Source organism: Aotus nancymaae, unplaced genomic scaffold (assembly GCF_030222135.1).
Source record: "Aotus nancymaae isolate 86718 unplaced genomic scaffold, 86718_ANA_hifiasm-v0.15.2.pri h1tg000020l, whole genome shotgun sequence".
Classification (NCBI taxonomy): Eukaryota; Metazoa; Chordata; class Mammalia; order Primates; family Aotidae; genus Aotus; species Aotus nancymaae.
In genome coordinates, this window is record NW_026988432.1 from 36,707,009 (window position 1) to 36,779,097 (window position 72,089).

General features: G+C 36.5%; 1 long non-coding RNA gene across 1 annotated transcript; it reads right to left on the reverse strand.

The window, feature by feature from the left end:
- Positions 1–32,593: 32,593 nt before the first annotated feature.
- Positions 32,594–35,426, reverse strand: LOC105709009 (uncharacterized). Its single transcript, XR_001105418.3, has 3 exons — positions 35,175–35,426; positions 33,307–33,416; positions 32,594–32,944 (listed from the first exon to the last, which is right to left on the reverse strand). It is a non-coding gene; the product is annotated as an uncharacterized LOC105709009 (long non-coding RNA).
- Positions 35,427–72,089: the final 36,663 nt, after the last annotated feature.

The window sequence follows — 72,089 nt, forward strand, 5'->3', positions numbered from 1 at the left end:
TGAGACAAGAAAAGGCTGAAGATGCTCTGTTGCACAGGAAAAGACTCTGTGCTTTCTCCTAACGTTTTTGTTAAACTACCGCTAAGAGCCTGAATTGTTTTCCCCATGAAGGAATGCATGCCAAAGCTGTTTCATTTCCGGCCCTACCTTCCCTTTCCACCACACACACACTGGAAACGGTTTTTGTTTTTTAAATATTTTCTCACTTCCTATCAAGTGTCCACTGTTTCTCTGCCTTATATCTAGTTATCAGGAACCACTCTCTGTGACTTTTGAGTTATCTTTTACTCTGTTTTTGGCTAAGACTTGCTATTTACACATTGGAAGAAACATAGCAAAGCTTTCTTTAGATCTACAGACATTCAGAGGATGTCTTATTATCTGAGTTTGGTATGCTTAGTGTCTATGGGGATCAGGCCAGCTCATTTTCATTACAAGGGGGTTTCATTATATAGCCTCATAGCTTATTTTGTTTTGTTTTGTTTTGAAGGTTTTGAGTAAGCTTTCTTTACCTTGTTCCCTGTTTTCTCATAGGCAAGTAGTCATTTGGAATATTTCATTGTACTGTTACTACTGTAAATAAAGGTAAAATAGAAAAATGACTGTGCTATGTAACATAATTAGCATGGATTTTTATAGCTTATCCATTATTTACAATATTTGTATTTTTTCTTTTTTCCAGAAATTGCTAATGAACAGGTAATTGAATGATATCAAGAAGAACATATTAAATTTTTAGCTCTAATGGCAAGTTGATTTAACAAATGAAGGCCAACAGTCTAAATTGTGTAAGCAAATTCTCTCTCTAGGGAGATGGTAGATGAGATGAGATGAGATAGATAGATAGATAGATAGATAGATAGATAGATAGATAGAGAAATAGATGGAAGATAGATAGAAGATAGATAGATAGACTTATAAAATGAAGAGAGAAAGTGTATTTGTGTTGTTTGATACAGAGATTAGGAAAAGATTATGAGTGTGTGGGGATAGACAAGATTTTCTTCAATTACTTGCAGACACCACCACTAGTCATTGTCTTACCGCAAGCTTGATTTATACATTTCAGGCTCCTGGTTTAGAATATTCAAATGGACATATTTATTCTAAAAATTAAGGCAGATCAAATTCCATTAAAATAAAATTTGTGGTTGATTAACAAAACAAATGTCAAATATTAAAATAAGTTAATATAGTAGAAATTTCACCAAAGGCAGCATTTTCTAAACTGCGTTAAAAGTATTATGCAGAAATAAATGAGGATTTCATGGGTAAACAAAGATTGAAAACACTAACTTAAACAAGGGTGAACTGATAAACTGATTTTAAAATTGTAGCAGTCACATAATCTGTAATGGATCAATGTGTAATGCGGGTCAGTCACGACATTTGGGTGATTTATGTATTTATGCATTCAGTGTTTCATAAGTGTATCTTGTAATAGAATCTTGTGCCTGTGTACATACAGCATCTTGTAGAAAGACTTTCTTGAATCATTTATTTTAACTCCTCTGTATTTTTCTTTACCTCAAAAAGTAGCAGAATTCATATAAAGCACTCGGTCTTCTTTTTAAATTTTAACAAAAAGATGATACAATTAACAATAGAGATAATATGTCAATTAAACATAGTAGACAAGGGCAGAGAATGTTGCTAGAATTTACCCTGGAACTTGAGTGAGTTCCACCCACTCAGTATTTCCTGGAATATCTTATAGTCTGTATTTCAGTACCATATAGTTGAGATCTACTGCCATATATTCTAATTTGGTAGACCTGGAGGCATGGAGTGTCAGCATTAGTAATTTGAAAAGGATACTCACTAGATTCTAATGTAATACAAATTTGAGATCCACTTTTCTTGCTTGGAAGATATCCAATACCTCCTGTCTAACAAGATAACAAGGATATAATTCCTTATTTCCCTTTATCTGCAATATATGTTCCAACCCTTGCAAACTGAGTTTTTCTCTCCTGGATGCTTGTGTTGCTTTTACTATTCTGCATGCCACTAGCAGGAATATATATCTTGGGAACCTGTTGTGATCATTATTTTTGATTCTACAACTTCCTTAAACTTTCGACAAAGACATTAGCTCTTGGGGGGAGAAAGTCTTATTCTAACATCCAAAGGAAGTACTTATTACGTTAGGACTTCCTGACCACAACAAGAAAATTCCTAGTAGCTGATAACAGGATTACATATGCCAACGATGTTCAGATTTGTATCTGAGATATAAACAAAAACTGCAAATATTTAACAAAACAATGCCAATTGTATTTGGCTTTCAGACATTGCATTACAATACATAAATCTAATGAAATATAGCCCTCTGGTTAAACAGATATGCTACTTTCAAATATATGAATATTAACCAGCCCATGACATTCACAGTTTCATTAACTAACTCCAACTAGTTATTTCAGCTGCTGCATATATAGGCTGGCCTTCCTCAGACATCAACCCACCTGGGGTAATAAATTGAAAACTGATGTCAGGAGAATTGCAGGTTGGTTTCAAAGCAGAGAATTATGGTGGGGAACATCAATGCTGTTGACAAAGATGCCTGACTGGTGTTCTGCATTCTACCATCAATATTCCCACATGGGGACAACAAAGAGATGGTCTCATCTGAGTCTCACATTCTCTCCTTCCTTTGTATTTGTTGCTTTGTCTTTTCTCCTTTTGTTTTTTTCTCCTCTATTTTACAACAAAGAGAAGTGGAACAGTCATAATACAGACAAGTGCCCTCTAAAATACAAGCTTATGAAATTGTAAAGGTCTTTCAAGGTATTTTCTCACTCTACGTTTTTTCATTAGCACTATAGTCAATTGTAGATTCTTTATCTTTATCTGAATTAGGTTTTTTTAAAGAAAATTTCAACACATCCTGCTTCACTCAAATTCTGTCAGCTATCTACTAGAAATTGTACTGGACTGTGTAAATAATTATCTTTGGGGATTTTAAAAATTAATCATGTCAAGGTAATTTTAAATCTCATAACTTAATTCAATAGCAAAGTTACCAGTGATTACCACATTACTAAAACCATGGTCAAGTCTCAATTTTCATCGTGCATTATTTGCAGCATTTGATATGTTCGTCTTGATACACTTTCTTTATTTGTGTTTCGGGACCACTTTCTCTCCCTGTTTTTCTCCATATTCACTGGTTGCTACCTCTTAGTTCCCTATCCTGGTTTCTCCTCACCTTCTCGACCTTTAAAAGCTGGTGGTTCCCAGAGTTCAGACACTGATCCTCATCTTTTTCCCAGGCTGGAGTACGATGGCATGATCTTGGCTCACTGCAACCTCTGCCTCCTGGGTTCAAGAGATTCTCCTGCCTCAGCCTCCCAAGTGGCTGGGATTACAGGAGCTTGCCATCACACCCAGTTAATTTTTTGTATTTTTAGTAGAGATGCGGTTTCTCCACGTAGACCAGGATGGTCTTGAACTCCTGACCTCAGGTGATCCACCCACCTCAGCCTCCCAAAGTGCTGGGATTACAGGTGTGAGCCACCACACCTGGCGGTCCTCATCTTTTCTAACTGCGTCTCCCTTCTTGGGCAAGTTTAGCTGGTCTTTTGACTAATCTCTGAATGCTGATGATTTCTGTGTTAGATTCCAGAAGTACTTTAATAAAGTACCATCATTGGGTAGCTTAAAGTAACTGTGTCCTTTCAATGTTCTGGAAGCTAGAAATTGGAAATCTAGGTGTCAGCAGGGCCATCTAAGGCTATAGGGGAAACTCTTTCATATGTTTCTTTAACTTCTGGTGTCTTGGGCAATTGGTGTTCTTTGGCTTATAGACACATCACTCAATCTCTACTTCCACTATCACATGGCATTCACCCTGTATGCCTGTGTTGTCTTCTCTTTAAGGACAGAAGTGGTGTGGATTAAGAGTCCACACTCCTCAAGTATGACCTCATCCTGACTGAACTAATTACATCTGCAATTGCCTTATTTCTACATAAAGTCCTATAATGAGTTTACAATTAGGATGTAAATTTTGGGGGAATGCAGTTCAACCCAGTACAATTTACAAATTAAACTTCCATCCTAATCTTTCCAGTTAATGTCAAACATGTATATCCAAATCCTCTTTTGCGGCTCCACTTGAGAGTTACTGGGTATTTCAAATTAACACATTTGAATCTAGATCTTTCTGTTCTGCCACCTGAAATTTGCTCTTCCTATAGATTCTTCATCTCAATTCATAGCAATTTCTTTCTTCCAGTTATTCAGTCAAAAACCTTGAAAGTATTGTTTCTCCATTCTTTGTGTATCTAGAGTCTATTTTCTCCTTGCCATTTCCTCTCTTCTTGTGATTACTTCCAAACTAGATATCCTGTTTCTGCCCTGACCCTTCTTAAATCTATTCTTAACCATACCCAAAGTGTAGAGTAATGGCATTGAAACAAAGTCAGACCATGCTATTCTCTGTTCAGAGTGTTCCAGTAACATCTTATCTCACACTGAGTACAGCTAATGTCCCTTTACAAGATTCTATCAGAGTTGTCTTCCCCTCACCTCTCTAGCTAGATCCCCTAGATATACCTGACTTCATGCTATTCATCTTATTCATTAGGCACATTCTCATCTCAGTGCTTCTGCATTTCTTTTTCCCTCTGCTTCAAGTATTTTTCGTAGTTGTCCCCATGGCTCGCTCCATCAGCCGCTTGAAGTCTTTATTTAAATTCCATCTTCTCCATGAGCCCTTCTGTGAATACTCTGTTTAAAACTTCACTGCCCCAAACTCTCTATTCCCCTTCTCAATTATATTTTCCTCCATAGCACATACTACTATGTAACAGACTTTGTATGACCTATTTTGCACATTGGTGTCTCCTCTTCAGAATGTAAGTGTCAGGAGGACAGTTTTATGTGCTTTGTTCAATTCCATTGCTCATGCATTTGGAAGAGCACCACATAGTAACACTAATCATTATTTGCTCAATGAGAGACTGAGCTAGGTCTGGTAGCAGGGAATAGGAAGATTTGAGGACTGTGTTTCAAAGTAACAGTTCTAGCACCAGATCTATTGCTTGTACAGCATTTGCTCTTCAGTGAGTCTCTTAATCTCACAAAAGTTCTATTTTGCAGACTATCCTCCATTATGTGAACCCAATCATGGAATCACTGAACCAGACTATAGAGCCACGCTCAGTTGCAGTGTGGCTGACTCAGAATTTTCTGTGCATGAGGAAGACTCATAAAAGACTAATGTTAAACCACAAATAACCAAATCCTCTATTTGCCATGGTTGAACGGATCTCATTCCTAAACTCTACAAGTATTTTTAAAGCTTTAAACAGTGATTTTAAAGCATGGGCAATGTCTCTTGTTACAGATGTGTTTAAGTCTTAGGTCAACTTTTTAAATATATAGGTATGTCCAGATCTAGATTGAGTTTGGACCAGAAAGTTAAAAGAAAAACACAGATGCATTTTAGCATTTTTAGCAGGTTGAAAATCAATTGTCAACCTGATCACCTTTATCCTGAAGAACCTGAAAATGCCACAAATAATCCCTCACAGAGTTTTTCAATCACTTTGCCACCAATAGGTATATAAAGATAACATTTAAAAACTATTGCTTCTTTTCTCTTTTTAATTGCTTCCAGTATTAGGATTTATCTTTCAGATACAGAAAAAATATTTTTTCTACAGAAACTACAATGTTTTGGAAAAGGGAAAATATTTCCCAAAGTATTATATTAATGAATGTTTATGAGTTTCAGTTCTAGCAATTCAAAAGACTCCTGAGGTACCTATTCAGAGAGCTCAATTCAACAAGACAGACATTTAGTTTTACAATAAACCAGGGTATTTCATGTAAGATGTGGATGTCTTTTTCAAATGTTAACTAATTTTCCCATTCTAAACACTGATCATCATAAATGCATTTTATTTCTCATTCACAGAAAAATAGTTTTGAATAACATACCTCTACATATCAACGCTCTAAGAGGATTTGAACCTCTTTCAATTTTACTTGTATTATGAATACATAATTAATTACAGTTAGAATAAGACCGTTCTAGGATATGAGAAAGATTGGCCATTTCCATAGGATCAAATACCCACTCAATTGATCATAGAATTTATTTTCTCTCAGGACCAAAAATGGATCCAGCTGATCAACCCCAAGTAAGACTTATGGTAAATGTGATTTTTGAAACTACAGAAAATATTTTTCCAGGGAAGAGATTTAGCATAGCTCTACCACCATGCTATGTAAAGACAGGATTGCTGAAAAAAATAAGTTTATAGATATTAATCACAGACAGTGAGATTTTTCCTTATAATACATAAAGTGGCTTTTGACACTGCAGAAAAGAAGAAAATTTATTTCCCATAATCTATTATTTGTCTGTCTCTAGGAGATAATTTAGAATCCTCTATGAACTCTATTGAGATTATCAACTACTGCCTCAGTAGGTGAATCATCAAGCAATACATATTCTGATTACTCAATAAGACAAATATTTAGCTTGAAACAAATGTCATTATTTTATAAGAACAAAAAGAATTTTTCTTTATTAATGCTACTTCCATTAGTTGTGGTCTTCTCTATTTTCTGCAGCACTGAGGATGTGAGGCTACATGAAGGGCAATGAACCCCTGAAAGGATGAGTTTAAAAACCATCAAGACTGTCAAAGGAAGGTTTTATAGGTCACAAAGACGGGAAAGAATGGGAACTACCAGAACATCCATTACTTTAAGCACATTTAATGATGAGTTGGATATAGCTGGAGAGACAGGTGGAGGTAACTGGAAGGACTCCCGGGTTTCTGGATTAAAATTTTGGATTGGTGGTGGAGTTAGATGATGTATAGAAAATGTATAGAAAAGAATCCAAAGGGGACCATATTTTGTGTATGTATGTAGGCACTTACTTGGGCATATTTAATTGAAATGAGTTTGAAAAATCAGAGCAGCTGTTGACTAGACAGTTGGCCATGTAGGTCTGTAGCTCAGAAGAAGTGAAATTGTTGAGAAATATCACTCCCATATGTCTGATGAGCAAAGCCTCAGACTGGATGAGACGACTTGGCAATAAAGAAAACAGAAGAAAGACTGAAGAACATCTTGAAGTGAGCTCTGAGAATTTCTAAGTTCTAAATGCCTAAAGGGGTAACATATCTTCATCTGCTTCCGGAGTAAAACGCTTTGAGTTTGGCTCTGATGGTGTACCACCTCTGATCAAAAGTCTTTGCATATCCAAAAAACAAATGCCAAAATGTCCAAACTGGCATCCATGACACTCAATGGCCTGAACTCAGCACACCATTCTAACCTTATTTCCAAAGATTATTTCCTTATTTCCTCTCAATGTCTTCTTAGCTCCCAAATCTTTCTCTAACTACTCCTCTAAGACATCCTACCTCTGTGACTTTCCATATGAAATGTCTTTTATATATAATGACCACATCCACATGTCTCACTTTCTGTGTATGTTTCTACTTGCATCAAGGCCCAGCTCATTTTTCCCTCCTAGTAAAACTGACAAGGAGATTTTTGCCTCTATTTTTCATTCTTGTAAGACACGTTCTGCTTCTCATCCCCTCATGTGTCCTCTGAATTTAAACACCATGTTTTGTGACACAATGTACAGAGATAATATGTGCAATATGCTTACCATAATGTCTAGTATGGTGCAGGTTTTGAAACATTCTTAATCAAGTTATTATATAATTATCCAGTTAGTATGAGGTTAATAAAAGGTATTTGAAAAATTTAAAGTTCTATAGGCATTTTAGATAATAATTGTTTCTCTGTTGGCCATGATAATATGAAAGGGTGCCAATGAGAATTTTAATCTAAAATGATAAAAAACAAAGTTTGTATTGGCAATACATGGAATATTTTTGTAAGGAGACAGCTGAAGAATGTTTTAGGACTAAGTATAATCTGTGACTAAATAAATAAAGTAGGAACATAATCCACATTGTTGTGCTAGTCCTTGAAATCTTTGTCCTCTGAATTTTGGGATGTTGACATCAATGGGTTCTCTTGCCTTCAGGCCTCTGGTTGAGTTTGAATGGCAGGTCATTGGAAGGCAAGAACAGAATATGATTTATATTTGCCTGGTCCATTTCTGCTGGGTTGACGTTTGACTCTGTATCTCTTCCGAAGGGCATGACTCTTTCTGTGATTGTTTTCCCCTATAGTATTCTCTTTGTGATTTTACTAGTGATCTTTAGTGTTCAGTATCTACCGTTTCTAGTATTTTGGGATTTAATGACTTTATGAATAACTCACATAGTTAACCCATACAGCAGAAATAACAATTAAGGATAACATGTGTTACTGTATTTACATATATCACATAAATAATCATTTTAAACATGAGTTAATCTCATGCATTATGATGCTACATCTGGATCTGTTCTCAAGGCATTCTTTAAGCTAAACTCTGAATGAAATGTAAACATATTCCACCATGCCAATATTCACATCTCTATGGTCAAAATTTTAGAGCTATGGTATGTATACCCATGTGTCTAACTGAGATGCTCATTTTCATTCCAAGTATTCGACATTATATAGATTTTATTCATGAACTTGCTGCTTTCACTGAGGCTCAGAGCATTTCTTTCTCCCTTCCCTGATACAAGATGCCTTATTTGCTGCATTCCTATTGACACCACAGAATTTAACATATAATCCAGAGTGGAGATGTGTCTCACTGTAGGCAATGGGCATATTTTGAAATTAAAATATTAGATACAAATTGAATTTATCTAAATTAAATCTTATTTGAAAATGAAGAAAATTTGATATTAAAGTAAATATAAATTATAATTTAATTTAAACTTAATTTGAGGAAAAATTACTCTATTAATATTTTCCTATAACTTTATTTAATTTTATATTGCATTTGTTTAAGAAGAGAATGTCTATAATTTAGGGTGGATTTAAAATTAGGTCTCTCTTTTATTCTGTTTGTATAATTTCCCTATCATAGCTACACATGTTTCTGTGCAGTTGTAGATTTGTGTGCTATGTAGAAATTTTAGACATTTAACTACATCTCAGGACCACCCTCTGGGTATTTATAAATTATTAAACGACCAATGAAACTACTAAGAAAACCAAATAACCAAACAAAACTCAAATTTGTTGTTACATAAAGTTGAACAGTTGCACAAAATTTTGGACCTTTTATTTCAGAGGTAATGCAAAAAAGACATGAGAATTTTAGTTTTTCCCTAGTAATTTCCTCTTAGGATTCTGCATTGAAAATGTCTTTATCAAATGTCCTTACACAGTTGTTAATTTTTTAAATAAAATTGATATCCTTTTTAAACACATATTTATTTTAGAATATTTTCAAGATAAAATAATAAATTAATTAATTCCTCATAATTGATAACCAATTGATAACCAGGATTTTCATGGCTTTTCTTTCCTCAGTCATAATATTTATATGCAATTGTTTTTACACACATTATACTATTTTATGTCAATTCATTGACATTCTGTTCAGTTAGAATTAAGTGTTCTTGGAATTAATGCAAGATTGTCAAGACACATAACTAGTCCAGTGACTTCATTTAATTGAGAAAACTACTGCCCAGAGGCTTGCATAAATTGCCCAATATTCTATAACAAACAAGGGGAGGAACCAGAACCTCCATATTTGTCCAGAGCTGCTGCATTCATTGCACTTCATAGGCAAGCACACAGGGTTGGAATGTGAGATGTAACTTTTGTTAAGACTGTTGTTTTTCTTTTTTAAGTAGCTTATTCAATGTATATTTTGGACAACATAAAATTTAGCCTATTTAAGTATACAATTCAATAGATTTTGGTAAATATACCGAGTGGTGCACCCATCACCATAAATCACTTTTAGAATATTCTCATTACCCCAGTAAGACTCCTCATGCCTAGGTATAAGGAATTCTCATTCCCACCCTCATACCAGGAAACTATCAGTCTGCTTTCTGTCTTTGTAAAATATTTGATAACACTTTTAATTTCTTGATCTTAAGCTTATTCAACACAAAAATAAGGATAGTGGTATAAATAATGTGTGATAATGCAAGCATAAAATATTCTAGAATTAATAGTAATGGTAATCTATTCATTGGCAGCACTCCCTCTATTAAAAGACAAGAAGTTAAAGGAAACTAAGATCCCATGCTTATGTGGGCATTTGGTTCAAGGCTAGAGTTCAAATTTAAATCAGTCTATCCATTATTATACTTTACCAGCTAAAGCAGAATGGATTGAGAAGTATTTTAATATTTCCCAGCTTCTTCTTCACCCCCAGTGTGTTTCAAATGCTATCTTTGACATTAGGCCTCAGGAAGTGATGAATCAGTTGAATCCTCATTTTTTGGCCTGAGAACACCTGTTAATGGAGCCAATTAAGGCAGAGGATGACAGAGATTTGGAGGAGATGCTGACACTTATCCTGGAGGATACTGTGCTGAGACTGCCCATTGAAGTCCTAAACAAACCACCAAACAGCTGTCGAAGGGTAAGGATTTTGAATATCTCAGCCCAAGTCAAACTTTAATAAAAGTAATGAAGTTAATGTCTTTGGAGCCTGTGGTTGAAGAAATATGCCTTCTTGGATATAAAAACATCATAGCAATCCTGCTTCTCCTTGTAAAGTCTTATATTGGAGAAAAATCTATCAAAAATATCTATGCTCTACATTGAAACCACCCCTGCATTTAGCAGGGGTGAGAATCGAGTGAGGAACGAGAGGAGTCCCTGGTGTTGATGTGCTCATTCTATGCCAGATATAACTAATAGCATGTTTGAAATCCAGTACCACCTCACTGCTTTGGAAGAAGAGCAAGGGGCACCTTGGATTTTTTTTTTTTTTCCTCCATTTTGATTAATTAGAGCCAACTCAAGATACGTACATGTTTTCCAAGTTTTTGACATTAATCACATAAATGATTAGTGATTAGTTCATAGATACTTAGTTTATAGATTAGTTCACAGATAATTAGTTCATAGATACTTCTGGCTCATAATAATAATTCCCAAGTTAAATATTCTTAGTCCAGAAGTCCAGACAGCTAAATGTAACATGGGGAAAAAAAGGAAATAATCCAAAACGTCTAGGCATTTTTTCCTATGTATTTCTCTTAACATACAGAGAGTTCTATTTAACTGGTACACTTGACTAAGTGCCCAAATGTGAAGTATCACCAGGAGTACCACCTAAAACATTCTACTTAAGAGTCCCATATAAGAAAAGAGATCTCCGAAGTGAGACTTTAACAAGCAAAAGCAAGGTTTCAGAAACACTTGGCAGCATTATTGTCAATTCCTAAATTTTGTGATCACTCTCCTGGATTTTTAAATATGGTCTCTCCCTTTATTAGTTATATTTCCCTCATTTAAATATCACTGGGTTTTTAGATTTTACCCCAAGGCCTTCTTCCTGCTGCCACCACCACCAGCAGCATATTGTCTTGACTTGTGAAAAAAATATGTTGTGACTTCTTCTGGTTTATAATTATAAATGTTTAATTTGATTGAAGGTACTGGTTTCCACTGGAGATTTCAGTTTAAGGAATTTTGTATGGCAAATGCTTAATTTAAAAAAATTAGCTATCTCTGGTTATTTGTAGTTTACAAAAATTCTTTCCAAAACTCAAATGAAATGTCTTTCTTCTAGTTATATGTGTGCTTATAAAAATGAAGTTGATATATATACTTTAAATATTTGAGGAAAGGGAGATTATACTAAGAATACATAACATACACAAGTCCAGCTAGGTGGGCCTTACTAAGCAATCCCAAAGAGAGTGTTCACAGTTCAATCAGGACTCTCTTCTATAATATGAAATAAATAACTGACTTAGCTACATCACTTGCTTAAATGCAAGTTATAAAATCAATCATTAGCAGTCTTAATCAATTTTAAAGTAGTTTTTCCTAAAGATATCTCTCCACTAAACCACAGCAAACCAAACATCCAAGCCAGCCTACCTTTATCAGTTGACAGAGGGTTTCTATTATTTTGATTGGGATCCATCAGCGTATGTTTAATAGGTCATAAGTATATTCCAAGGCTCAGTCCTTTGTTCTCTGTTCTCTCTTTTCAAGTAGACAATATCCATTCTCATGGTCTAATCAACCTCTCTGTTAGCATTTTACAAAAAGACCCCCAGATTAAAGTTTGTACCAAAGTCAAGTCTTGTATCTCAAACCTTCACCTACACATTTCCAGTGTCAGCAAACATAATGTCTCTGATATCAAAATTACCATAATTCCTTATCTCCAGATAGCTAGGCTTTTATAGCACTCCCTTAGGAGTATCACAGGTTCCTTGTACTCCTTCTCAGCTCCTTCTTCCTTCTTTCCTTATCACCAAACTTATCTCTCATTTGGTTTTCTGTAATGGCCTCTTGCAAGCTTCCTTGACTCCAGGCCATGTCTCTACTTCCGTATTGTCACCACCATTCTTTTGTTTCTAATGTGATGTGTTTACTAGGTCAGTGAAAAGGAAATGCAGTTTTGGCAGTTACTTTAATAGTTACTTGTTTTTTCATTCATTCATTTATACACTGATGTCATCACTTTGTTGAGCATCAATTATGTGCCAGATTTTATGATGGGTGCTAGGTTTTTTTGAGATAATGTCCTACTTAAAGTCATCCATTGGTTATTTAAAACAAATTGTTGTAGTTGACCTCCACCATGAATTTCATTTCTGTTGATAATTTCCCAATCCATCTCCCCTCCATGAATAGGCATGCTCTAATATTGTCCTTCCTTTAAAAAGTTAAAATCAATTCCTTTACTTGTAGGGGTTTAGTCAGAGTGACGGGAAAAATTGTAAAGTAGACACAAACCTTCTTTGAAGGGCAAAGGTTTTTGCAAAGGCCTGGGGAAAGAATAAGCCAAAGACAGTGGGTCTTACCCAGAGGCAATTAGGCAGAAGTAGGTACACAGGAACATACAGGCATTTATCTAGAGCTTGTTTATTCATGTGGTCCTAAGATGGACCTTTGAACATCCATGGGTGCATGACTGCTCTCTACTTGAGGGGTCAACAGTGTTATTACTCACAAATGGTGTTTGCTTTAGGCCTTGAAACCTGGCCTTTAATCATTCATAGGCAACCATGTTAATTATCCACAGGTGTGTAGACTCACAGCCTCTGTCATTAAATCTATACTAAATAAATGCCGGGAGTGCCAGCTGGTGAGGGCCATGGCTGCTAACTGTTTATTGAACTCTTTTTGGTGTCTGTAGGCTGCCCAGACACCCAGCCCACTCTTTCACTGGATATCTGTGTCTGAGTGCATTTGTTCATCTGTTGCTGGGTCAGGGTCTGCTGGTTGGACCCAGCATCTACTAATCCAAATCTTTTGTTTGTATAATTGTTTTTTTCATTTTTCTACCCTTTCTTTACTTCTGGAACAAGTTTTGTCTTTTTTCCCTTGTTTAGCCATCCAAGAATCACTTATTTTATTTCTCTAACCACTTTTTTTATTTCTCACATCCCCACTTACCATCTGAAGTTGTGTTTCTGTTCATTGGTTGTGGGGTACATTGCACTGTGAGGTGTAATTGCTTAATGACTAAGCAATGCATATATCATGCCCTTTTCTACAGTGTAAACATGCCCAGTGCTTTACAGTATTAAATATAGAAGAAATATTTTATACATCTATTTTCTCCTTTCTATTTTAATTCTCTACTGTTTTTCCATCAAAATGTCCCACCTCTATTCCCCACCTTGGGTGCTTTTACTATATTTGTAAGACTATATGACCAGAAAAATGTTTTTAAAGTTTACGAACTAGTGATCAAAATTGGCCCCAAAGTCATTGGTTAATCATGTATTTCCCCAGTTCTCTCTTACTGAGATGTTCTAGTAGGTAGGGGTGTGTGTGTGTGTGTGTGTGTGTGTGTGTGTGTGTGTGTGTGTGTGTTTTTCAAATATAGTATTATGCTGTCAATGAGTATTATCTACTTGCCCAAATTATCTTAACCTGGACAATTACAGAGAGCAATTAAGAGTCAGATTTGATGAATTATGTAAAGAGGTGACAGAGGGCAAATCTTGGGGAATGGAAATCAGCACTCTCCACTTCCATTTCTCTTCCATCCTAGTGGTCCTTCAGTGGCCCCTACTGCCTTCTGAATTCAGTGTTCCATTTGGCCTTCTCTTTGTCATCCCTCTTTCCCGTTTCTCCACTCTTTAGCACATTGGCTTATGCCATTTTTTGGTCTTAATTGTTTCCTTTGTTTACTTCTACCTTCCCTTACCATTCAGATAGTTTGAGAAAAACAAAACTGTCAAGTAAATCCACTTTGGAGACATAAAAGAGAAAATAAATTGAGGAATGAGGACAAGTAAGGAGAATTAAATCTGGAGAAAAGCAAAGTTAATTTTCATTTTCCTATCCTGAATCTCTGAAAGGGATCGTTTTACCAAGAGAATTGTTTTCTGATATCAGGCACTTACCTCAAGCCATTCACATCTCTATTGCAATGTTCTCTGAGTGGTTGTTACTTGTCACTGAGCCAAAACAAGGAGGAGGCAAAATACTCTGGGAAACTGTGGAATAAGGCTGCCAATAGAGACTTTAAACAAAACAAGGAGAAAAATCAAAATACCTAAGCATTAAATCTAAAAGAGCATCTGTCAAGACATGCTAGAAATGTGCCCAATTTGATCCATTGATCACTTAATATTTCTGTTTACATATTTTGCTCTTTTTCCTGGTAGCTATATTCACATTTTATTCTAAAATGATATTTTGAATCTAAGCTCTCCCACCCTCAGAAATGAAAAGATAATTGAAATAACATAATAAATGCAGCATCTTTTCCATTTCTCCATCTTAAATTTTTTTTCTTGCATTCCAGACATTACAAAACCAAATTACATTTTTGCATATTATATCAAAACAAGTGCAATCAAAATAACCATTTATTTCTCAGCATTTTCATTTCTTTTTTAATGAACTTTCCCTGAGGACATTCTCACAATTGAGTATTTATTTATTATAAGCAACAAAAGAAATCCTGATTGTTCCAGCTGTGACAGAGAAACTTAGTTTGATAAACATACAGCATATGAAAAAAATAATGATAAGCATTTTGATACTCTAAAATGTGATGAAACAAAAAGAAATAAAGAGGTTCTGGGTTAAGATGTTTTCTTTTCCATTCTTTTTGTTGGAATATTGTATTTTTCTTCTGCAGAATCCAATAAAATTCTTGTACCAAAATGCTAAAGCTCACTATAAATTATTTAAAAAAAGTAAAATCTTTACTGGTAAAAATACCATAACAAGAACTGTAATAGGAAAAGCTCTACTGCTTGAATATTTAGTAGCAGCAGTAACACTTGTAACAGATAGATCATCTTTGTTCATATAACAATTTAATTCATAAACTGGTAGCTCACTTTTATATTGCTATTTAGTATTCATCTTCCATTCATTTATTCATTCATTCATTACACATTTTACACTCGGGACGTGTGGGTGGCAAAGTTTTGTCATTATTTAGGTCTCCAAATATAGATTCAGAGACTCTACTCCATCTATATGACATAGTCTAAGGTTCACTAATATCAGCTGGAAACCATTTGTTATGTCAATTATACTATTTTCCAAAATGATAAGCAATAATGCAGTCAGTTAATGTGTACAATAGCTACTATACAATTTCAGTTTAGAATAAAGGCAAGAGAATCTTTTCCTGCTACTTTGCCTATATCATTTTGGCTCTTTGAAATATATAACATCAAAACATACTATTCTTCTCCTTTGGTGATATGTGTGTGCCTGTGTGTATGTGTACATGTATGTCATAAAATAGTCAAAATGGCATCTGAAAGTCATTCATCTCTATGAAGATGTATATTAGATTTTGCATTTCTTTTAATAACTTCTCTCACTTCTAATTCTCCTTCACCTTGCTGAAACCTCAATTTGCTTTTTTAGTAAGAATACAACTGGAGAAAAGGCTGCATAAATGCTCTCTGGATAAAGGAGAACATAATTAACTAACTGCCTAACTTACTAAATACACACAGTACAGACAAGCATTGGCAGTTCTGTTCTGCTTTTAAGGTAAGTAGGGAGACCGGATTGCAGTAGAGATAACAGAGGTACAATTCATCACTCTGGAAGGATAACGTATTTTAAAACATAGTTTTACTTTGTGGGATTCAGTATAATGAAGATCTTGGTGAAAGATACAATTTAAATGTGAAAGACATCAGATTTGCTTTAACTATTTAAAGAAATCGAGTCATTTAAAAATTATTTACAGATGTATTAAAGAGCTAAATGTGAATGACAAAATTAAAATAGCCTTAGAAGGTGATAAAAAGACTACCTCTATGAGCACAGGGAAATAATAGAATAACCCAAATAGGGAACATCAAAGAAAAAATATATTTAAATAAAGAACTTTCATTTGTAAACAACCAAAACACCATAAAAAGAAAAAAAAAACTCACAAATTTCCAACTTGGAAAAGATATTTGTAAAATTGACCATATGTAACTCTTCAAATATATTTGAAAATAACTTGATAGAAATTCTCAACAAATTTGAACATTTAATTAACAGAAGAGAAAACCCAAAGGGCCAATAAAAATATAAAAGCATACTTCATCTAATTATTATAGGAGAAATGCAGATTTAAATCCACCAGCATAGCTGAAAGGAGAAAGTCTGATCGTATCAAGTATTGGCAAGAACTAATGGAACAACTCATGAACACCTAAGTGTTGCCCTAGATACTGTCTTGCACAGGTGCACCCAGACAAAGATGCAGGGATATTCAGAACAACAATATTGTTGGTAATGACAAGAGCTGGAAACAACTCTTGTGCACATCAAGTGTAGAATAAAACACACTTACTGTTGTCAATATAAGCAAAGCTAAAAACATGACGTTGAGCAAAGCACTATTTGCTGGGAGGATAGTGTATAATTAAAATAGTATTATGTTCAATAGGCTGCCAAATGAAACAATACATCATTTTGTAATCTAAATAAGGATGAAAACACTAAAGAAAATGGTAGAACTATCCACAAAATGTCAACCTCCCTAGGGAAGGAGCAGGGTGTGATGAGAGAAGGGCACAGAGTGGTATCTAAGTTCCCTGAATGCTCTATTTCTTAATCTAATTTGTGGGCACACGAGCATTTTGTTTATTAGATTAAAAATGGTACACACACATTTCATTGACTCCTTACACATGGTAATTAATGAAAACAAAATGAAAGCCAAACCAAAAATGAATAATTAGGTGACACAAATAGCAGTTCATTGTCTATGGAATTTCTGAACAGACATCTCAAAAACGGTCATGTAATGATCCCTAACTGCCACTTTTTATCTCAACAAGAAATGATTAGAGATTCTCAAAAATATAACCATTCAGGACATAGGCGTAGGCAAGGACTTTATGACCAAAACACCAAAAGCATTGGCAACAAAAGCCAAAATAGACAAATGGGACCTAATCAAACTCCACAGCTTCTGCACGGCAAAAGAAACAGTCAATAGAGTGAATCGGCAACCAACAGAATGGGAAAAAATTTTTGCAGCCTACCCGTCTGACAAAGGGCTGATATCCAGAATTTACAATGAGCTAAAAAGATTTACAAGAAAAAAAACAAACAAGCCCATTCAAAAATGGGCGAAGGATATGAACAGATACTTTACAAAAGAAGACATACATGAGGCCAACAAACATATGAAAAAATGCTCTTCATCACTGGTCATTAGAGAAATGCAAATCAAAACTACATTGAGATACCATCTCACGCCAGTTAGAATGGCGATCATTAAAAAATCTGGAGAAAACAGATGCTGGAGAGGATGTGGAGAAATAGAAACACTTTTACACTGTTGGTGGGAGCGTAAATTAGTTCAGCCATTGTGGAAAACAGTGTGGCGATTCCTCAAGGACCTAGAAATAGAAATTCCATTTGACCCAGCAATCCCATTACTGGGCATATACCCAAAGGATTATAAATTGTTCTACTATAAGGACACATGCACACGAATGTTCATTGCAGCACAGTTTACAATAGCAAAGACCTGGAACCAGCCCAAATGCCCATCAATGATAGACTGGACAGGAAAAATGTGGCACATAAACACCATGGAATATTATGCAGCCATTAAAAACGAGGAGTTCACATCCTTCATAGGGACATGGATGAACCTGGAAAACATCATTCTCAGCAAACTGACACAAGAACACACAATCAAACACCACATGTTCTCACTCATAGGTGGGTGTTGAACAAGGAGAACACATGGACACAGGGAGGGGAGCACTATACACGGGGGTCTGTTGGGGGGAAAGGGGGACAGCGGGGGGGGTGGGGAGTTGGGGAGGGAGGGATAGCATGGGGAGAAATGCCACATATAGGTGAAGGGGAGGGAGGCAGCAAATCATACTGCCACGTATGCACCTATGCAACAACCTTGCATGTTTTTCACATGTACCCCAAAACCTAAAATGCAATTAAAGAAAAAAAAAAAGAAAAAGAAAAAAGAGAAAAAATATATATATATATATATAACCCACAGTAGTAGCCATTATAGCTATCATTATGCCATCTGGATTCCCTAAGATCACTTTTTCCATTTTCATGAACCCCTAGTGTCCCCCCAACATGTTTTGTTTCCAATGTCCTCTACCTGTGATGTCCTTGCAATGATGCCTCTTGGTGTGAGAAAGCCACTTTACCCTAAGTCACGAGTACTCCCTCTGCCCAAGGTCCTCAGCCAATCAATGACTGACTGGGGCTGGGTTATGAAAGCTCAGCTCTTCTGCCTTAAATCCAGAGGCTTCCTATATGATCAGGCTGTGGATGGGGTTTTACCACTGCTTGGTTCTGTCTCATTTCCTTTCCTCATTCCCAAACTCTTCAGAGCTTACTTGCACACTAATCCTTCTCTCAGAATCTGCTTCTGTGGATCCCAAATTCACACACAAAGATATTGCTGAGGTTTCAAAATTCATTCATTAAACTCTTTTGTGTTAGAAAACCATTGTTGTTCTGTAGTTTAAGTTTGTTTGTTTTTTTTTTTCTTCTTCTTAACAGGCAATAATTTCTGGGTTAAATCTAAAACAATGGCAATTTTTGGTTTCTGTTTTTTCTAAATAATAATAGTTTGTATGGGTTCAATATATTTTAGCTGTAACTATTTGGAATGCTAATTCCTTCATAACATTTTAAAGTTTGTTATGAGGTAAGATACCCAGAAGAGAATCCCACAATATTACTAAAGATAGAAATATTCCTGTCCCTGATCTTCATTGTTTAAGGCAAAATATGCATTTTGGACCCTCCTTCTACATTTCCTCAGTCTCTTTATTTTTACCTTTCCTGAGGAAGCAGCTGTCATAAGTGTAAATGAAATTAAAAAGTGAGTAATACTTTGCAATACAAAATGAAGCATAGATCTATGGTTTCATAACTAATCCCAGTTCTGGGATTAATAATGTGGGGTTTATGACTAGAGGTATGATTATCATTCAGAACTTCTTACTCCATGTTCCTTCTCACAGAGAGACATGTGTGTGGACTTAGGGAAATTAGTGGCAATTTAAAAAATATCCTCCTGACTTTCAACTGGTCCCTACCCCCTCTGAAATATTTTTTAAATATAAGAATATTTTATTAGTCTGCTAGGGCTGCCATAACAAAGTACCGTAGACTGAGTAGCTTAACAATAGAAATGTATTGTCTCACTAGAAATTAAAAATTAAGCTATTGGCAGGGTTTGGGTTGCTTCTGAAGACTTTGAAGGAAAGATCTTTCCAGCCCTCCTTCTTTTCTTGTACATGGCTGTCTTTTCACTGTGTCTCTTCATGTTGTCTTCCCTGCGTGCTTATCTCTGTGTCCATGCTTTGCCTTTTTATCAAGACCCCAGTCATATGGAATTACAGTCCTCCTCAATAATCCCTTTTTAACCTCATAACATCTATAAAGAGCCTATTGGAAATAAGGTTGCATTTTAGTAGTGATGGGCTTGAACTTTAAAATATATATATTTTGTTTGAGGGGATACAATTCAACCCATAACAAATATTGACTACAGATATTGTAATGTTTTAAAGTTAATTAAGTGCTCTGATCTGTTTCATTTTATGATACTGTTTTTAAATCTCACTTACAGGGCTGAATTCAGGTCCAGTGGCATACTCTAAATCCCCTGCCCTCATACATGGTAGTGCAGGTTTTAAATTCTGACATTTGTTGAGAGGCTAAGATCAGAAATCTTAACTTCCACTCCAAACAGAATAAGGTTATATAGATTTTAATGAATCCAGGAATTGCTGTCTTGGGATAATTTACCCTGCCTTTGCTGGAAATCTCCAAAAATAAAAATAAAAAAAGAAGATAGATATTTTTAACCGGAAAATATTTCACTTACAGTCATATCCAGCTAATGCTTCCATGTTTCTTCTCCCTTTTATACTTAAAAAGAGAATAGACAGAATCCTCAACTGCATCTCAACAGTACTACTGCCTTTATTTTCCATAAGAGAATGACTAAACCTATATGAATGACTATGGAAGATGAATTATCAACATTTTATTACATACTTGAGGCTTATTATTTTCTATCCTTGTTTCTAGAGTAAGCAGTTGAGATATTGGAAAATAAGTTGACATCAACTCACACTAAGCCTACTCTGATAGTCACCCCTGACAAAATCATACTCAATACATTTTGCTGTTTGCTTTGTTTAAGACTAAGAAGTCTTAACTGTGAATTCATATTCGTTCTTTTATGTAGATTCTTTCTTGTGAAACTTCAAAATTAGAGATTAAAACCCCCTGTGTTGGCTCTCTTTCTATCCCTCTTTGTTCATCTATAAATTGAGAGATAAATATTTGTATCATATTTCCCTTCCAGCTCTCAAAGCTAATGATTCTATTCTCAGGGACGTAGTGCTTACCCATATGCCTTCTGAAGTCAGGGCCAATAGATGGCCATTTCGCTACTTTAATGCCTAAAGGAAGAAAAGAAATATCTAGGTAACACTAACAATTGCACTTCTATAAGTGTGTTTCTGCCTCCTCTTTTGACTTCTGGCAAAAAGAAACCAGGAGCAGCTAGCCAGGACACAGAGGCGTTTTTAAATCAACTGTAAGTGAATGGTCAGTTATAGGGATGGCTTATATGCAGTAATTCTAGGAGAAAGGAGGATTGACTAAATGACTTTTTGAGGATGATTCCAAGTCCATGACTCAATAATAATACTTATCAACCTGTTCTTGTCATCGGGTACTGAAATGGGAGTGGGAAGGGCAGTCTATTATTAGCTGCATGCTTCTGATTAATCTTTTAAGCTAAGGGAGCTTGTGTTTCAGCCAAGTTGTGAAGCTGTCTCCTGAGGTGAGGCCATTAACATGCCAGGAATGAGACAAGGTTATCATTAAGGAGACATCAGGCCCTGATGACCATAGTGAAGTCGTGACTAGCTGGCTGGCTGGCCAGGCAAAGCTGGTTAAGAGCTAACACAAGGTCACTATAAGCAATGCCAAGCCATATGTTCAAATTGAGGAGAGCTACATATCTCGTCTTTTGTCACCCTCTAGGGGATTCCAATCAGCAAATTAAATGAAAACGTAGTTCTGTGAGAGTGATAAGAACTATGGGTTCAACATTGTATTCCAATATTATGTGGATGTATATGTGCATGTATGTCTGGTCATATTCTCCTGCATGTAGGTAAACATATGTTTGTATTCTGGCCGATATCTATAAAACCAAGAGTTAATCTTTGGCTTTTAAAACTACATTAACAACTGAAAGCATGTACCTGCTTACAAAAATTATGCCCTTTCTCAAATTATGCTTCTTCCTACATAAAGAGATTAGAACTAAAATTTTCAAATGTGTACATGGTTTGGACATCTTAGGTATCTATCTGAGGCTCATTCTCCACCAGTCCTATAAAATAATTAATCATTTAGTGGGTAAAGAATATGATGTCAACTAATAGTTCAAAACAGAACTAAAAAGAAGTCTAGTAAAATAATTTTAAACTATCAGTTGTGCAGATGAATGCATGCAGTTGTTCCTCTTTCCTTGTTTCTTTCCTTTTAGTCAACATAGATTGCTGTAGATATTGCTACATAAAGAATAAGTAGCCTGGTAAAAATAATTAAGATAAATATTTTGAAATATCTTCAGTATTAATGAGTTCTATGACTTACATGTGGCTTTCAAGAGTCCTGGTTCTTTACATGTAAAATGGGGATAATAATGACATTCTATCTAGTTGCCATTATTATAATCAAAGGGAACAATGTGTGTGAAAGTACTTTGGCAATCTGACTAGGTTGTATATGTTGCTGTTGATGTTATTGCGTTTGTCATTGTCATTGTAACTAACATGAGAATGGGTACTACATTCACAGTTCTATGAAGTATATCTAATAAAATGGTTGGTATGTAGTAGATACATAATAAATGTTGAATTGTTTAATGAGTTAGTGTACATTGATGTAGTTATGAATGATATTATCATATATCCCTATATATAGCATATAATAATTACAAATATAATATAGCTATAAATAAACATTTCACACACATATATAATTTTCAAATATGAAATACAGATAGTTTGCTCTTCTTTGTATTTATCTTATTATTATTATATTTATTTTAAACTCCTAACCTTCGTTTGTCCATTTATTCTTACACCCTACAAACAGAAAAGCAGATCTGGAAATAAGGTACGTGATTTCACATTTGTACTAGTCCATTTTCACACTGCTGATAAAGAATACCCAAGACTGTGTAATTTATAAATAAAAAGGCTCGATGGACCACAGTTCCATGTGGCTGGGGAAGCCTGGCAATCATGGTGGAAGGCATAAGGCAGGGCTTACATGGCAGCAAGCAAGAGAGAGAATGAGAATCAAGTGAAAGGAATTTCCCCTTATGAAACCATCAGTTCTTATGAGACTGATTCTCTACCACAGGAACAGTAGGGATGAAAAGAAAAACACAGTGATTAAATTATCTCCCACTGGGTCTCTCCCACAACACATGGGAATTATGGTAGTAGCTACAGTTTAAGATGAGACCTCGGGTGGGGACACAGCCAAACCATATCAACATCTTTACTCAATCGCTTGACCTCCCTAAATACGAATTTTCCTAACTCTAACAAGAATGGTAGAAAACTCATTTCTGTTTATGATACAGGCATTGGGAGTACAATTTATTTGTCACAGTAGTGCCACAATATAGCATCTCTAATCCTGAACCATTCAGTCAGCTCCTTGCTTCAGAGGGTTCTCTTCTTCCCAACACATGCCATAATCCAGTTAGATTAAAAACCTAACCAAGTTCCTCTCATTTTTTGTTCCCTGAATGAAATTTAAATGTCCTTGATTCTTCCCTTTGTCAACTGTCCCAAAGCAGCAATGGCTTCTTCAGATTTATTTTAAGACTTAGATTCAGTGGAAGTCGGTAACAGAATTAGGAAAATGTGAAAGACACAGAAATAACATAATGGACCTATCACCTGCATGATTTGCCTTCTGTATGTTTTTATGTGAACCATCTGCAAAACTGTAGAGAGATGCTCCAGCAATTTCAAGGTCTAGATTATTTTACCCCTCAGTATTTGTTCTTCTGATAGAAATATCACTATTTCTGCAATGACTTCAACAGAAAAACAGAACAGGAATGAAAAGACAATAGACTTTAAAAACTACTTTAACATTGCAAGGTTGTTAAATTCATAAAACAAACTTTAATGTGTAGGAGGAGCTGCATTTATCATTTTGCTCTTTTTATTTCTAATATTTACTCACTTTACTTACACTCAGTACAAATATATATTAAAATTTATAAGTGTATGTACTAAAATTTATTAGCATTATACATTAATAAATACTAAAAATCAAGATAAATTACTAGCAGTGGTGTGCATTCTGATTCATGTATCCTAAAATATAAACATATACATATATATATACATAAATGTTATACTTGCATGAATCAAAATGACCCAGTACTTGCCAATTTATCTTATTATTTAATATTCCTTAATACATACTTTATTCCTCTAAATGCTGGGAGCTAACTGATTGTTGTATCTTCAGAGGGCACTGGAGTCAGTTCCATAACCAGAAAGCAAAGAGTGTGACGTTTATTCATTGGACTCTGAAATGGATCTGTAGCATTAGGGAATTAAATAAAGCCATGGTATCCGGAGGTGTAAAAAACAAAAACTGAGTGGCAGACACAGAGACTTAGGAGAACTTAACCTTGCCATCTTTTTTTATTACCTTTGTTCTGGCGTCAAGGTTAAGTTAACCTTCTTTTTAAACTCTTTACCTTCATGTCAATGTCTTCCTCCTATCCTGGGCACCTAGCACTCTCCTTTTGCCTATTGTCTCTTGTAAAAAGAAATTGATCTAATAAACATATTCATACTTATTTAATGTGATATTTGTTTCAGTATAATTTGCATTCTAATGAAGACAATGGGAGAGGGCAACACTTAACACAGATAAATAAAACAATAATAGTGGGGCTGTAGGCATAGTGTAGAGATCTTTTCAGGCTGAGAGGCCATGACAATAACACTCAGCTCATACAAATTCAAAAACCACTATAGTGTCTAGGCATAAGGCCAACCTGGAGAAAAGGGCAAAGTTATCTCCAGTGTTCTACTGGTGTGCATGTGGGTGTACAGGACAAGTAGCTTTACTAGAAAGTCCTTCTGTTTCTAGTACACGTAAGAGATGAAGTTAGATGAGTATTGCTCCGATGTTTAGTCTGGAGAAGGCAGCCAGCATTCCTCATTCCTAAAACCATCATTCTGCTTTTATGCTGATAAATATAGTAACATTCAAGGAGGTTGCTGGTTGGGCAGGCTAGAGTTAATACACAAACCAGATGAAGATCTACCCTGTGGACTAACTGCTGGGGCTTATAACCTCACTTTTATTGTTTATGTGTTTATTGTCTCAGACTCTGATTTCTGCATTTCTGAGCTTACTCAGTAACATGGCATCATTATTTCCTTTGTTCCTAAGTACATAATTCTGATCCGGAATTAGATATTATTTTAAAATAATATCTAATAGCTGAGTCCTCGCACCTTAGAATTTAAAATCTCAAGTAAAACTGTAATAATGCCAGTGATGCTGATGCTGGTGATGGTAATGGTGATGAAATATAATAAGTATTCTGTGTTTACTGTGAATCAGGGAATGTAGTAAGAATTTGCTATACATCACTGCTGTTAATCCTCACAGCACCTCTAATACAGTGAGTGGTATGGCTATATCCAATTCATAATCTATTTACAATCACAGTTATAATACTGACTTTCATATTTTTACTTATAGGTGAATGCTTACAAACCATTGTCATTTGCTCGTTAGATCTTCACCACATAACTAGGTCTCTATTTAACTAGTAATATAGAGGAAGGATAATTTGCTTTTACCTCTCCTTAGTTTCAGAAACAGTGACAGTTCCTAACTCCTTTACATAAGAATAATTTGGAGCCTCTGAAGACCCTAGACAATTGTACCTATTCAGTTGCCATTTCACCAGCAAATTCCACTCTATTGTTATCCCCATAATTGAAAAATAGCCTGAGATTGTAGCAAGGGCATTTTTATCTGAACACATGATGTCAGTTCATCTTCTGCATCTTATTAGTTCTGTAATTAACTCAGAGATCATCTATAAACTGCCTGCCCACATCTTGAAACTATCATATACAATATGTAAAAGCATTTTCTAACTTTAAGGCTCTATAAGAAATCTGCCACATCATATAGAATATATGCTATGGACATGGTTTATACATATTTTGGAAGGCCAGTTTATATCTAAGACGATATGTTCTGTATGCTCCAGATATTTTTGTATAGTCACAATATAAATGAATAGTGAAATATGTACTAAAAATGTCAGGTACTTAGCAGTAGTGATATTGTCATGCAAGAATCCCAGATACGCATGTTCTGAGAGACGACCAACTTGTCTTTACACGAAACTCTATCATACTACTTATGTGACCTATGTGAAAGTCCAGTGCCCCTTTACTTCTCTGTAAAAGTAAATGATAAAAGTGATCAGTATCAGGTGAGGCACATGACCACCATATTTCTACAGGTAAATTAATGTCTTGTGTTTTAAAATAGTACTGGCACCTGCTACAAAAAGTAAGTAGATGCTCTAGCTTTTTATCTCTGTCCTCTTACATGTTTTTCCACTTTTCTTTACCAAGATATTTTAATGTGTTAGTCATCAAAATGATACTTAAAGGTATTCCAATATATAAAATCATTTTACACTGGACATGATTTATGGAGAAAATGGTATTTTATTCATGGTAAAAAAAATTAAATAGACTCACAGCTGTGAGCATTAAGTACAAGACATTCACAACATTTGAGGCTCAAAAGCGTAAGGCACTTAAGGAATAAGAAACAGAAGAAAGGTAATGTGTGTATATGAGTTTGGGACACACATAGGGAGCAAACCAAGAGGATATAACTCCTACTTCCTAACTACTGTCCTATTGAGCTCACGTAGATATAGTATAACCTAATTTAAGAGCATGTGTGAATGGATAGGTGAAGCATGATTAAAAGTTAAAGGACAATGGGGTTATTAGGAAAGAAAAGTAATTACATTTTGTAATATGCACTAAGCCAGAGAAAGCACATTACTCTCCTTCTTAGGATTGGTTGATGGACTTGAAAAGAACTTGCAAAGCTGAAGGGCAGGACTCACAGTGCAATTTAAAGTCTTTGTGATTAACAATTTCTCTAACTTTATTGACCTTTGGAACAATAATCATGGCTTTCTCTCCAAGGGAAGTTCTTTCTATTTGTCTAATACATCTCTCTCAATAGACTAGAGGAACTGAGTACCTATTACTGAATCTTATCTATAACTAAAGAATGCAGGGATTGAAAAGATTAAAGCAAGTGGCCTCTGTTTCTAAACTCATTTTAGGGGGAGTGAAATCAGAACTAATGTATTTCTTTACCTCACAAAGTACATTGAATTAAGCAGAATGAAAATGGAATTTAAAATTTTTTGTCATAAGGCCCAAGATCTTTGCTGTATTTATTCACTTTACATGCACACATGTTTCCAAGGCTTTTACCTTTCTGCCCCTTCACCATCGTATTGTCTCAAAACTCAAGCACTTCCATCTCTCCCCTAGCTTAACCTCTGCTGAAATAATAAACTAAACTCGGGAAACTGCCTTGGCACACGCTGTTTTATTTGGTGTTCTTGAAGGTCATGAGCATTCTGCGCTCTCCTTAACCGATTAGACAGATCATATGCACAATTAATCTCCCCTAATCCCTCCCCTCAGTTAGACCATAGGAGAAAATGCACATGCAATAAGGATAATGCTTTTGTACATCTGAGGCTTCTTTCATCTGAGGATCTCAAAGTCCTTGTTACACATGTCAAAAGCTCCCTATCACTCTTTCAAAATGGGTATTACAAGATTAATTTGCAGAAGGGCAAAGGCAAGCACGGAAATGTTAAGAGACTTTCCAAAGAATATATACTCAGGATAGACAGAAATAGCATTCTCAAGTTTGGGGTGTCTATGCCCTGAGGGGATAGAGGACATTTCAATACATAGGAGGCTTATCTTTTAGAAAATGAGGTCTCACTAAACAGAAAATGAATTTCTTTATGTTATCATAGGTCATGGGGTTGAATAAAATACCTCAGACTTAAGGCTTTGCTTTTCTTTTTCTCTTAGTCTCATGGGTTTTGGCATGAGGACAGCAAGTGAGGCTACTTCCACTGTCTCAAAGGTATGTGTATTGGGGAGTGACACTGAATGAGAATAGCTTTCAGTTTTATTCAGAGGACTAAAAATTCAGGTGTCAGGAAGCCAAGTTTTTGTTTGTTTTAATTGTTTAATAAACTATTTCGAGTACTACTTCATTAAGCCTAAAAAAGCCTGGAAGCTAACATAAATAAAAGTAACGTTGACATAAAAAACAGATGATCCCATAAGACTCTTTTGAAATTATATGTCTGGAACTCAGAACTTATGTTCCCATTGAGATTCCTAGACCAACCCGTTAAACTTAGTAATGAGGTTTAATTATTATCCTATCCATTACTGATTGATTTTTATAAATTATTGGAGTGATGGTTACTTTAGGGAAAAGAACATTTTAATATTGAACTTTCTCAAAACATTATGTTTCACCAAAGATTCACAGTCAAAGAGACTCTGATCAAAAAACGAGAACAAATGATTGTATCTCCTCTTACTCCATACATACTACTTGCAGGAGAAAAACAAAGACAACCCCCAATTCTGAGCCTGTGACTGCAGCATTGGTGGAAGAAGGTAGATCTCCATGCAGCACTTTCTTATATGACTCTAGTCACACAAATGCTCACAGGGTGTATTCTCCAAGCCTGTAAAGGCCAGGGTGTGCAAGAAGTTCCCCCACGCTAGAGAGAACCTTGCCATCTAGACTCAAGGCTTCACCAGGACAAGAGAGAGTTAAGTGCTCTCACTTTATTTCCCCACCCAACCCCTCCATTTTCACAAGCAAAGCATAGAAAAAGGTTTTTAATAAATATTAGCTTCCTTCCAGCCCCTGTTTCTCTACACATTGCTTCTCTAGTATTTAGCACTCAATGTCCACCAAGGACTCCTATTTTTACATTCTGTCTGGTTGCCTTGTCAAAATATGCTAGCGCTGGTGCCTGTTCCTAAACTTTAGTTGGAATGTGGGGCCCCTAGTACTATGATCAGCACCTCCTGCCCTCCTTCATATGACTGTTTTCTCCATTTCAGCTCCTATGCATTCTCCACCAGACTGAGTCACCTATAATAAGTACACCTTAGTTAGAAACACCTTTTTGAATACTGTGCCCTTGCCCGGCTAATTGCTACCCAGAACAACATCTACCTGGGCCAATTTATTTTCTCTTTGGCTTCATTACAGAGTCCAAGTCTTCTTAGATGTGAACTTGATCCTTTTCCCTAACAGCCCACATGGGTGAAAAAACAGAGCACTTGATATAATGGAAACTTTTACCATGCACTGAGATCGCCAGGCTTTGCTGTCTGCCAGGGACTTATGAAATATTTGGGTGGTTATCCTATGCTGTCTTCCAGAAGTGTGTGGGAAGTGTGTGGAAGCAGCTGCAGTTTTTTTGTTTTTTGTTTTTTGTTTTTTTTTGTTTTTTGTTTTTTCATAAAATAGGGAAGAAAGCAGACGAAAACAACAAAACACATACATGGTACCTAGCACATAAGTGTGTAATGACAATTGTGATGAAGAAAAAATCTATGAAGAAAAATTAAGGAGATTATATCACTGAAGAACTGACTGAGGTGTCTTCTGTGTTGGAGAACTAATGGAAATGAATGGGTGGATAAAGCAGGAGTTAATCTGGATGTGCTGCAGTTTCTATAACCTGCCTCCTATTGGAAGACTTCTGCATTGTTTCTCATTCTTTGCTCTTATAAACAATTGTGCATGGAATAATATACATATATCACTTTGCCAAAGTACATAAAGATCTGTATAGTGAAAGCTGTTAGGTCAAAGGACATAGATATTAAAAATTTTTTTAATAGATAATATCTCCAATCTCATGCCTCAAAAAGAAAAAGAAGGTCTTGGGAGCTCATGATGGCCTGTGAAGGACCTGTAGAACCTCAGTGTGAATACTGGTTAATTGTTGACCAGTTGGATATATTGTAACTAGATATGGATGTGAATAGATTTTGGTTAGTAGATTTTTTTTTAATCCACATTTGTTTGGCTTTGAGTGTTTAGGCAAATTTTTAGTGACAATCAGTTTAAAATATTTTCTGTTTGTTCTGATTGTCTTCCTAATATATATTGAATAACTGAGGAAACAAAAATTCTAAGGCTGAGCGTGGTGACTCATGTCTGTAATCCCAGCACTTTGGGAGACTGAGGTGGGCAGGTCACCAGGTCAAGAGATTGAGACTGTCCTGTTCAATATGGTGAAACCCCGTCTCTACTAAAACTACAAAATTAGCTGGGCATGGTTGCGTCCGCCTGTAGTCCCAGTTGTTCAGGAGGCTGAGGCAGGAGAATCGCTTGAGCCTGGGAAGTGGAGCTGAGATCATGCCACTGCACTCCAGCATGGTGACAGATCAAGACTTGAAAAAAAAAAATCGATCCCATCCACAGGATTTGTAGATTTGTAAAATCAATTTCACTCACATGAAAAGTACCCTCATCCAATCTTATATTAACTCGTCTTCTTTCCAAGAGTCATTAATTGTAGATATTCTCTGTTGCCAAATCTATAAGAATACTGATTTTTACATCATTAAAAAAGATATAACTTTTTATTATATAACTAATTATATGAATAACTTTTTAAAAATCAGACAATACAGAAATAATATTTTTAAAAAAGCATTTATCTACTTTATTCTGTCATTACTGTACTTTATAGAGGTGATATATGGGTTATTCAATGTCAAATCTGAAAATGTCCCTAACATCACTCCCTCCTCTTCCCCACTGAAGATTTCAACTGGTTGTGTTTTGTTAGGCAAAGCACCTCCTAAACTAGAACTGAAGATGTTGAAGGCATTTGAAAAATCAGAGCACTTGATATAATGGAGTTTATTATTCCACTTTTCTTCTTGGCAGTTTTTTAAAAAATATTACTTTGATTGTTTTCACATTATCATAACCTAATGCAAAACATGTCTCAGTCATTACCTGAGTTTCAACTATATGTATATCATCCATCAGCTTATCCATCCCCTGTCTAAAAGTCTTATCACCATAAATTACATTTGAAAACCTAAAGTAGATGTTATTCATCCCCATTATTATTGAACAACAGGGGATGCACATGTTTTTTAAATCAAAATACACACTCTATATTCACTAATGCTTTCCGATATCTTATGGGATATTCAATTGGCAAATTAGTAATGAAGTTTTTCTAAAAGAAATGATGCCCTTAAAAAATAATTTCAACACAAGCCATTTTGCAGAGAATAAGCATCTTAATAATGGTCTGATGATCCCTGCACAGCTGGGGGGCGAATCTCTGCCTTTCAGTCTATTCATTTTGACTTCTATGTGTGTTTGGAAATAAAGCATTATTATTCTAACCACTGAATTTATTAAAAATGCAGCCTTACAGATCTTTAAGGTTACTTGTAGTCTTCTCCAAGGTTGTTTTCCATCTCTCCTCCTTTCACGCTCTTGCTTTCCCTCTAGCAAGACCATGGTCGTACTAAGACAGTAGCAACACCTCCATTGTCATTACAATTTTCATTTTTCATTATCATCGATAAAAGCGACACCTTATCAAATGTTTCTTTGGTATAGAACAGTGAAATAAATGCTCTAAGGGATTTTTGATCTAGGTAGGAAGTTTAGCATATAACATGTTCACTTGAGGCTTGGAATTCTACTAATATATTTAGAGGAATATTTATGTAGGACCTTCAAATATTGTCACCTCTATTAAATTTGGAAGACTTTTCTTAAAACTGATTCATTTCCCTAGTATTCACCTTGTTTATCACACTGCTTATTATTGATGTGAACACTGAAGTATTTCAGCTAATATTGATATTTGCTTAACACATGTAATCAAATGTTGAATGTGCTTTCTGTTCAGAATTTGTATGTGTCCTGACTCCATGTGGGATATTAATGCCAATCTGATTGAATACCAAAGGGCAATAGAGTGAGTGTTGTGCTCGATGGCAACTAGCTCTGCTGCCCTACTGAGATGTGCTATTTCCATAGGTTTATCATCTACCAAGTAGAACTTTACAACGACTAGGTTATAAAAGATTACCAGGCAAATAAACACTGTATAAAATGTATAACATTTTAATATAGAGAGATTTAAATACTCTATTCTGGCATTCAATGTGTCTTTTGTTTGGGATAAGTTTTCTTTTCCTTATCTAATTGCCCTAAGTTTTTGGTATGTAATAATCCAGAACTCGGACATTTACACAATTTACCACACATAATCCCCAGGATGAGGACTATTGATTTTGAACAAATGATTGAACACAAACTGTTTTATAATAATTTTAAGTTGATTTAAAAAAATAATTTCATAGTCATTGGCATTTGTTTTAATTTCTCTATAATTAAAATTCACTAAGAAATATACATATTGACTTCAGAAAGAAATGAAACAGTATAAATAAGAAAACTATTTTGAATAAAAATTACAACAAATCCCACTGCCAAGCCCTTATTTCCTGAGTAATCATCCTGGAAAATGCAATATTCTCTGTTGATTTCCTAGTACTTGCAGCGGTAACAATAATTATAGCAATTTCATGTTGGTGTAACCAGACCCTGTTCTCAGAACTTCACATGAATGAATACATCTCATGTCATGGCAATCAGTATTATTGAGGCAGATTCAGTATTATTCAATATAAATAAGGAGTCCTACCACAGAGTTTTTAGTAATGCACTCAGGATCACGAATGTAACAGTACTAAAATGGGATTAAAACTAGGCTTTTAATCACTTTACTAGCTTTTGTGAACCATAACTGGTATAGTTATGGTAAATGTCCAGTTTTCACTCCCAGGTCCAAACTCTTGGTTTTGATTGAAGTCTATTTTGGGTAAATTACTTATTCTCTAGTGAAATATCACTTTTTCTAAAAATTATAACATTCAGAGCCTGATTCTATAGAATAGCTATATGTCTTCTATTAAGTTTGTTTCAGACAGTGTTCATGGGTGTTATTCTTGTCAAGTTAGGCAGTCTTTCAGTCTTCACAAGTGTATCACTTCTTGGCTGAATATAGCATTTGAAGACCTTGAATCTTTCTTTTTTTCCAGTTCTAATTTCTCATGATACAAGAGAGAAATCTGAAGCCAGCCTCAGCACAGAGAGAGGTGACTTTTACCAAGTCCTTAAGGCATCTCTCCTAGAAGGAATACAGAACCTTGTTGCAGAGACATATTAGGATAAAACCACCTCAATCAGTGCTAATTTGGGAGGCTCACAAATCTCATCCAATGACATTCAGCAGACAAAGGATTTTAACTTAGTTCTCTTCATTATTCCTGGGGACACTGTGTTATGCCTGTAAGTGTTGTGTTTCATTATAAATGAGCCACCTGAAAATTATTTTTTAAAGAATTAGGGTGTGAAGTTACATTGCTTAAAAAAAAAATCTTTAGGATGTTTCTAAAACTGCCCTGATATTATTAAAATGAAAACTTTCAGATGCATATAAAATTTCCATTGATTGTATATTAACACATATTCAAAAGAGCCATTACTCACCAAACTTACACAGAAGATACTGAACTTGGTAGGAGTTTTAGATTGATCCATAGACAATTGTTTTGTTTGTTCATTTGTTGCCTATTTGTTTATCTTGTTTATTTGTTTTTCTGTAAGTAAAAAGTTGAAAGCTGACAATCTCCTATGGTTTAACCTGATAGGTTAAATTATGCTAAAGCAGCAGAAATTAATTATTAGTAGTAGAACTTGAATTATATTTCCAAGTTGGCCCTATATTTTTAATCATCTCATTAAGAGAATACAGGACTGTTTTCTACTCAGAGTCATCACAGATTTTCATATAATTGGGAATATATGGTACTTTGTTATGTGAATATACATGTAAGATTGTATCTTCACTCTTTAGATTCCATTATTTCACTAGGGTATGTTTAGCTCCTGTGACTTAATTTTACCTGGTATACATTCAAATCTTTCCATCTGTAGGAGCAAGTCCTCTATCAGTTAAATATTAGTTCTTCTATCATATCTGTGATTACTTTTTCTGTTTCATTTGGCTTATTCTCTTTATGAGGACAACTTTCCCCAAGATAAGCTCCCCTGGTGTCCTTCATACTTGTCATATCTCTTTTCTTCTTTCACCTACCTGGCTGTTCTTCTCTGGGTGTCATTTGAGTGTTGTCAAGCCTGTCTTCACATAATTTATTTGGTTTCTGCTATTTCAATTCTGATCACTACTTCTCAATGCACCTTTTCCGTCTGCTCTGTGATTACGTGTTTGGATTATGTGCTTGGATTCATCTTTCAAGTTAGCCACCCCATTCATCATGAGTCTATTCTTTTATCATTCCATTATTCCGTACATTTTTTATGAACAAAGCAATTGTTGTCTATAAATGTCTCTTCTTTTCTTGTTTTTGTTATCCCCAATCATTTTAACTGTTTCACAGTATGATTATTTCATAATATTGTGTGCAAAATTTTTTTTTTGTAATCTGTGTGGAGGCGGTGGAGAGTTCTAGTCTGGTTCTAGAATGCACTATGGTGAGTGGTCAAGCGTTTTTTGTTGTTGTTGTTGTTGTTTTCTTTGTAGAGATGAGGTCACCCTATATTGATTAGGTTGTCTTGAACTCCTGGGGTCAAGTGATTCTCCCACCTTAACCTCCCAATGTGTTTGGATTATAGGCATAAGCCACCATGCTTAGCCTCTGAGTGGCCAATTTGTAAAATATTTTATTATCTTTAAATTTCTGATTGTGGAGGCTCATTCTCGCTGAGCTATGGTTAAAATATTGTCATTAAAAAAATCTCCTTTAGTATAGCCTCATGCTTTCCTGTAGCTTATCTTCCACTAGGTTTCAGGTACTATTCATTAATATGGGCATGGGAAAGGCAGAGGAATCTATAGGGAGGAGGTTTGCCAAGTGGCAGACTCATGTCTCCCATTGTCTACTCATGCCATCAACCCTTGTCCCTAATTTTCATTACTAAGACCCACTCATACAGGAATGGTCCTTTGTCTGTCCTGCCATCTTTCTTTGATTTGGTCTCATCACATGACACATGCAAGGGTTTAGATCTGGTGTTGGTAAACATCTGTCTCCACTCTGCCCTCTACTCTCTCTTTGGTGATTTGGGTAAGGCCTGGCAAAATAGTATGGAAGTTTACTCCTTCTACTGTTTTCTCAAAACACTCAGGTATTTCTGACTTACAAAATGCCAAAGTCGATGAAGGAAGTAAAATCATTTTGTTTTATTTCTCAGAAAGTTGGATATAGTTTAATAGCTATAACTCCTCATACCAAGAAATAGAAACTTTCTTAAATTTGGTTCATGTAGCATAACAAAAATTTAAAGCTGTCAACTGCTGTTAAAGGCAAACCTTTCCAGGAAATTTTTATACTCACCTGACATAAGTCACTTCATTTTCATGCTGCAGAGAGTTATCAGGTTGGTAACTAGAAACCGCATCTTCCAGATTACAGCATATGCTGCTGGGGCACTGGCAGGCTGGCTGGGAGGGTGACGTCTGTCACAGAAAGGAGCCCAGACGCTCACTTGGGCTGGACTCTTCTTTTCCAGTATCAACTGCTGTCCAATTGGATGCCATTTTCTCCTTGCCCTTTAGAAAATGATTGCGCACATTTCTCCTGTCTCAGAAATATCTATGAGATTATCTTGTTAATGCAATTCTCAATTTCATAATGTAATACAATATGGCTGGTGGGATGCTGTTCATGCTTTGGCTGAACATGCAACATTAGCAGATGAAAAAAATACAACTAAAAATCATTCTTCACAATAAGCTTTCTCAGCCTCCTTAAAAATTGGCACAAATGCAGATCTGCCAAAAATCCTGGGAGTTGGAAGGCTTGGCATTTTCTAAGCATTTGAGAAACAGAAACACACTGAAATTGAGCTGCAGTAACCACCAAAACAACAGCAGAAGGCACTAATAAAGCTAATGACTTATATTTAACTTGTTGTGACTCAGATAGCTGGATTTCATTGCACACATACTATGTGCCTAGCTTCCACAGAGATAAGGACGTGCTAGATTGTGCAAGAATACATGAAATACAAAGGATAATTTTTGTCTTCAAAGCTTATGAGACAGTTGGTGAAATAAAATATTTATTTGGATTAACTAGAAAATGACAGGCATTCCCTGGAAGTGTGCCTGGTGCCTCAAAGCTTGGTAGACAAGAAATTCTGTTTGGAGGTGATAAGCATGTTGTCAAGAAATAATTTGACTTACATGGTTAACACTCAGTATCTCTTAAGTAAAACTGTATAACTTTTGTAAGTGATTATATATTGCTTTGCTATATACCACAAAAGATAATCAGACTATATAATTTCTAAAATTATAATTATTACCATCATAGCATACTTCAAAGAAGATTATTGTGTAGATTGATTTATTCAGAAAGACATCATGAAAAAAAATTTGATCTAAGGCCATGGTAACGAGGTAAGATAATATAAAAGGCAAATTTATATGCTGGAACAAATCCAATATGAGATCAAAAGCCTAAATACAAACTCACTTACTAGCTGTTGTGATGTTATTGATTGACTTAGCTCTCTTCCATGACTCAGTTTCCTCATCTGTGATACAGAAACAACAATAATGCTTAACGTGTGAGACTTTCCTGGGCATGTTCATGAAAATGCTTAGAAGTCACAAAAGCAATTGACAAACATTTCTTTAATCCATGTCATCAATCTGCAAGGCAAGCGTGTGTGGGAGGGGTGTGTGTTTGTGTGTGTGGGAGGTGGGTATGTTGGTTAGCACAGGCATCAAGGAGAGAATAATGTATCAAGAAGAACAGAGTCACCGTTTTGGATTCAGCAGCATGAGTATTCCTGAAGAAAGAATTCTGATCATTGAAACAAATGAGCAGACATGGGGAACTATGCAGAGAAGGGTTTAGTGGAGGAAAAGGGGATGGACGTTGAAGATATAGATAAAATTGATCTCTGTGGTCCCTTTCTATCTTATTTTGATTTTCCTTTTTTCCCCTCATAATAAATTTCCTCACAATGACCTGGCCCCTCTTGAGCCCTGTCACTTCCCCTGATCAGATTCTGCCCCCTGGAGAGTATGATGAGGGGTATCTGTCTTCCAGAGAGCTGTTATGATGCTGCATTCATTCTCCCGTGTTTCATGTGCTGGTAGCTTTCCTAAAGCCTGAATAATAAACTTTCCTTCATGACACCACAGTTCAGGCACAGAGGTGAGCTAGGGTATGGGCTATAATGGGGTAGGGATGGTAGTGAGATTTGGAGAGACAGTGGGCATGTCTATGCCTTCCCAGTGTTTCTGACACTCACCTAGGCCTGCTTTGCTTTTCTAAACTGCAACCATCCTTTCTTTCAAGGAAATTCAGTGCCCTACAGAGAGAAAGAAGAGAGAACATTCAGGTTCTGTTGACATAAATAACTGTAAACACCAGTCTCTGCTGCCCCTGAAGGCCCTGAAGACTCGCAGAGGAAGGTGGGAGGAGAATGTTCTCAAGCATTTCTTTGCTCTTGTTTTCCTCTATGCCTATGGCTCAATTCATCTTCTCATTCAATTCTGTCAAAAACCATTATTTTTATCTCTTCACTGCATTTTCCTCTCTTCGTCCTAGGCTTTCAGTCTTGAATCCATCTAAATTTTTTAATAGCTTGAGCTAAATGGGTTTTCCAGTATGTCTGGCATTTTGGTCTTTCTTTGGTATGCCTTGTCTTGGAATATGAACAAGAGAGCCAGCATATGAAATTATTTGAACCTGACTTGTATTCTGCAATGTAAAATTGTGCCAGAATTGAAGTGGAATTACATATGGTGGGATTCAGTGGTAATAGACAGATCATGTTAGTCTCCTGTGAGTGAGGGTTTCTCTAGGACTTGGGATGTAAGGAGCCTTTCTTCTAAGACCAGATTAAAGATCAGTACTAGGGGTAGAAGCTGGAGGCTGGCAAACATCAGGAGCAGAGGCCGGAAGCTTGCATAGAGTTTTCCCAGATTGTCCTTTCCTTTTCTCTGGATATCCGTAGGGCTCCTTTTTTATTCACTTAGCTCTCTCTTTTTATGGCAGTATTCAATGAATTGTTGCATTCTTCTGTCTCTACCCTACTCTTAACCCAGATGGCAATTTTTTTGAAGACAAGATATTTAACACTCAGATTTGTTACCCTCTGTGCACTTGGCACATCATCTATCACACAGTGAATGAGACATTCTTTAAATGAGTGAGTGAGTTACAGCAATTCTACTGCAAAGTTAGGCAAGAATGCAAGGTGAAGGGACATAGCTCAAGAAGTAGGGCCATATGTATTGCCTTATCTCCTAGAATACTTTCTTCTGTATTACTTGTAACACAGAATCATCAGTTTATTTCAGTTTAAGAAATGCTTATCATGACAAGTACTCTGGTAGGTTACAAAGAAACAAAAGAAAGAAAAATATGTTGCTTTTCCAGAAGACGGTTATACTACACATGGTGCTACAAAAAAGAAATTGTACAAAACGGTAAAATATAATGCATGAAATAAGAGAAACTTACGAACTGTCGTGAGTAACACAGAAGATGCACGGTCCATCTCTGGGGAGCAGTCAGAGAAGAGAGACTTCCAGAATCAAATTCTTAAGAATGAATATGAATTTTTCAAGTCTAAGAATGAAAAAAGAAATGTGTCCTATGCCAACCAATTGGAACTATGTATGTGCCTGCATATAAGTGTGCATAAGTGTCCATGTATGAATGTGAGTGTGCATGATTATATTTGAGTGAGGTGTGTGTGTGTTCATGCATGTGCTTGGCTGTGAATGGATGTGCCTCTGTGAGTGTACACGTGAGTACGTGAGTGTGTGTAAAAGTATATGTATATAACACGCATTATCATGTATGTCATTGTGGGAAAAAGTATTTGTAGTGGTAGAGTGGTGATTACACTAGGTGGTAGACAGTCTGCAGGGTTTGAATGTTTGATGTCTTAGCCATACCTCTGACTTGTAGAAGTGGTCTGATGAGGGTGTCACCTAAGAGGTGAGATTAACCTGGAAGTTGAGAAGCTTGGACATTAGTTCTAAATCTCCTACATAATAATGGTGACCTTGGAAAAGACTTTATGGGCCTTGTATTCCAATCTGCTTGATAAAGGTATATGGTTAAGCAATGGCAAAGTGATGGCTGAAGTTTTTTTGTAATGTAGATTTTGGTGATCTTTCCCAAATTAAAACTCTCTAAGATGCTGTTCTCCTCCTGACTGTGATGGCTAATTTTATGTGACAACTTGACTGGGCTATGGGATGCCTAGGTAGCTAATAAAATATTATTTCTGCATATGTCTGTGAGGATGTTTCCAGAAGACATTAGCATTTGAATTAGTAGGCTGAGATCTTTCTCTTAAGAATGTGGATGGGGCCGGGCGCGGTGGCTCAAGCCTGTAATCCCAGCACTTTGGGAGGCCGAGGCGGGTGGATCACGAGGTCAAGAGATCGAGACCATCCTGGTCAACATGGTGAAACCCCGTCTCTACTAATACAAAAAATTAGCTGGGCACGGTGGCGCGTGCCTGTAATCCCAGCTACTCAGGAGGCTGAGGCAGGAGAATTGCCTGAACCCAGGAGGCGGAGATTGCGGTGAGCCGAGATAGCGCCATTGCGCTCCAGCCTGGGTATCAAGAGCGAAACTCCGTCTCAAAAAAAAAAAAAAAAAAAAAAAAAAAAAAAAAAAAAAAAAGAATGTGGATGGGGATCATCCAATTCATCAGGACCTGAATAGAACAAAAAGACACAGGAAAGGTGACTTTTTCTCTTTTCTTGAGCTGGGAAATCCATCTTCTCCTGCGCTTACACATCAGCACTCATGGACCAGAGGCCTATGAACTGGAACAAGACTTACACTATAGGCTTCCCTGCTTCTCAGGCCTTCCGACTTAGACCAAATTACACTACCAGCTTTTCTGAGTCTCCAGCTTGCAGATAAGAGACCATAGAAATTCTCAGTCCCTGTAATCACAAAAGCCAATTTCTATTGTAGGGTTAGGGTTAGGGTTACTTTCTGGCTGATAATCTAAGTATGCCAGATTATACAAGATAATCTATTGTAATCTTGATGTCTTCCAAGGGAATAAGACAGGGAATTACACAATTTTGAAGCTCTATGGGCCCTTATAGTTAATTTGAACCTTTATTTGACAGGTGATGAAACTGATCTGGAATGCTTAAGTGAGATGTCTGTCAATTGTGGCATGGCAGAGTCAGATTCTGAATCCAAATCTTCTCTGTCCTAGCCAACGCCTGACTCATAAGTTCACACAGAAAGATAATTGTGCATCTTTCACCATTCATTCTCAATTATAGCGTTGTGTATTATTACAAAAGCACATTTCCACCTGTGTGACTCCCATTTTTCTTCCATCATGTTATAACACTCCCCTTCCCCACTTTATGATACAAAATTCAGGCCACTGCTGAGACTATCCTGCGTTAGAAATAGACGGTGGTTGTACATTAAAAAAAAAAAAAAAAAGATCTTTCCAGAAATCCTCATTTGGTTCCTGGTTGCTTCGTAAGACCTTGTCCCTTTCTCTTGGTCAGTATCAGTCAGCCCATTGACTGGTGTAGGTTCTCATAAACTTCCACTGAGCACCTGCCATCGTCAAAACAAGGCTGAAGTTTTGGGCAATGCTTTAAATTTTCTGAACCTCAATATCCTCATAAATGGCATAAAAGTAATACTTTCCTTACTTTTTTCATATAATATGTTCTAGTGATAGTCACAGGACATAAATTACATAAATGAATTTGAAAATTAAACAAAAAAGAATGTCCATGTTGTTTTTGATGCTGTTCTTGTTTGTATAATATCTTCTCTTAAATTTAGGTTTCTGAAGACCAGACTTACATTGCTGTTCCCTTTGGGGTTGAGATAGAGACCAACACCCAACTCCATGTGCCTCAGTAAAGACCTAAGTGGCTGGACCAGGCCAAGGGATTAATATTAGGTTGGTGCAAATGTAATTGTGGTTTTTGCAATTACTTTTAATGGCAAAAATCACAATTACATTTGCACCAACCTAATATTACCCAGAGCTAGAGACTTCTTGGCCAAGGTGCAGCACATACTCCACAATTCAAGCTGTCATAAATCCCACATAAAGATAACAAAGGTAGTTTGACTAGAAGAGCGTCTGTAATTCCCTATCATTGCTGCAGAAATCTTGAAGAGAAAAAATGAAAGAATAAAATAAACCAAAAAGAGACTTTTATGAAAACATAATTGATTAAGTATTCTTTCATGAGAGTGGATTATAATTTTTATTCTTCATAGTAAAATTGTTATGTTTTATGTGGATAAGGGTAGAAAATAATTAACTCAAAAATAACTAGGATTTGGAGCATTCTAGAAGCCAGATCCTCAGATAAATGCTTGAGGGAATTGTAGGTGTTTAGCTGGGTAAAGAGAAGTTTTGAGGGTCCATTGGTATCATCTTCAAATACTTTAAGGGATTTAAAAATGAAAAAAAGTATGTCAATGTTGTTCTAGAATCCAGGACACAGAACTGGTGCAGATACTCATTTGAGCAGTCTTTCTTGCCTGACTCCACTGGCTCAAAGACAGAACAGGATGTCACCAAAGACGAGCAGAGTCAGCAAAATAAATGTTACAGAAAGACTGAGATTTCTTTCAACATACGGGAGAACAAAGGCTTTAGAGGCAAACAAACTTGAGTTTGTATACCTTTCTCTCACTTAATAGCTGTGTGTCTTTGAGAACATTACTATAGCACTTTTCGGTTCTCACCCTCAAAATGGGGAAAGGGCTACCTATTTGTTATGATTGTCATCTTTCAAGTCCTTCAGTGACAATACAATTGTGTCCTTTGTACTAATGAGAAAATTGCTCCTGGAGCCTGCGTAAATTGTCTATGGGGTCACACAGGTAGTAAATGATGGGATGGGAACACATACTTTCACCTGTGTGTGATGGAATCCTGCTCTCTCCAGGACCCCAAGCTGCCTCTCAGCTAGGGAAATGCTTTCATTAGCAAATAAGTCAAAACATTGTGTCTTACTCTCTTGGCCAGACAGGACACACATATCCTTGTCTCTCTACCCAGAATGATGGAAAGGACACCTCCAGGGCATCTCTTTCAGTACCCCTAGAAGATTGTATCATCAAGTAAGTCCTAGACAGTTCTATATTCAATTAAATGGATTCTCTTTTTTTAATCTAAGGAACCACCCCTTTATAGAAGACTCACACATGATGTACCTGACCTGAAATCAGTACCATAAGCTCGTGACACAATGTTAACTCTCATTGTGGAGCCACAAACCAGGATTTGGTGATTTCACCTTTTTCTCTTTCACTGAATTCAATGCAAGGATATTCAACAAGCCTTGCTTCAAAGGTCATCTAAAAAACACTTAGCTACCGAGTCCAGAACCATCAATCTACCTGTCTCCTCCCTGGCCCCCCAAAAAACACAGTCTGTCCTCCTCAGCAGCTCTCTGTCAGCATGCAAATATTCCTGAAAGGGGAAAACGGAAATCTCTTGCCCTGAGTGGTATCACAGATCTTCCCTGAACAGCAGGATTTGTGAAGCTGTACCAAGAGAGGAGGGGCCTTTTAAGTAGGGACAAGAATAAAGAAAAATAATTTATAAATGAAATACTGTATTTGCAATTTGATTTGCAGATTTCCAAATTTTTCCAATTGCTTTCAAGCCATTCAGTTTTTTGACTCCCAAAAGCTCTGTCTTTTTTGTCTTTCTCTTATCCAGTCTCCCTCCGGCACCTCTCCCTCTCTCACACACTCTCAGCCTGAAAATTCTGGTTAGCTGTGGTTTAGGGTACACGTCGTGGTTTATCACCGATAACCACACTCCCTGTTCTGAGGTGCTGGAACACTTCCTTAAGGCAGAGAGTGCATGGACTAACAATTATATTTCAAGCTGCATTTAATGTTGAAATATGAGACAACAAATTGATCTTAGATTTCTTCAGTCAAGCATGACCTCACCTCTGACTCTGGCAGAAGCTGCTGTGGTGCCGGAGCAGTAGTTGTGCAAAATGAATAATAGGAAGAAAACAAAGCCTCATCCTTGCTAAAACAAAACAAAAGAGAAAGACTATCAACATTTTTTTCTACATTAGCAATACCTGCTTCTGAAAAACAGACTGGAAAACAGTAACTAAAACATTCCTTCAAACTTCGGTATAAACTATCCAGTCTGGTGTATGCATCCTCTTAGATGCATATTCATAGACTTTTGCTTCATAGCCTGACTTTCCATTAAAGACTAGAGAAGGTGATATATTCAAATATCTGCCACAAAAATATCTAGGAAGATGCTTATTCAGTGTCTAAAAATTATCTGCATGTGGCTATTTATTCATTCAATCTCGGAATAATAATAGCTCTTGAACAAAGGAGGAAAAAGTACCTCGCTCTGAGAAGATCAAACATTCCACATTATTTTACTAATTCTCAGATGGTTTCTTTGTGGTAAGTGAGTAGTATTATCGCTTCATTTGAGACAGGGAGAAATAAAACCCAAAGATAACCTGACAAGTACTGGAAATAGGTAGTTCGTCATTGCTGATATCAAGGACTAACTGCAATGGTAACAAAAGAAGAGTACATTAAAAAGAAAGAGAGGAGAAGGAGAAGAAAGGAGAAAGGATAACAAGAACAAGAAAGAAAAAAGATATCAAAATTGGCATTTTTTCCCAAGCTATCTATACATTTTTAACATAACTTAAAACATATGAAAATAAGGATAAATGACAAAGTGGCAACAGAATAAGATGCTGTTATATTTCAAATATTTTTGTTGTAAACAAACATGAGTCTGTTTGCAAAGTTTCAATTGTGAGATGTTTTCTGAGCACTGAAATTCTATCTAAAATCCAGAATTAGAAAAGAAAGCGCCTACCTTTATGTTTTCATTTATAATATTCAAGTAAGAAATTAAATTAGATAGTGGACTAAAGACAAACCTTTGTCTCTTCCCAAATGCCAGATTTTATGATCCAATTTTATTCCTGGTCAGAAAAAGCAAAATTAGGCCTTTTTCACAAGTTCAACAATGTGTGTGAATATCTCAGCCTTTGCAGGCTAGGTTTCCAAAACTGCCTGTCATTCCAGGATTAGCTGCTGTGTGGCGTTAGTCCCCTTCAAATGAACAGACTCTCTCTTCCTGCAGCTCCTGCTCCTGTGCCTTGTTGCTTGAAAATGGTTCTCTCTGCTGTCACTGTAACAAACGGTTCTAATTGCTGGGTTGCCTGTTATGGTGGAAATTGCAGTGGTCCGTAGTTGAAGGCTTTCGCTCTGCTTTGGTAATCACAGAGAGAGCCAAACTGCTCCTTTCCTAAAGGGATAAAGAAGATAATCTTGAAAAAATAGTAATAAATAATAAATCATTTTAAGAGAAGCAGAAAACCAACACATGTGCTGAATGGTTATAGTCTAATCTAATTGTAATGCATTTTTCCTCATGAAGAGATGAAAGTTCACGGATATATTTTCTTGTATTCTTGGTGATGAAGATGGTGGTGGTAGTGTTTGTTTTTGTCTGTGAAGTAATACATGGTAGGCAATGATTTGGAATAGTAAACTTTCCAATTTATTTTCATGGCAATCGGTGAGATGTGTCCCTGGAGGAAGGCACACAATTGCAGTTTTAGAGCTGAATTGGCCTCTCTCTCTCCTTTCTTACATTAGAAAGCATACAATCTCATTTTGAGTAGGATTACAAAATTCCCAAATTCTAATAAAGTGCCAGAGTAATATGTGATGATCTGGGATGGTTGACGTGTTATTGAAGAAACTTCCTGGTAGGAGAGGTGAAGATGAGAGCAGTTATTGTTAGATTTTACCACCATGACAGAATTCAGGTTACAAAAGGCAATCCCTAATTTGGGAATTTAATCAAATCGCAAGCACCAAGGACAGCAGCTGCTGTTACATTAGGTTGGGTAAAATTATAAGGCCTATCAATTCTCAGGCTTCGGGGCATAAGCTGATCACCAGCTGAGGTCAGGAGAAAATTTCCCCAATGACAGGCTTGCACAGTTATATCCAGTATAAGAGATTTAACACCTACACCTAAAATATCTGATGTGATTCATTACCAAATAAATACAAACATACAACACGCACTTATGCTATTACCAAAGCAGGCACACACAAGAGACTAGACAGACAGAGAAGTGAGTATTTGTCTGAATGCCCAAGTCTTAAATGAGACCACCATGAGCCAAGGAAAACCTGCCTTCACAAAGTCAGCTTTGCCTACAGAGTCCCTTTAATTCTTTGTCAAATTTGTGGGCCAATATTTTTTAACTATCCACTCAATTCAGATATTTGCTTGTGCTTATATGAACTCAGTCTTCCAAAATAAGTGGCAGTAGAAGGGGGTTGTATTCATTTTCTTTTGCTGTATGACAAATTACCACAAACTTAGCAACCTAAAATAACTTAGATTTATTATTTCACAGCTTGTGTGGGTCAGAAGTCTTACTCTGGTTAGCCGGATCTTCTGCTGGGGTTTCACCAGGTGGTAATAAAGGTGTCAGCTGAGGCTGTGAATTGCATTCGAGGCTCTGAGTTCTCTTCTCAGCTTGCTGGTTGTTGGCAGCATTCATTTCCTTGCAGTTGTATGACTGAGGTCCCTGTTTCCTTGTTAGCTATCAAACAGCCTGAGACTGTGCTCAGCTATTAGAGGTCATCCATAGTTCCTTATCACATGAACCCCACAGGTATCTCACAATATGGATGTTAACTTTCTTTCAGCCCAGTAGGACTGTGTCTCATTGACGTCTTCCTGTGAAACAGGCCAATACAGTCTTCTATAACATAATCTAATCAAGGGAACAGGGATCTCATCATATTCACATGTTCTTCCTATACTCAATAAGAAGGAATTCTACATGGTGTGCACATAAAGGAGCAGGAATTTTGGAATCACCTTAGAATTTGACTAATTCCATAGGATTTTATTTGACTAACTCTATAGGATTTTTAAAAACTATTTGATGGCAGGGCACAGTGGCTCATGCCTGTAATCCCAGCACTTTGGGAGGCTGGGGTGGGCAGATCACAACATCAGGAGATTGAGACCATCCTGGCCAACATGGTAAAACCTCATCGCTACTAAAAATACAAAAATTAGCTGGGCATGGTGGGACACACCTGTAGTTCCAGCTACTTGGGAGGCTGAGGCAGAAGAATCACTTGAACCCAGGAAGCATAGGTTGCAGTGAGCCCAGATTGCACCATTGCACTCCAGCCTGGTGACAGAGTGAGACTCTATCTCAAAAATACAGAACAAAACCAAAAAACAAAACAGTGTTTGATGAGACTAGTCATTAATCTATTGTGCTTTATCTATTAGCAATTGTCCACTTGGGAAGGACAGATCACTGGCAAATTTGTGATTGTGATCATATAAAGAGAATTTTAGAATGTGAATTAGAGACTTTCAATCATTTTATGTGTCACCTAAATACACTGACACTCAACAAAATTAGTGAGTCTAACTCACTGAGTTCTGTCATTTAAAGCCAGACTAAAAATCTAGTTCTCCAGACTCGTAAACAAATTACACCTTTGCCTTTAACTCACCACCAGTCCCTTTGCACACTTCTGGGTATCTGCTCTAGCTCTGCAGATTCCCAAGTATCTCCAAATATTTGTGCATTTTCATCCAAGGTAACTGCTTAATTTGAATGGCAAATAAACTCACTCACATTGAACTGCCAATGACTGATTATATTTTAAGGATGACTTCCTAAACTTATAGTGGTATTACTATTTTCACAAAAATAAATACACTAAACAAAAAGGGAAATAGCACTCTTAATAGAGACTTCCATGTTAGTGCAGAAGGAGAAGTGTGGGCAAGTGTGTGTGTTTGTGTGTAATGACTTGTCCTTTGGTCCTGATGTATGTAACAGCAGAACATATGATAGTTTGAGGTCAATTATCTAGTAACAGTATGACAAAAAAGGAAATGTCAAAAATTTTTTTCTTGCTCATTTAATCATGCAGTGGGGGGTTCCACTTTTTTAACCTCTTACATAGTCAGCTCTTCTGTCAATTAATGTATTGGCTAATGGGTAACTACTAATTTGGCGGGGAGGTTTTCTTACAGTTCTATTGCTATGAACAGGGCAGGCAGAGATGCTCAAAGTGGGAAGTGTTCTGGTCAGTTAGAGAATCTTGTAATCACAAATAAAATGCTAAAATCTATCCTAGTTTTAGAAGAGATAATAGAACCCAGGACAGTCCTGCTGGTTTCCGCATCAAGAAAAAGTTTTGAACAATGCTCCGTCTTTGGGTGCCTGTCATGAATGAGATTTTTGGTGAAACGAACATGTGCCAATGATGGAGCATGGAAGCAGGCAAAGTTAGATGCTATCTTTGTGAAAAGCAACAACTGAAGAGGGGCTTCATCCAGATCTGTTTTTACTAAACAGATAGATGTTGGGTGTTTGTTATTTTGTCTAGGACTACAACTCAAATTTTAATCATTATAGATGAATTGAGTGAGAAGGAAAAGAAACACAGTCCCCCAAAATCTTTATTAAGAAAGATACTTTTGGCCAGGCACGGTAGCTCATGTCTGTTATTTCAGCACTTTGGGAGGCCAAGGAGGGCGGATCACCTGAGGTCAGGAGTTCAAGACCAGCCTGGCCAACATGGTGAAACCCAGTTCTACCAAAAACAAGAAAATTAGCTGGGAATAGTGGCAGGCACCTGTAATCCCACCTACTCGGGAAGCTGATGCAGGAGAATTGTTTGAACCCAGGAGGCGGAGGTTGCAGTGACCTGAGATTGCGCCACTGCACTCCAGCCTGGGCACCAAGAGTGAAACTCCATCTCAAAAAAAAAAAAAAATAGGTGATTTTCTGGCTTATGTAGTACTATTGTAATGTCTAGAAAGTTCATTGTTATTATTTTTTAAATATCTTCTCTCTGCCTAAAATGTATCATAGCCTTAGATAAGAGTTTGTGAAACTTTGTTGTGTTCAGCATCAATTTGTCATCTTCCTGTTAGATGGGAAAAGGCTGTCACCTTCATCTGAACTATGAGAAAATATTCACATACTTCCTAAGAATTCCAATATTTTAAGCAAAATGTTATTTTCACCTGAGGATGAATCATCTTCTTATCCAGTATTCACTGTCCTTTACTTGCAAGCAACCATATTTATAACACTGATGCATCCTATTATGAAAAAAAATTTCTTCGGAAATACCATGCTCCTAGTCTTGCTGTCTGGCTAGCCAAGTCTCATCTGATCTTTCAACATGGAGCCCAAGTTATTGCTTCTAAATAAAGATTTTTCTGACTATCTAGTCAGTGTCTTCCACTTTCTCTCAACCTATTTCTGGGGGTATTTATTTTAACACATAACTATGTTTTATCTCTATTTCCTTTATGCAAGTCTTATTTCCGAATAGTTTGCCAAAATCATTGAAAATAGGAACTTTGCCTCACAAGTTTTTAGTACCTCCTACGACGCTCAGCATAGTGCTGAAGAGAATACAGCTTTGCTGAACTGGGAAATAAAATCAAAATAGCAACCAGTTATATTAAACAGCCACGGACCTTTTCATAGTTGAGATAGTAATTTTTGTTGTCATTTGGTTTGTGTTTTGTTTTGTTTGTTCCATGTTATTGCTGTTAGGTTTGTTAACTTGTTTGTTTTTTGTTGTTGTTTTGCTTGACATACTTGCCTGCATTTGCTTAGTATTGACAACCTGAACTAAACATGATAATAGTTCATTAATTGCCATACTATTCTTGACAGAGCAGATCATACAACATTTAAAACAAAACCAAACTAAACAAAAACAAGTGTGGAGATCTAGGTACAGTTTTCATCTGCCAATTAAACTCAGCCCCAAAATCAAATTCATGACTCTTCTCTAATATTGAATAACTCAGGTTTGCATATTCACTCTGAAGAGAAACCAACATGTGGTCAAAATCATCCTATTTTAAAATGAACTAAGGAATTCGCTATATAAAAGTGAATTAGTCAATTCTCTCTGAAGTGAATAACTATCTCTTAATATTTTGTTATTCAGAAATCTCACATGCCAGGGTAATTAAGGAAAGACACACCTGTAAAAACCTGCCAACTAGATGTGGTTTTCATTTGCACTGCCTTCCAGCATGCCAGCAACCAATAGCTTGGCCAGATCTTCAGTCACATATACCTTAAGTTTTAATGGTTACCATGGCAATGAAAAAAGGCATTACAAAATGCACAAGCTGTTAACATGTTGCAGAAGCCAAAAGAAAGAGCTAAGAATAAACTTCTGCAAATTCCTGATCACGCCACATTTAAGGAAAACTGCTGTTAAACTAACGTCATGTCCCAGTCAAATAGCTCATTAATCTGGAGCTGAAGCTGCATACACCTCCCTCAAAGTGCTCCCTCAGCTGGGGCTTGGCCCTCCCCCTGTGAGAACAAACGTGTGTCAGAGAGAGCAGGAGTATGTGTGTGGTGAGGGTGGGGACAGAGAGACAGAGAAAGAGAATAAACAGGCTGCAAATTGAGTCTCAGCTCCTTCATCAACAAGAAAGAAAACCTTCATGTTTTCTAACAGGGATGACAGACAAGAGAATTTAAGTGCATCTAATTTAGATAAATCTAAATTTTAGTGGGTGAGTAAATCATTATAACCATAGACAGATAAGATGAGTGTTTCATTTGCTCTGAATTTTGCTTCTGGAACCTTGATATTTGGGCTGCAAGAAAACAAAATATATGCACCCATCTAATCCCCTGCTGGGAAGAAAGCATTGCTTGCTGAGCAAGAAACTGTCTCGCCTCAGAAGTGGGGGCTGTCTGCTTAGTGACATAGCTTGTAGAATAAAGAAACATAGGAAAGAGGGTCCTCGGTTTATGAATATGATACCAGCCAAGAAAACAAAGGGTGAGGTACCAACATTTACATGGAAACGGCCGTTTGTTTTAGAATAAACAGACAAAAGTACAAAAAGGTAGAACTCTTTATTGATTTACAGGCAGAGACCCATACAGACAGTAGAGAAGTTAATAAGACAGTTAAAGCATCAGATATGATACAAAAATGCAAGTCCAGTTCGTATTGTTTAACTATGCATTTGTTCCAGTTTGTGCTCTCCTAGAAGGGAGGTCACTCAGGATGGGAGGAACATTGCCATTAAATTCCAGAATATTGTGGACGCCTCTGGAGGAGTCCCTCTGTGTTATCCATTTCCCTTGAGACAAAGTTCTCCTTTCCATTTGTGGCCCTGCTCAGACTCCGGAGTGTCTCTGTTGGGTGTTGTTTGCTACCATGTTCCATTCTCAGCTGCCTGCATATCTAGTCCCTGATTTCCATCCTGTTCTCACTGTGGGCAGTTCTCCCAAACGGTTATCCACATCCCTTCTTCTTGCCTTCCAATCTCCAGTACAGTCTTGGCAACGTCCTTGGCTTTGTGTTTGCTTACATCCTACATCCCCACCTACCGTCACCTTTGGAAGACTTTAAAAGCCCAGATAAATCCATAATTTTGCTATCAGGTCCTCCTCAGCAACCCTGACATCTCACGTGACTACTCTGTAGCTACTGAGCAAGGTCAATATCCTAGAACATCTTCTCTCTTCTCCTTCTTGTTTTGAATTTTGCTTCATCAGTTAGATTTTAGAGCCATTTATGACTGGTATTCCATCCTTTTTTTGTGATGTTCACTATATCTAAAATACTACAGTTCTCCTACTATGTACCCAATAAATACTCAATGAACTAACTTATCAAATCATCAAATGCCATGTTCCCCAGAATCACAGCATTTCTTGAAATTGTATCTTAATATTTGTTTTAAACTCAAAGACTCAAGTTATAGAGATATAGTAAATCGAGATAAAACTCAAACCATGATAAGATTATATAATTTTTGCCAACAATTTAGAAAATTGTAGAGCTGCAAGGAATGTGGACTACTCTAAACTACTCTAAACCCACGCATCTTTTAAAGACAAATAAAAGGTTCTGATGAGCAGTGGGGTTCTCTAACGTTACATATTATTTGAGCTAGGAAGAGAAGAAAAAGAGGCTACTTGAATCTTCCTCATGAATACTTTCCCAATGCCCTACTGCTTGTCACCAATGCAGATTCTTACCTACATGTGTTGCCCTATGCAGGAATTTGAAATGACATTCAATACAGTCAATATTGTGTATTTATACCCCAGGATAGATTTTTTTCTGACTGTTTTAAACACTCCTTGCTAAAAAGCAAAGAACATTTTTGCCTGAAGCCTCTCTCTCGTGCATGAGGTAGCCAAAGCCACCTCACAGCTGATTCTCTTATGATACCTACTGATTTATTAATCAAAATATATTTGAAACCAGACACTTGTGTTAAGTGTATGGAATGCAAAGCAAAGATATACCCCATCTCTGCCCTCAAGAAACTTTGTGGTCTAGTATGGGTTAGGATCAAAGTGAAATGAGAATCAGGTATTCAGACTTCCACCAACAACATGAGATGGTCATCTGGGCAGAAGAGGTGTCTCCTGAGCCAAACACTAAATACTGGAAGGAGAGGGACATACAGAGCCTGGAGGCAAAGCATTCCTCACAGTTAACACAGCAGGTGCAAGGGGTTAGAGGCAAAAAAGAAAAAACAGCTTGAGGACTTGGAACAAAATTTTGTTTAGTTTATGTGCTGCACTGAGAGAAGGTGGAGTAAAAGGCAGAAAATAGGCCTTGGCAAGATTTGTGGCCAATATTATGGCATTTCAACCTTAAAATTATTCAGTGTAAATAACCTGCAAAATGATGTTTATAACAGTTTTATTCAGAAATGCCAAAACTTGGAAGCAACCAAGGTGTCCTTCAGTTATGAATACATAAACTGTGGTGCATACAGACAATGGAATATTACTCAACACTAAAAGGAAATGAGCTATCATCATGAAAAGACATGGAAAAAATTCAAATGCATACTACTATGTGAAAGATGCCAATCTTTAAAAAGCACGTATTCTATGATTCCAAATATATGACATTCTGGAAAAAGAAAACTATGGAGAATGTACAAAGATCAGTGGTTTCCAGGGTTTAGGGAAAAGGGAGAGGTAAATGGCAAAGAACAGAAGATTGTTAGACCAGTGAAATATTCTGTCTGCTACTGTAAGGGTGGATCCACGTTATTATACATTCATTCAAACTCATAGAACGTAAAACACCAAGAGTGAAACTTACTGTAAATTGTGAACTTTAGATGATAATGATGTGCCAGTGTAAGTTCATAAATGGTAAAATGGTAACAAATGTCCCACTCTGTTGGGAAATGTTCATAACTTGGGAGGCTATGCCTGTGTACAAACAGGGAGTATTTGGGAAATCTTTGCATCTTTTGTTCAATTTTACTGTGAAACTAAAGCTACTCTGAAAAAACATTCAGTGTTCAAACAGGGCAATGCCATAATTACATTCAGTATTGAGAAATTCCTTTTTAATGACAATGCTGAAGATTGGCATTGGCTCAACAGAAGAAAAGAAGAGTTCGGAATCTGCTGCAGTAATCCAAATGAGATATGAACTTCTGAATACATGTAGAAGGAACAAGAATGGAGACAAAGAAGTAAAAAGGCAAATATTTATCTAAATGTACATTTTATCAAACAGAAGAGTCTGAGGGAGAAGTTCAAGTGACACCCTAGTTTCTGGCTGGTGTTACAGGGAATGGTGGTGCCATTTGCTGAGAGAGAAATGCAGGAGGAGAAGTGGGTTTGAGGATGGTTGTCATTAGTTTATGCTTGAACTTGTGCAGTTTGATGTGACTAAAAGAGACATCCAGAAAGAGGTTGGAAACCAGAATCCGGAGCGCAGGAAAAAGGAAAGGACTGGAGAGATGGACATCTGTGTCTTTAAATATAGATGATCATACAATGAATCACCATGACGCTGGCTGGTCCCTAAAATGAATCAGAGGCAAATTTTTGGAGAAAGCAGGGTTTGTTTCATGTGGTCACAACATACAGAGCCGTGTGCTTCTGCTCAATCACAGCCTTTTAACTATCTTATCTCCAGTCAACTTACCCTCTCCATACATCTGTTTCTGAACATTATTAGAAACTTTTTATGTAACTCAGCTCCTTATCAACCTCTCTACTGGGACTCTGGAAGATTAAAAACTCTTCCATAAAAAAGAATAAATCTCTAATGATATAATATGAAAAACAAATAGTTATTTTGCAGGCTAGTGTAGTCAATAATAGCTGCTATGTATAGGAAGTCTAAGATGGAAATTTAACAGGAATATGCTCATCACAATCATACCACAAAGGCAGATCTCAACTCATTGATGCATATGAGGCATAACTTTTATAGCATTCACTAAATACTAGACACTGTTCTAAGACCTATACGCAGTCATGTAACCCTCACAATAACCCTAAAGTACTATACTTTTCCAATTTACTGATGAATAGACCTAGTTACAAAAGGTTGAATGACTTGGACAAAGTTTGTAATTTTGGAGCTGGGACTCTATGTAAATCTAAATCAAGATACTGTCATCTAATTATTTCTGGAATGAATGGATTAATTAACAAACAAACATTTATTAAAGTAAGTAATGTCAGATAGCAAAGGCGAGATAGAGAAGCTAACACAATGCTTCGTGAGTTTCAGATTATTTAATAATACTTTTAATTCATGAATTCATTAGACATTTTGGCAAAAAGCGGGGTCAAGAAAGGAAATTTGGATACATACTATATTCAATGACTTGTAAATACAATATGACAAGTAGCCTAGGAGGTAAGGATTGAGCAAAACATCACTCTATTGTTAATTCTAGAGGACAGCATGGAAAATGAAGAAAAAAGTCAGAGACTCACACTCCCTGAATTTAAAAGTTACTATGAAGCTACAGCAATCAATGTAGTATGATTCTGGCATAAGGACAGACATATAAACCAATGGAATAAAAGAAATAACTGAGCTTTGAGTCTTTTTTTTTTTTAACCAAGTATTAGTGGTACAACCTAGAAAAAAATTTTATGTCACAGAGAGCCTTGATTTCTTCATCTGTAAAATGGGAAAAATATTGTCTTATTCACATTAAATGGTGAAGATTATGTGAGAAGGTTAGTCTAAAAAGCCTGGCTCTTAGCTTGGGGAATAGTAATATCCTGTAACTGCCTGCTCTGTTCATCCATTTGTGTTGCTATAAAGAAATGCCTAAGACTGGGTAATTTATAAAGTAAACAGGTTTATTTGACTCATGGTTCTGCAGGCTTTACACAAAACATAGTGCCAGTATCTGCTTCTGGTGAGGGTCTCAGGAAGCTTAAGCAAATGGGTTTTCTCTGCAGATCTCATGTATTAGTACTGACTTGCTTCAACCCTAATTAGTTGTGAAATGTGATCAGGTCACAAGTCAAAAAGATAAGGCCAGTATCTAGGCTGGCAACTTGGTCTAATTCTTCTGTCCTCTAAAACGGAATACCTGGGATGGCCTTGTAGTCCTCCAGTGATCAGACCCACACCACAGCTCCTGTATTCACCCTTCAGTTTTCAAGGAGAAAGTTTCCAGTTAAAAGCCCAAACTACCCTGCTCCATTTCCTCAAGCAGAGTCAGTGAGCGCTCTCAAGCTGCTTTCAGCCTCCCAATAAGTGAAATGTTTGACACGAAAGCATATGTTTTTTGGCAACTTTGTTTAATCCACATTTTAAAGGGAAAATTGAAACCCCACAAGGTGTGAAAAAGATTAGTGGAACGTTTCAGTATCTGGTGGAAAGCAGGCCGTGTTCCCTCCTCCTTCTGTTCTTTTTCCTCTTCCTTCATGTGCGGATATTTGCTTTATAAAAGCTGCCATAAAAATGAATCTTTTAATTAAGAATCTGAGCCACCTAACTGCAGAACAGAGAAAAATATCAAATGGCACAGGATGCAGGAGCCATCTGTAAGACAGAGATGGCACATGTCTGTTCTTAAGAAGGGTCATCACTCTCTGAAGTCATGTGTGGGTCACAGAATCAAAAGCTTTTGGATTAGAAAAATAAGATATCTAAAGAAGTCGGATTTCTGACTACAAAATTAAGAATTGACTCCCCCAGGAAGAAAGTCACTATGCAAAAATTTGCTAATGATTTTAGAGAATGCAGAGTCTTAAAGGCAATTGCTTAAAAGCACTTTTTCAGAAGTGCTGATGAGACAAGTTTTAAAGACAGAAAAATCTTGACTCAAATATGTCTGAAAAATCCAGAGTCATCCCTGATGTGAGACAGGTTTGAAAGGGCTTAGGAGTCCCAGGTGGTTGGGATGTAGAGGGGAGGTAGAAGAGAAAGTCACCCAGTTTCTCACCCTCTCCAGGTGCATTGGTCCTACATTTACTGTGACCTCCCCCAGCACCCTCTGCAAAGACCTTGCCAGAAAGGAGGGCAGAAAACAATGATGGAGATTCATAGCCGATTTTCCCAGTTAGTTACTGATTTGAGACACTGAACCCTAGAATGAGTCTCCAATACATACAGCTAAAACACTGGGATTTCAAAATAGCATATCATGTATACACTGAATCATGAAACTTATTACGTTTGAATTTTTTTTTTAACAATTGTGTAGTAATTTAGGAAGCAATATACAGATTTTGGAGACAACATGAGAGCATGGCTCTCGAGCCAGATTTTTTTTAAATTCTGATCTAAGGTACCCTCCTGCTTCCTATGTAACCTTAGACAAGTTATTAAAGCTGTTTCTACATTTTCTAAATGGGAATAATAATTTTTTTCTACATACTGATATTTTAAAGATTAAAATAATTATCATAAGTAAAGCAGTTGGAGTATGCATGGCATAAATTAAAAGCAAGAAAATTTTTAGCTAATATGCTATTGTTATTATTTATAGGTTTCAAACTGTTTTTGCATTTTTTTATTGTTATTATTTGTAGGTTTCAAACTGATTTTTCCAATTTTATTTTTATAGTGTTAAAATATACATAAAATATATCATTTTAACCATTTTAAAGTGTATAATTTGGTGGCATTAAATACATTTGCAATGTTGTGCCACCATCACCGCTATCCATTTCTGGAAATTTTTCATCATCCCAAACAGAAACCCTGTAGCTGTTAAACAATAACTCTGCTTTTCGCTGTCCTGCTAACAGCTGGTAATCTTTATGCTACCTTCTGGCTCTATGGCCTATTAGGTACGTCTTCTAAGTAAAATCATACAACATTTCTCCTTTTGTGCCCTACTATTTTCATTAACATAATGTTTTCGAGATTCATACATGTCTTAGTATGCATCAGAATCTTGTTCTTCATACGACTGTTTCATTATTGTTATTGCAGTTTTGTTTATTTATTCATATGTTCATAGGCACTTAGGTACTTCTAATTTTTGGCCTTTGTGAAAAATACTGCTATAAACACTGGTATACCAATATGAGTGTGAGACCCTCTTTCAGATTTTTTGAGTAGATACCTAGAAGTGGAATTGCTAGTTTGGTTCATATGGGAATTTCTTTTTTCTTTTTCTTTTCTTTTCTTTTTTTTTTGGAGATGGAACCTTACTCTGTCACCAGGCTGGAGTGCAGTGGCCTGAGCTTGGCTCACTGCAACCTCTGCCTCCCGGGTTCAAGTGATTCTCCTGCCTCAGCCTCCCAAGTAGCTGGGACTACAGGCATGTGCCACCATGCCCTACTTTTTGTATTTTTAGTAGAGACAGGGTTCACCATGTTGGACAGGATGGTCTTGATCTCTTGACCTCGTGATCTGCCCTCCTCCTCAGCCTCCCAAAGTGCTGAGATTACAGGCACTAGCCACCACAACCGTGTGGTAGGAATTTCATGTTTAACTTTTGGAGGAGCCACCAAATTGTTTGGAATAGTAACCACACCATTTTACATTCCCACCAATAGGACACAACGGTTCCAATTTTTCCACATTCTTGCTAATATCTTTTTTTTTTTAACTAATAACCATCTTAATACCTAAAGAGGTTGAGCATCTTCCTAGATGCTTCCTGGGCATTTGTATATCTTCTTTGGAGGATAGGTCTATGCCAACTTTTGCTCATTTTTGAATTGGGTTGTTTGCTCTTCTACTGTTGAGTTGTAGTAGTTCCTTATATAGCCTGATATTAAACACTTACCAATATATTACTTGTAAATATTTTCTCCAATTCTATAGGTGCGTTTTTAATCTTTTGCTAGTGTCCTTTGATGCACAGGAGTGCAATTTTGTGCTTTTGCTAATAGATATCCCATTTTTTCCAGCAACATTTGTTGAAAAGATTGTCCCTTTCTCATTTAATGGTCTTGACATCTTTATTTAAAAAATTAGCCATATATTACAGAGCTTTTGTATTGGCTTTCAATTCTATTCTATTTTTCTATATGTCTGTTGTTATACAAGCATTTCACTGTTTTGATCACTGTAGCTTCAGAATAACTTCTAAATTCAAAGAGTATGAGTTTCCAACTTTCTTCTTTTTTCAAGATTATTTTGGCTATTTGAGGTCCCTTGAGATTCCACACAATTTAGGGATTTATTTTTCTACACACACAAAAAAATGCCACTGTGATTTTGATAAGAATTTTATTAAATCTGTAGATCACTTTGGGTAGTATTGTTATCTTAACATTAAGTATTCCAATCCATGAAAACATGATTTTCTACTCACTTATGTCTTTTAATATCTTTCAACACTGTATTTTAGTTTTTGGTGTACAAGATAGTTCCTCTTTGGTTAAACACATTCCTAACTACTGTATTTTATTTATTTTATGCCATCGTAAATTGAAAGGTTGCTTAATGATTTTTTTCAATTGATCTTTGCAGCAATAATTCTATGAATTGGAAGAAGAATCATTTTATCCTCATGATCAGATAGGTCAGCAAATACAAGTAAAATCTAGGGGCTAATTCATACGACTGATTCTAATTTTAGAAAGTAGGTCTAATACCTCTGTGTCCTTAGCTAGGCCTATAACATTCTGCTAGATCTACAACCTTCATGAAATGGAAAGAGGGTTTCCTTTCCCACTGGCCTAACAGAACTGATATGCAGGTCAAATTGGAAGGTACTTTTGTGAGCTCCTTGGAAAGTCTTGAGCCTGCTATCTACATAGATTCATTCTTTCTGGCATAAGTTTTTTTATTCACACAGTAGCCTCAGTTGATGCTGAGTGAATATCAGGATGAAAGCAAAGGCATAAGCATTTAATCCCATAAAACCCTGTCTGAAAAGTAATTGTAACTTGTCCAAGAAAACTGAATTTGTCATTATTGACAATAACAATGTCTCCAAGATGAAAATCAATGTGGGAAGAAAAAAATGAATACATTAATTTAGTATGTATTAAAAGTTTATTTGAATCATTACTTAGTTGATGAGTTACCTACACAAAGTTTAGAGCATATAAGTATATTAAAACAATAACAACAAACCTAACTTATCTGCAAATGAATTAATTTCATCATTTTTGGAAGTAGATAAACTGACTTTAGAAAGTGGTTTTTGTGCCTACTTTTTCTTAGCATTACAGTGATGACATTTTTTAAAATTGTTAGTTTTTTATCATGGTGAATAAATAGAAAATCTCACATCAAATTATCCTTAGTTATATAAATAATTGACTATCCAATCCTGTTTTTGATAAAATCTAATCTTATAAGAAAATTTTTATTAACTATTTAAATATTTTTATTTGATTTTTAAAATAACTTATTTCAACATATGTGAAGTGATTGATGCTTTAATATTGTATTAGTTTCCTGGTGATGTTGTAACAATTTATCACAAAGGTGGTGGCTTAAATACAACATAATTTTGTTATTTGATAATTTAGGAGGGTAAGAAGTCTGAAATGGGTCTCACTGGTCTGAAACCAGAGTAGGGAGGCAGGACTGTGTACCTTTCTGGAGCCTCTGAAAAGAATATGTCTCTTTATCTTTTTCAGCTTTTAGAGGCTGCCTGCTTTCCTTGCCTTGTGGCCTTCCTCCTTCATCTTCAAACCAAGAAACAGCAGGTCAGGTTCTTCTCAAGCTGCCATTTCTCTGGCCCTCTCTTTTCTCCCTTCCTCTTCCATTTATAAAGACCCTTGGGATTAACTTTGAGCTCATTCTTGTAATCTAGAATAATTTCCATGTCTCAAGGTCAGCTGATTAGCAACCTTAATATCATCTGAAAATTTAATTCCCTTTGTCATGTAAACTAATGTGGTTTCAGGTTCCAAAAGATAGGACATGGACATCTTTGGGGACCATTTTCTGTCTAATATAAACATTACATGTACATAAAAATATATTTCCATGTTAGAGCCAAAGGAATGTCGCTCAAATTCTTTCATTTATTGTGGAAAGAAAGCTGAGAAAATGGAAATGATTTGCCCCACCCGGTTCAACTAGAATTTCCTACTTTCATTAAATTTTCTCCCTAGGAACTACCATCCAGGTAGGTCACTTCTCATTTTTCAGCCTCATCAAAAGAAGCAGAATCTCATTTTTAATATGCCAAGACCCAACTGCAATTATGGATTTTTTATTTCTATCATTTACTCACACATATGTGTTATATTCTGTAATTCCTGATATTTCTACAAATAAATAATTTGTTAAATGCTAAGAAACAAAAATAAGCAAGAAAAATTCTGGAGTATTCTTCATTTTCTTTTTCTTTTGAGACAGGGCCTCACTCTCATCACCCAGGCTGGAGTGTTAGCCTCCTGAGTAGTTGGAACTACAGGCAGATGCCAATACGCCTGGCTGATGTTTTGCATAGATTTTACTAGAGATAGAGTTTTGCTATGTGGCCCAGGCTGCTCTCAAACTCCTAGGCTTGAGTGATTGATCACTTTGGCCTCCCAATGTGTTGGGATTATTAGCATGAGCCACTGTTACTGGCACATTCTGGACTATCCTTCAAGTAATGATCCTAAGATACATGATTGACAGATGGTGTCTATCAAGTCTCAGAAGAAATACATAACTTCCTATGATTTGGACATCTGAATCCTATTGGTTTTTCACCTAAATAGCTTCCCCTTGGAAAGTAAACATGTCACAATAAAACAGGGATCACCAGTTGTATCTGTTTATTTTTTATGATCATATAGTAAGAAGGAAGTATCAACAAAAAAGGTTGTTTCTTTTCATTATAACTCACTTTCTTCACATTTTAGGTATTCTGAAGTTACTCCAAATATATTGAATGATAGTTTAAGAATACAAAAATTAAATGACATTTGCGCTATTTTCTAACCATGCTACATACAACTCAAGGGCTATAAATGTGTTCATTATATAGATGCATTATTTCAGAATACAAACAGGTCGCTTGTGACTCTACAGTATTTAGGGCAATCCAGAAAATATGACTCCTTTTGCACCTTAAGGCCTTTAAATAATATAAATTTCCTTTATCAGAGTTGTAAAATTAGCAAGGATGCAAAAGCCCATAGTGGTCAACCAACACAATATGTCTTGAAGGGATCCGAGGAGAGTCAATACAATGTGATTTTGAAAACGACAAAATATTGATCTTGGAAAGGAATTTACAGTTTATCAAATGTAATTCTTGTATTTTATAACTGAGGAAATTGAAGTCCTCCAAATTTAAATGACTTACATAATATTTTGAATGTAGTATGTCAAAATAAATTTTTAGTTTTTCCACCATATGATTTTACCAAAGCTACTATATATGCACACATTTGATTCTAAACATATTTATTGATCTTCCATTAACTCCTATTCTATGCTAAATTCTGGGCTAAAAAGAAGACTATGCTCTTGACCTGAATGAATTTAGGCTCTAACTCAAGAAATAAAACTAACTTATGAGATAGAGATAAGTCACTTGGTAGTGAAAAGTATAAAATAATTTCTTTTCCAGTTCAAAAGTTTTATTATGTATTAGTCCATCTTCATGCTGCCATGAAGAAATACCAGAGACTAGGTAACTTATATAGCAAAGGTGTTTAATTGACTCACAGTTTTTAAGGGCTAGGGAGGCCTCAGGAAACTTACAATCATGGCGGAAGGGGAAGCAAACATCGTTTTTCACATGGCAGCAGAAAGGAGAATGAGAACCAAGTGAAGGGGAAAGCCCCTTATAAAATCATCAGATCTTGTGAGAACTCACTCACTATTAGGAGAACAGTATGGGGGATACTGCCCATGATTTGATTATCTACATCTGGTCCTGTCCTTGACATGTGTGGATTATTACAATGCAAGGTGAGAGTTTGAGTAGGGATACAGCCAAATCACAGCATATTAGTCATCAAGAATATTTTGTTATTGTCATTAACACCAAGAATATTTTGTTATCTTCATTAACACTCTGATCCCATTTTTCCCACTGTCCCTAGAATTACCTTCCAACATTTGTAACCAACCAGGTTTTATTCAGTTACTTAGTGGCTGTTCATGTTCTCTATCACTTGTGTAGTGCTTGTTCCTTAGTAAGCCATGCCAGTCCTTCCACATTCTGTTTGCTCCTGCACATCCCCACCACTCTTACTGGGCAATCCTGCCGAGCCATTCATCCTTCCCATTTGTCCATGTTTGTTAAGGAGCTATATCTTCAGACTAACAGATCAGTTAAGTTTGATAAAATACTTTCAAGTATCTTGTTTTTAGTTTCTGAGTCTAGGAAATGGTGTTTAATTATATGTTCTCCTTCAGACACAAACATTCAAGGATATGTTGATGAAAATGGTGGTAGATACCAAGATTCAGCACATAAGATATGTTTATCCATTGATGTAGTTGGGGAACACTTCATATAGGACATAAGCATATATAATAACAGGATAGTTTGGGAGGGGTGTCTTTTAAGTACCTCATTTTTCAAAAGTGCTTTTGTATAGTCTAGAAGAGGTCTGCACATATTCCAGAAGACCAAAGTGCAATGACCAGCAATATGATGTCACACTGTCCTCTTCCCCTTGAACTTGAAAGGCTTGCCAGTGGTTGCCCCGTAAAACATCTCTATTATGACACTTGTCAACATGCCAATAATGACCCGATATTTTATCTAGGGCACTATGAAATAAATAGACAACAGGAAGTATAATCAAAAAGCCCATTACCAGACTAATGATTCCCATGTTCTCCTTTATTTCAAGATTTTCAAAATCACAAGCCCTACTCTTGGTCAATGTGTTTTTGTAGGCTAGTCTTCAAAGTGCTTCACTTTCTTATTGTTTTTTCTTTTGCCAGGAAATACAACTGTGTTGCCCCAAAACTAGAAAGTCCTTTACCTTTGGAAAATTGCTTAATTCTGGGAGCCCTGAAAAAAAAATTCTCAACCTAATTCATAGTTCTCCCTGTGACCTAGCCTTAGTGTCTTTTTAATTTACACCTAAGCTAAGTAGCTCCCAGCTTCAAAAATCTAGGGACACCTATGAATAAAACCTGGCCATAATTTCACTGAGTTTTCAGTATGCTATGATCAGTTTATTCGACCTACCATATAAAAATCTACTTAGTTATACATGAGTACATTTCACCAATTATTGATTTATGAGTGCTGAAGGTATGCTCCTGTCGCCATTTATGCACTAGAGTTTTATCATCTCCAAGGGAGTGGCAATCTACTCTAGTGACACAGTCTCTACTATTTAAAATTCCACACCTTTCATCTGATTACCCCATTAACCATTATGTTTTCCAGGCTGTAGAGATTTTAAAGTAATTAAACGTCTCCCAACAGTCTTAGGCTTTTGGCCATGGACTCTCACTCTCATTTATGGTGGCAAACTCTGTGAGAAGCAGTTGTGATGGCTCAGAACGGAAGTGAAAGCAGATGGCAACCACCAAACCAACACCACCCTGCTGAGAAGGAAGTCGCCTTCAAAATCAGAGGAGATGTCCAAACCTTTTGCTCCACACATCCTCCATTGACCTCAAATTCCTGATGTAATTAATTCCTCTTCTCCTTTTGTGATCCATTCTCCATCTTGAAATGTTCATGAATTTCCATGGTTTCAACTTTCATTGAGAAATTAAGGACTCTTACTCATCTATAAAATCCTACAGAGATTCTAACCCCAAACTCATATAGTTAAAAGCCATACTCTATCTTCCCTTCTACTCCAACCCCTTTGATACAAGTCACCAGGTCTCAAACACCAAAAGGTTATATTTCTGAAATTTCTCTCAGTCAAGCACAAATCTCTCTTCTTGCTCTATTTGTATTTGGTTCGTTTTTCTGGACCCTGTTCTACTTGTGGTGATGAAGAAGTATACATTGATCTGGAGCCAAATGGCCTAATACTACTTGGGAGATTCACTTAAATCCCTGGGCTCCCAGTTTCCTTGTGTATGAAAAGGAGATAACAAGAGGATTTACTTTACAAAATAATTTTAAGAGTTAAACGTATTAACACATTTAATAGGTTTTGAATGTTGTATGGCACATATTAAGCACTCAAAAAATCATCTGAGATATTTCCTAGACTGCAGTTAATCCTGTGGAACTCTTCTCACCAGACAAAGAGTTGTATTTCTAAAACAAAGACGTAATCAAACTCCCTCCCCAACCACCACTCTGCTGCGCACTTCTCAGCTATGATGGATCTTCTAACGTTATTCCAAAGCTTTCCACATTCTGATTTTGACACTCCATCTACCATTTCTCGGACATGCCTTGCTCTTCCACCCACTCTGCATTTAGCTCATGCTAGAGTTTACATTTGAAATGCTCACACAACTCCTTCTTTGACTCTCAAGATGGGAAAGAAATATCCCTTTTCTGAAGTGTAACCTGACGTACTTCTTAGTTACAATTAATTTTTCTAGTATTTAAAAATCCATGGTACTGTTAGCACACATTCTTGAAGCATGTACCCTGGTAGGAATTGCACCCCGGTTATTTGTGTACATGCCTGCCTCCATTGTTTATCATGACTTCCAGGATCAGAATGTAATCCTGTGCATATGGGATCACTCATTCTCAATTCCTGGCAAAGGATGTTATATTTTCTGTTCATTAAATTGTATATCTATTATTTAGACTGTCTCTTTCATTTGCTATGAAACTAACTGGGAAAGATATCACAATTTGTTTCTTAGAACTTCCTGAACAATGGTCGGACAATTAGTCAAAAGAATAGAACTATTCCTGAAAAAGAAAAAGTGTTTGCCAAATGGTTAAGAGGGGTGGCAGGAAGTGGCAGTAATAATACTACTGAAGAATATGTTGACTGTTTTGAACTTTCACTTAATTTCTACCTTTGAGTTTAGTTATAAAACAAGTTAGCTTGCTAAATTTATAAAGCACTTTTGGGTCTTAAAATAAGCTTGCAAGGCAAATGTAGAAGACACCATTCTGAGCAGGTAAAGAAAAGAAAAATTTTCTTTTAAATGTACAGGCTGAAGTGCAGTGGCACGATCTTGGCTCACCACAACCTCCACCTCCTGGGTTCAAGCAATTCTCCTACCCCAGCCTCCCGAGTAGTTGGGACTACAGGCGCACACCACCATGCCTAGCTAATTTTTCTATTTTTAGTAGAGACGAGGTTTCACCATGTTGGCCAGGCTGGTCTTGAACTCCTGACCTCATGATCTGTCCACCTCAGCCTCCCAAAGTGCTGGGATTACATGTGTAAGCCACCGCACCCAGCCGAGAAAAAAAATTTTTAAGAGATCAAGTATCTTGTATAAACTGACCAAGCTAGAAGTGGACAGAGATTAGAATGGAACGAGGCTCTTGCCTCATGATCTAAGTGTCAGACTGGTTTGGTTTTCCTAGGCCCAATTATATACAGAAAAAGGAAGCAAAAGCTCAACATAAGGGCTATTCCTCCTTTGCTTCCTTTGTAAAGGAAGATTTTCATGGCCATATGAAGAAAACACTGAGGTTTCCGTGAGCTGGGTCTTCACAATCAACTTTAAATAATATGATTCAGAAAAAATATTAAGTATAGAGTTTATTTAAGCCCCAAACTTGCGGATGGTCACGCAGGAGCATAGATTCAAATTGCTCTGAATAGACACTCAGATTAGCAGCAGCTACATGTGTGTTTTTTTGTTTTTTTAAAGAGGCAGTTTCAAATTACCAATGACTTACATCAAAATATCAGAAATTATTGATTGTCTGTACATCTTTCTTTGTATCACAAAATCCAGAAACATGAAGGGAGCTAGTCAGGAACAAAATGTTTTTAAACATTTGCCCCCAGGCATGGGTGCAGGTGTTGAGAAGAGGTGAATTACCATACTCATGTCTATCTAGACTTTATACAGTTTGCAAACCTCACATAGCTCAGACTGCTCTCAGCTATTCTTTTTCTCAAAACCATTAATATATAAAAAGTTTTTAAAAAACTATCAGCAAACCTGTATTTATTGTTAAATTATTGTGAATACATTGATAGCTTATATGAAATATATGAGATTTTTTTCCTCTAACATACTTATCCTGCAAAACTTAGATTTAGTTCTATGTCAGCTATAAAAATTATTTTGATTGCTGAAGCCAACACTGACATTTCTCTCTGCTGAAATCATAAGTAGTATCTTATTACAGTTAACAAAATAGCATTTGTATTATTCTCTTATTCTCTAATAATCAAATTATGACATGTTACTAAAACACCAGGACATTTGTTATCTTCTTTACACAACAAAAAAATCAGTGGGTGTTATGTAACAAAGAATGTGGTAATTTTCCCAGGTTACTAGGAGAGAAACTCCTTAGTACTTCCCAAATGATGCAGTATCTTTCTTATTTGTAGTGGAACCCAGAGACCACACCTGAATTTATGCTAACAAGGTGTCTCATGTGGTCCTCTAGATAGTTTTTGGAAGGGCCATACCAGATTAGAAAATTCATTTAGAGAATCAGAGGGTTGGGGCTTTAAATATTATGATATCACCCCAACCAATCAACCCCCAGGGAGGGAAGAGGTAGGCTGAAAATTGAGTTAATCACTTGGCCAATGATTAAAATAAAGCTGTCATCAAAAGTATATTACTTTCCTGAGTTCTGTGGGTCATTGTAGTGAATTACCAAACCTAAAGTAGTGGTAGGAATGGCAAAATTTGTAGCCAGTTGGTCAAAAGCTGGGTAGTCTGGGACCCCTATTAGTTTCTGAAGTAAGGGTAAATTTCACTTATGAAGTCTGTGCTAACTCTGGATAGTTAGTGTCAGAGTTGCATTGGAGTATGGCAGTGGGGGTGATAAATGATAAACTATGAAAAAATCAGATTTTTTTTTTTTTTTTGAGATGGAGTCTTGCCCTGTTGTCTAGGCTGTAGTGCAATGGCACAATCTCGGCTCACTGCAACCTCTGCCTCCTGGTTTTCAAGCGATTCTCCTGCCTCAGCCTCCCGAGTTACTGGGATTACAGGCATGTGCCATCGCACCCGGCTAATTTTATATATATATATTTTTAATAGAGTGGGGTTTCACCATATTGGCCAGTCTGGTTTCGAACTCCTGACCTCATGATCTGCCTGCCTTGGCCTCTCAATGTGCTGGGATTACAGATGTGAGCCACTGCACCCGGCGAAAATCAGAGTTTTTTTTAACAGATGAAGTAACTGAAGACAAGAGAGTTTAAAGGTAATTTGTCTAAAACCATACAACAAATATGATTGGATCAAAAATTAATGCTGTGTTTTAATTCCATTGTTCATCACTACATTATGCTCTCAATCAGTAATATGTGATAGCGTACAGACTTTAAGGGCAGGGATATACAATCTTTCCCTTTACTTACATATACCACAGTGACCAGTATATGTTTGGACAAATAGAGTAGATAATCAATAAAAACATTGATTGAGTTCATGAACTGCTTAGTTAAATGCTTTTGCATAGAGAATTCTTGCCATGACAGTTATTGCATTTAGGTTGAGAGAACACATGTAAGTCTGAGGGAGACAAGAGGAAATGGGTGTAAGTCATTAGTAAATGTGGGAGCAGTCAATTTCCAATTTGTAGCTAAAATTGATTTTCTGATGAGCTGAAAGACTTTTGAAAGTACTTTGTGAGGTTATCTTTTTATATGACTAATCTCAACATAAATGTTGAGACTATATTTGTATTATTTTCTGAGAATGGCATGCAGGATCAAGAACATAGTGCTGTCTACTTGGGAAAAACAAAAAATCACTCACTCAACCCCTGAGCATGTATGTCTCCATCTGAGCAGTGCATTGTGGGATTCATTCTCATCAGTGAGAGGATACTGAAATGAGATCCCCTACCAATTCTCCAAACAGAATTGAACCATCTTCAGGTAGAATTGACATTGGTTCCAGTAGCCACTTGGATTTGATTAGAACAGATCAGGCAGAAGTGAGAGGGGTCTTCATCTTAGAAACAGGAACTGTGTCCTTGAAATGTCTGATCTACTACCGAATCTATTCCTATGATGAACTGATAAGAATGTCATTTGAATTCACACAACCATTTTGCCCTTGGAGATCGAAAGAGCACCCCTGAGAAATGAGTTTCCAGAGAAACTGTCTCAAGTAATTTCTTCTTTTTTTTCTGTAGACTTCCTTAGATGCATATTTTCCTCCATTACTCTCAAATTTGTACAGACTAGCAGTATAGTGATGCACAGGCTGAACAACAGAATACTTTCTTTACTTCAATCATGTGTTTTCCCTTTCTTGGCCTAGTTGCCAAAGACCCATGATCTGTACTTCTGCCATTTCTTTTTAATTGCATGAGCCAAAATCTATTATTTTTGAATATTTTTAAGACGGGGAATCTGAAAGGTTTATTCTGATCATTAATCAGCTCCCTCCAATTAAACTCAATTATACCCTATATCATTACTATAATTATTGATTGATTAATCTTTCAACTAGTAATTAGAAATCTTAATTAAACTTTTTTTTTTACTGTTATTTAAGCTAAAATATAATCACTATCCAATTTCCCTGGTATATGTAATATGTCCTTCTAGCCTTATGGTATAGTCATAGTCCACTAGTTATTTATCGCTTGCTAGCAGAATCTGAAAATGAGTGAAAGACTCTCCTCTGTCCTCACTTCCAACACATATATGCATGTGGATGGACACACACAGACTCACTAGTAAAACGTTGAGAAGAATAAGCAACGCTGAGAATAAGCAATGCAGAATAAGTAAATGTAATAAAAATACTAGGATCATAGATGGAGGTAGAGTTTTTCACAAATCTAATTGGCTGAAATCAGGACAGAGGCAGAATAAGGAAAAATACATTTACAAGGTATTCATAGTTTTCTGGCTTGATGTTGTGGATCATGCCAGTAATCCCAGCACTTTGGAAGGCCAAGGTAGAAGGATAGCTTGAACCCAGAAGTTTGAAACCAGCCTGGAAAACACAGGAAATCCCTGTTTCTACAAAAGGTAAAAATAATTAGTCAGGCATGGTGGTACATGCCTGTAGTCCCTGCTACTACGGAAGCTGAAGCCTGAGGATCACTCGAGCCCTGGAGTTTGAGGTTGCAGTGAGCTGTGATCACACCACTGCACTCCACCATAGGCAACAGAGTGACACCTCATTTGAAAAAAAAATTATTGTAGTTTTCCACACACTATCCAGCCTTCCAGCCTTAACCATGTGTGTGTCTGCAGAAGAGAGGCAGGATTTAGCTTTATGAAACTGCCAGTGTGGGCTAGTTTTGCTGGTTTGGCAGAAAAATTGACAAAGTAGAAAAGAAAAGTAAGATATAGTCAGCAAAAACCAATTTTCAAAAGCTGAATTCTTCATCACTTCTAATCTTGTCAATAACTTATTAAAGTTATTGACAGGATTAGAAATAAACATCTTATCTATAAAATGTTATGTCCATTTTATAGTTAAGAAAATGTAATCAGAGAAGGAGCCAAGATTGGAACCCAAACGTATCCAACTTCTAATATATTATATTAGAAGTGAGATGCGCCAAGAAAAACCCCATTTGTTTAATAAAAGAGGATGATTTGGGGATCATACAAATGTGGCTCAGATACCAGAATTTCCATTGGTAACTTGTGACCTGAGCCAAGTAACACAAATAGTTGGAGTCTAAGGTTCCTCATCTGTAGATTGACAATAAAAGATATCTTACAGAATATATTCATGATTGATGATAATGTGTGGTACATAGCATGTTATCAATGGCTTGCATGAGAGCTTTTCCATCAATGCTAGATCTGATTTTCTACTTAATCCAAATATGCTCTAAAATTGGTAGATTTTGATTTTAGTTCTAGTTCTGATAGTCACCACTCTTTAAACTTAGGGAAGCCATCCCACACCCACATGTTCTACCCTCCATCTCTGTCTTTGGTCCCACAGAATGTTACCAGCTGAAACAATCTTAAAATTTTCATAGACTTGCCCCTCATGCAATGATGAGGACACTGAGGCCCAGAGAGTGTTAAGGCCTTGTCTGTGGCGTTGCTAATTGCCGACAGAATTAGGTCTCTAGACTCCCAGTTCAGAGAGCTCTTTCCACAACTCCACTTGTCCCTCAAGGTAACATTTGCCCTACATTTTGGACAGGGTTTTCATGAGGATCAAATATGATTAAATATGGGAAAGCACTTTAAAAAGTGCAAAATTATGCATAAGAGCAAAGCATTACTATCAATGGGCTTCTTACTTGGCTTCTTTGGGTAGAAATGGAGACGGTATTTAAAGTGGCTTTAAAGATTTTTTTTTTTTTTAGTTGTAAAATGCTATAAAGTTGTGTTACGTTTTGCAAAGAGAGTGCCTGCAGGACTTAAAGGGGAGCCAGTGGTGTGCATTTTACTTATGTGAGAAGTCTATCATCATGAGTAGGATATTTTCCTGATGCAATAATTCCAGTGCAAATAGCTAGTCTGGTAGGTGACGCAGGGAAACTCCACGAAGAAAGTGAAGAAGTGAGAAACAAAAGAGGAAGAAACTAACAAATGGTGTGTTATTAAGCATGTTACTACTTTGGGCAACAAGAGCTGCATTCCACAAGCAAACACTTGGGAGGCAGCTTAAAAAGTTTGTACCAGAGGTATCCACCCAAGGTGACAACTAGGGTATTTATCCACAAATTCCTGTTGGCACTCAATTAAGGGCATCTCACAGGAGGTATTAACTCTCCTGCAACTCTGACCCACTTTGTTTACATGGCTGACCGGGCACCTGTGGGCAGAGAAAACCCTAAGGCCAAGAATTGCCACTGCTTTGAGTCCAAATCTGTTCGGCTTGCTTGGAAAATGTTGGAATGTTGAGGGAATATGAATCTTTGGTACCAGCAACCTCTGTTACTGTGCTTTGGTAGGAGAAAGAAAGCTCCCTGCTTTTGAGGTGTTGGCAAATTCATGCATACATAATTTGTCCTTACTTTGGTCAATTCAAAGAAGGACTAATATAAATGGGGGTTGATTAGGATACGAAAACAGTGGAAATGTTTGTGGCTGGAAGGAAAACTGGGCTTGGGGGACTGCATCTGTTATTTTTTGTCTCTCAGGCCCTACGTGTTTTCTAAGCAAAGATAATGTCTCCCTAAACAGGTTGGTTGATAGGCTCAAACATAAGCTGGGAAAAAAGTGATTGTTACACGGCCACCAAAAGACTTTTAGTTTCCTTTCCCCAGGGTACCCAATGCCCTCCTACTATCTGGAGCTAACAGAAAGACCTTATTAGAACTTCCAACCAGGGTTAGACTTCCTCTGTTGTGTCCCCTCATTATTTCTTTTCAACAGTTTCATCCCTTAGTCTTTTGCATTCATTAGCTCTTAGACAGAATAACAATCTAGAAAGTGCATATATGTAACGACGTGATGTTAGGGAAGAATTTGTGGTACTGCCCTTTCTGGAAGTTTGTAAGCTTTTTCAGTAGATTACTAGAGGTCTGAATAATGGACTCAGAAATTAATGATGAATGGTGAACCAGCTACCCTGTCTATCCCTAAAACACTTTTGAAGATCCATAAAAGAATGTGGCCTAAAGATGTTTTCCAAGGTAAGCGTTTAAAGAAAACCGCATAGATTATCACTGAGAGTCACATTACTCCCTTCACCTGGAATCCCATTCCTCTCTTGGAAAGTTAATCTTTGAAGATTCAGCTCAGCATCTCTATACAAATTTGGCCTGATAATATCAACCCTCATTCATTTTCCATTTTATTAAATATCTATAGCATACATCACACAGTTTTTTTGTCATTGTTTTATGATGCATATTCTTATCCTCATAAACTGATGGCAACTCGTTTGAGCGCAAACTCATATTTTGTTTATTTTAAAATAGTGTTAAATCTTTATAGCTTCCTGGGCCAAGGCAGGAGGTGAACATTCACATACAATGTTTGTCCTTAACAACAGATTTGTGAGGCCATTATTAGATAGCTGAGAATATAACTTCAAAGAGATGAAAAGATTTACTTCAAACTTTCTATACTGTTTTAAGAATGCTCAGTGTATCTTGTATATACAAGTTATGGAGGAAAATGGAACTTTATTTCTTCTTTCACAAAGAGTCACACTCTGTGTTCTCTCCATTACACAAGCATCATAGACATCCTGTACGGTATAATGGCAAGTGTGTACACTGGAGTCAGAAGACTCAAGCTTAAGACACTGCCTTGCCACTTACCAGCTCTATGCAAGTCTGACCCTCCATTTCATTGCCTGTAAAGTGAGCAAATGCTTGCTCTACCCCTCTCGTAAAGTTTTATAGGCTCAAATAAAATAATGAATGTGGAAGCACTTACCATATTTAAGCACTTATCATAGTTATTATGACTATGAACTTTGGAGCCAGGCATGGGGTTAAATATCTGACCATAACTACCTTTTATGCAAACTTGAATAAATTACATTACTTTTCTTTGCCTTGATTTATAATTTATATTATTTTTTGAGACAGCGTCTTACTCTGTCATCCAAGCTGTAGTGCAGTTCGTGTGATCATAGTTCACTGCAGCCTTGAACTTCTGGGCTCCAGTAATCCTCCTGCCTTAGCCTTCTAAGTCATTGGAACTACAGGAGTGTGCTGCCAGAACCAGCCTTTTTTTTTTGTTTTTTTTTTTTAATTTTTTGTACAGAGAGAGTCTTGCCATGTTTCCCAGGCTGGTAGGGAACTCCTGCCCTTAAGGCAAATTTTTTATTTTTAAAATAGGAGTAACTATACTTTTATTTTTTCCCAAAGAGTTGTTTCAATGATTCAGTGAGGTTATAACTAAAAAGGACCTATGACATGGTAAATACTGATAAATATTAGCTGTTTGGTTATTATGCTATTGATGTCAGTCTTATTATATATTTCTGAGCACATGTATGCTATGATTTTGCAATGTCATTAATGTAATTGAAATAGATTGGGTGCTAGAG